The sequence below is a fragment of the Vipera ursinii genome (assembly GCF_947247035.1).
Source record: "Vipera ursinii genome assembly, chromosome: 14".
NCBI classification, from domain to species: domain Eukaryota; kingdom Metazoa; phylum Chordata; class Lepidosauria; order Squamata; family Viperidae; genus Vipera; species Vipera ursinii.
The window spans coordinates 13,003,533-13,075,621 of NC_139527.1; positions in this window are offsets into that span (position 1 = coordinate 13,003,533).

Genomic DNA, 72,089 nt, shown 5'->3' on the forward strand with positions numbered 1-72,089 from the left:
AAGATATAACATGGGCTATCTCCGCAAGGAAACATGAGATCTGCAAACGTTATGGTTTTTTGGTCTTCGGGGAGGATGGGGAACATGAATATGTTTTTGTTTTTCGAATTTGAGCTCTTTCTGCAATGGGCACTTTTCATGCTATAAGCAGTTTTTCCTAACAAATGCAAGATATAACATTGGCTATCTCCGCAAGGAAACATGAGATCTGCAAACGTTATGGTTTTTTGGTCTTCGGGGAGGATGGGGAACATGAATATGTGATTGTTTTTCGAATTTGAGCTCTTTCTGCAATGGGCACTTTTCATACTATAAGCAGTTTTTCCTAACAAATGCAAGATATAACATGGGCTATCTCCGCAAGGAAACATGAGATCTGCAAACGTTATGGTTTTTTGGTCTTCGGGAACATGAATATGTTTTTGTTTTTCGAATTTGAGCTCTTTCTGCAATGGGCACTTTTCATGCTAAAAGCAGTTTTTCCTAACAAATGCAAGATATAACATTGGCTATCTCCGCAAGGAAATATCAGATCTGCACAACTCATGGTTTTTTGGTCTTCGGGGAGGAGGGGGAACATGAATATGTGTTTGTTTTTCGAATTTGACCTCTATCTGAAATGAGCACTTTTCATACTATAAGCAGTTTTTCCTAACAAATGCAAGATTTAACATTGGCTATCTCCGCAAGGAAACATCAGATCTGCTCAACCCATGGTTTTTTGGTCTTCGGGGAGGAGGGGGAACATGAATATGTGTTTCTTTTTCGAATTTGAGCTCTTTCTCCAATGGGCACTTTTCATACTATAAGCAGTTTTTCCTAACAAATGCAAGATATAACATGGGCTATCTCCGCAAGGAAACATGAGATCTGCAAATGTTATGGTTTTTTGGTCTTCGGGGAGGATGGGGAACATGAATATGTTTTTGTTTTTCGAATTTGAGCTCTATCTGAAATGAGCACTTTTCATGCTCTAAGCAGTTTTTCCTAACAAATGCAAGATATAACATTGGCTATCTCCGCAAAGAAACATCAGATCTGCACAACTCATGGTTTTTTGGTCTTCGGGGAGGATGGGGAACATGAATATGTGATTGTTTTTCGAATTTGAGATCTTTCTGCAATGGGCACTTTTCATACTATAAGCAGTTTTTCCTAACAAATGCAAGATATAACATGGGCTATCTCCGCAAGGAAACATGAGATCTGCAAAAGTTATGGTTTTTTGTTCTTCGGGGAGGATGGGGAACATGAATATGTGTTTGTTTTTCGAATTTGACCTCTATCTGAAATGAGCACTTTTCATGCTCTAAGCAGTTTTTCCTAACAAATGCAAGATATAACATTGGCTATCTCCGCAAGGAAACATCAGATCTGCACAACTCATGGTTTTTTGGTCTTCGGGGAGGATGGGGAACATGAATATGTGATTGTTTTTCGAATTTGAGCTCTTTCTGCAATGGGCACTTTTCATACTATAAGCAGTTTTTCCTAACAAATGCAAGATATAACATGGGCTATCTCCGCAAGGAAACATGAGATCTGCAAAAGTTATGTTTTTTTGTTCTTCGGGGAGGATGGGGAACATGAATATGTGTTTGTTTTTCGAATTTGACCTCAATCTGAAATGAGCACTTTTCATGCTCTAAGCAGTTTTTCCTAACAAATGCAAGATATAACATTGGCTATCTCCGCAAGGAAACATCAGATCTGCACAACTCATGGTTTTTTGGTCTTCGGGGAGGATGGGGAACATGAATATGTGATTGTTTTTCGAATTTGAGCTCTTTCTGCAATGGGCACTTTTCATACTATAAGCTGTTTTTCCTAACAAATGCAAGATATAACATGGGCTATCTCCGCAAGGAAACATGAGATCTGCAAACGTCATGGTTTTTTGGTGTTCGGGGAGGATGGGGAACATGAATATGTTTTTGTTTTTCGAATTTGAGCTCTTTCTGCAATGGGCACTTTTCATGCTATAAGCAGTTTTTCCTAACAAATGCAAGATATAACATTGTCGATCTCCGCAAGGAAACATGAGATCTGCAAACGTTATGGTTTTTTGGTCTTCGGGGAGGATGGGGAACATGAATATGTGATTGTTTTTCGAATTTGAGCTCTTTCTGCAATGGGCACCTTTCATACTATAAGCAGTTTTTCCTAACAAATGCAAGCTATTACATTGGCAATCTCTGCAAGGAAACATCAGATCTGCTCAACTCATGGTTTTTTGGTCTTCGGGGAGGAGGGGGAACATGAATATGTGTTTGTTTTTCGAATTTGAGCTCTTTCTGCAATGGGCACTTTTCATACTATAAGCAGTTTTTCCTAACAAATGCATGATATAACATGGGCTATCTACGCAAGGAAACATGAGATCTGCAAACGTTATGGTTTTTTGGACTTCGGGGAGGATGGGGAACATGAATATGTTTTTGTTTTTCGAATTTGAGCTCTTTCTGCAATGAGCACTTTTCATGCTATAAGCACTTTTTCCTAACAAATGCAAGATATAACATTGGCTATCTCCGCAAGGAAACATCAGATCTGCACAACTCATGGTTTTTTGTTCTTCGGGGAGGCGGGGGAACATGAAAATGTGTTTGTTTTTCGAATTTGACCTCTATCTGAAATGGGCACTTTTCATGCTATAAGCAGTTTTTCCTAACAAATGCAAGATATAACATGGGCTATCTCCGCAAGGAAACATGAGATTTGCAAAAGTTATGTTTTTTTGTTCTTCGGGGAGGATGGGGAACATGAATATGTGTTTGTTTTTCGAATTTGACCTCTATCTGAAATGAGCACTTTTCATGCTCTAAGCAGTTTTTCCTAACAAATGCAAGATATAACATTGGCTATATCCGCAAGGAAACATCAGATCTGCACAACTCATGGTTTTTTGGTCTTCGGGGAGGATGGGGAACATGAATATGTGATTGTTTTTCGAATTTGAGCTCTTTCTGCAATGGGCACATTTCATGCTATAAGCAGTTTTTCCTAACAAATGCAAGATATAACATGGGCTATCTCCGCAAGGAAACATGAGATCTGCAAACGTTATGGTTTTTTGGTCTTCGGGGAGGATGGGGAACATGAATATGTTTTTGTTTTTCGAATTTGAGCTCTTTCTGCAATGGGCACTTTTCATGCTATAAGCAGTTTTTCCTAACAAATGCAAGATATAACATTGGCTATCTCCGCAAGGAAACATGAGATCTGCAAACTTAATGGTTTTTTGGTCTTCGGGGAGGATGGGGAACATGAATATGTGATTGTTTTTCGAATTTGAGATCTTTCTGCAATGGGCACTTTTCATACTATAAGCAGTTTTTCCTAACAAATGCAAGATATAACATGGGCTATCTCCGCAAGGAAACATGAGATCTGCAAACGTTATGGTTTTTTGGTCTTCGGGAACATGAATATGTTTTTGTTTTTCGAATTTGAGCTCTTTCTGCAATGGGCACTTTTCATGCTAAAAGCAGTTTTTCCTAACAAATGCAAGATATAACATTGGCTATCTCCGCAAGGAAATATCAGATCTGCACAACTCATGGTTTTTTGGTCTTCGGGGAGGAGGGGGAACATGAATATGTGTTTGTTTTTCGAATTTGAGATCTTTCTGCAATGGGCACTTTTCATACTATAAGCAGTTTTTCCTAACAAATGCAAGATATAACATTGGCAATCTCCGCAAGGAAACATCAGATCTGCACAACTCATGGTTTTTTGGTCTTCGGGGAGGCTGGGGAACATGAAAATGTGTTTGTTTTTCGAATTTGAGCTCTTTCTGCAATGGGCACTTTTCATACTATAAGAAGTTTTTCCTAACAAATGCAACATTTAACATTGGCTATCTCCGCAAGGAAACATCAGATCTGCTCAACCCATGGTTTTTTGGTCTTCGGGGAGGAGGGGGAACATGAATATGTGTTTCTTTTTCGAATTTGAGCTCTTTCTCCAATGGGCACTTTTCATACTATAAGCAGTTTTTCCTAACAAATGCAAGATATAACATGGGCTATCTCCGCAAGGAAACATGAGATCTGCAAACGTTATGGTTTTTTGGTCTTCGGGGAGGATGGGGAACATGAATATGTTTTTGTTTTTCGAATTTGAGCTCTATCTGAAATGAGCACTTTTCATGCTCTAAGCAGTTTTTCCTAACAAATGCAAGATATAACATTGGCTATCTCCGCAAAGAAACATCAGATCTGCACAACTCATGGTTTTTTGGTCTTCGAGGAGGATGGGGAACATGAATATGTGATTGTTTTTCGAATTTGAGATCTTTCTGCAATGGGCACTTTTCATACTATAAGCAGTTTTTCCTGACAAATGCAAGATATAACATGGGCTATCTCCGCAAGGAAACGTGAGATCTGCAAAAGTTATGGTTTTTTGTTCTTCGGGGAGGATGGGGAACATGAATATGTGTTTGTTTTTCGAATTTGACCTCTATCTGAAATGAGCACTTTTCATGCTCTAAGCAGTTTTTCCTAACAAATGCAAGATATAACATTCGCTATCTCCGCAAGGAAACATCAGATCTGCACAACTCATGGTTTTTTGGTCTTCGGGGAGGATGGGGAACATGAATATGTGATTGTTTTTCGAATTTGAGCTCTTTCTGCAATGGGCACTTTTCATACTATAAGCAGTTTTTCCTAACAAATGCAAGATATAACATGGGCTATCTCCGCAAGGAAACATGAGATCTGCAAACGTTATGGTTTTTTGGTCTTCGGGAACATGAATATGTTTTTGTTTTTCGAATTTGAGCTCTTTCTGCAATGGGCACTTTTCATACTATAAGCAGTTTTTCCTAACAAATGCAAGATATAACATGGGCTATCTCCGCAAGGAAACATGAGATCTGCAAAAGTTATGGTTTTTTGTTCTTCGGGGAGGATGGGGAACATGAATATGTGTTTGTTTTTCCAATTTGACCTCTATCTGAAATGAGCACTTTTCATGCTCTAAGCAGTTTTTCCTAACAAATGCAAGATATAACATTGGCTATCTCCGCAAGGAAACATCAGATCTGCACAACTCATGGTTTTTTGGTCTTCGGAGAGGATGGGGAACATGAATATGTGATTGTTTTTCGAATTTGAGCTCTTTCTGCAATGGGCACTTTTCATGCTATAAGCAGTTTTTCCTAACAAATGCAAGATATAACATTGGCTATCTCCGCAAGGAAACATCAGATCTGCACAACTCATGGTTTTTTGGTCTTCGGGGAGGATGGGGAACATGAAAATGTGTTTCTTTTTCGAATTTGACCTCTATCTGAAATGGGCACTTTTCATGCTATAAGCAGTTTTTCCTAACAAATGCAAGATATAACATGGGATATCTCTGCAAGAAAACATGAGATCTGCAAAAGTTATGGTTTTTTGGTCTTCGGGGAGGATGGGGAACATGAATATGTGTTTGTTTTTCGAATTTGACCTCTATCTGAAATTAGCACTTTTCATGCTCTAAGCAGTTTTTCCTAACAAATGCAAGATATAACATTGGCTATCTCCGCAAGGAAACATCAGATCTGCACAACTCATGGTTTTTTGGTCTTCGGGGAGGAGGGGGAACATGAATATGTGTTTGTTTTTCGAATTTGAGATCTTTCTGCCATGGGCACTTTTCATACTATAAGCAGTTTTTCCTAACAAATGCAAGATATAACTTTGGCAATCTCCGCAAGGAAACATCAGATCTGCTCAACTCATGGTTTTTTGGTCTTCGGGGAGGATGGGGAACATGAATATGTGTTTGTTTTTCGAATTTGAGCTCTTTCTGCAATGGGCACTTTTCATACTATAAGCAGTTTTTCCTAACAAATGCAAGATATAACATGGGCTATCTCCGCAAGGAAACATGAGATCTGCAAACGTTATGGTTTTTTGGTCTTCGGGGAGGATGGGGAACATGAATATGTTTTTGTTTTTCGAATTTGAGCTCTTTCTGCAATGGGCACTTTTCATGCTATAAGCACATTTTCCTAACAAATGCAAGATATAGCATTACCTATCTCCGCAAGGAAACATCAGATCTGCACAACTCATGGTTTTTTGGTCTTCGGGGAGGCTGGGGAACATGAAAATGTGTTTGTTTTTCGAATTTGACCTCTATCTGAAATGGGCACTTTTCATGCTATAAGCAGTTTTTCCTAACAAATGCAAGATATAACATGGGCTATCTCCGCAAGGAAACATGAGATCTGCAAAAGTTATGGTTTTTTGTTCTTTGGGGAGGATGGGGAACATGAATATGTGTTTGTTTTTCGAATTTGACCTCTATCTGAAATGAGCACTTTTCATGCTCTAAGCAGTTTTTCCTAACAAATGCAAGATATAACATTGGCTATCTCCGCAAGGAAACATCAGATCTGCACAACTCATGGTTTTTTGGTCTTCGGGGAGGATGGGGAACATGAAAATGTGTTTGTTTTTCGAATTTGACCTCTATCTGAAATGGGCACTTTTCATGCTATAAGCAGTTTTTCCTAACAAATGCAAGATATAACAAGGGCTATCTCCGCAAGGAAACATGAGATCTGCAAAAGTTATGGTTTTTTGGTCTTCGGGGAGGATGGGGAACATGAATATGTGTTTATTTTTCGAATTTGACCTCTATCTGAAATGAGCACTTTTCATGCTCTAAGCAGTTTTTCCTAACAAATGCAAGATATAACATTGGCTATCTCCGCAAGGAAACATCAGATCTGCACAACTCATGGTTTTTTGGTCTTCGGGGAGGAGGGGGAACATGAATATGTGTTTGTTTTTTGAATTTGAGCTCTTTCTGCAATGGGCACTTTTCATACTATAAGCAGTTTTTCCTAACAAATGCAAGATATAACATGGGCTATCTCCGGAAGGAAACATGAGATCTGCAAACGTTATGGTTTTTTGGTATTCGGGGAGGATGGGGAACATGAATATGTTTTTGTTTTTCGAATTTGAGCTCTTTCTGCAATGGGCACTTTTCATGCTATAAGCACTTTTTCCTAACAAATGCAAGATATAGCATTGGCTATCTCCGCAAGGAAACATCAGATCTGCACAACTCATGGTTTTTTGGTCTTCGGGGAGGCTGGGGAACATGAAAATGTGTTTGTTTTTCGAATTTGACCTCTATCTGAAATGGGCACTTTTCATGCTATAAGCAGTTTTTCCTAACAAATGCAAGATTTAACATGGGCTATCTCCGCAAGGAAACATGAGATCTGCAAAAGTTATGTTTTTTTGTTCTGCGGGGAGGATGGGGAACATGAATATGTGTTTGTTTTTCGAATTTGACCTCTATCTGAAATGAGCACTTTTCATGCTCTAAGCAGTTTTTCCTAACAAATGCAAGATATAACATTGGCTATCTCCGCAAGGAAACATCAGATCTGCACAACTCATGGTTTTTTGGTCTTCGGGGAGGATGGGGAACATGAATATGTGATTGTTTTTCGAATTTGAGCTCTTTCTGCAATGGGCACTTTTCATACTATAAGCAGTTTTTCCTAACAAATGCAAGATATAACATGGGCTATCTCCGCAAGGAAACATGAGATCTGCAAACGTTATGGTTTTTTGGTCTTCGGGGAGGATGGGGAACATGAATATGTTTTTGTTTTTCGAATTTGAGCTCTTACTGCAATGGGCACTTTTCATGCTATAAGCAGTTTTTCCTAACAAATGCAAGATATAACATTGGCTATCTCCGCAAGGAAACATCAGATCTGCACAACTCATGGTTTTTTGGTCTTCGGGGAGGATGGGGAACATGAAAATGTGTTTGTTTTTCGAATTTGACCTCTATCTGAAATGGGCACTTTTCATGCAATAAGAAGTTTTTCCTAACAAATGCAAGATATAACATGGGCTATCTCCGCAAGGAAACATGAGATCTGCAAAAGTTATGGTTTTTTGGTCTTCGGGGAGGATGGGGAACATGAATATGTGTTTGTTTTTCGAATTTGACCTCTATCAGAAATGAGCACTTTTCATGCTCTAAGCAGTTTTTCTTAACAAATGCAAGATATCACATTGGCTATCTCCGCAAGGAAACATCAGATCTGCACAACTCATGGTTTTTTGGTCTTCGGGGAGGAGGGGGAACATGAATATGTGTTTGTTTTTTGAATTTGACCTCTATCTGAAATGAGCACTTTTCATGCTCTAAGCAGTTTTTCCTAACAAATGCAAGATATAACATTGGCTATCTCCGCAAGGAAACATCAGATCTGCACAACTCATGGTTTTTTGGTCTTCGGGGAGGATGGGGAACATGAATATGTGATTGTTTTTCGAATTTGAGCTCTTTCTGCAATGGGCACTTTTCATACTATAAGCAGTTTTTCCTAACAAATGCAAGATATAACATGGGCTATCTCCGCAAGGAAACATGAGATCTGCAAACGTTATGGTTTTTTGGTCTTCGGGGAGGATGGGGAACATGAATATGTTTTTGTTTTTCGAATTTGAGCTCTTTCTGCAATGGGCACTTTTCATGCTATAATCAGTTTTTCCTAACAAATGCAAGATATAACATTGGCTATCTCCGCAAGGAAACATGAGATCTGCAAACGTTATGGTTTTTTGGTCTTCGGGGAGGATGGGGAACATGAATATGTGATTGTTTTTCGAATTTGAGCTCTTTCTGCAATGGGCACTTTTCATACTATAAGCAGTTTTTCCTAACAAATGCAAGATATAACATTGGCAATCTCCGCAAGGAAACATCAGATCTGCTCAACTCATGGTTTTTTGGTCTTCGGGGAGGAGGGGGAACATGAATATGTGTTTGTTTTTCGAATTTGAGCTCTTTCTGCAATGGGCACTTTTCATACTATAAGCAGTTTTTCCTAACAAATGCAAGATATAACATGGGCTATCTCCGCAAGGAAACATGAGATCTGCAAACGTTATGGTTTTTTGGTCTTCGGGGAGGATGGGGAACATGAATATGTTTTTGTTTTTCGAATTTGAGCTCTTTCTGCAATGGGCACTTTTCATGCTATAAGCACATTTTCCTAACAAATGCAAGATATAGCATTACCTATCTCCGCAAGGAAACATCAGATCTGCACAACTCATGGTTTTTTGGTCTTCGGGGAGGCTGGGGAACATGAAAATGTGTTTGTTTTTCGAATTTGACCTCTATCTGAAATGGGCACTTTTCATGCTATAAGCAGTTTTTCCTAACAAATGCAAGATATAACATGGGCTATCTCCGCAAGGAAACATGAGATCTGCAAAAGTTATGGTTTTTTGTTCTTCGGGGAGGATGGGGAACATGAATATGTGTTTGTTTTTCGAATTTGACCTCTATCTGAAATGAGCACTTTTCATGCTCTAAGCAGTTTTTCCTAACAAATGCAAGATATAACATTGGCTATCTCCGCAAGGAAACATCAGATCTGCACAACTCATGGTTTTTTGGTCTTCGGGGAGGATGGGGAACATGAATATGTGATTGTTTTTCGAATTTGAGCTCTTTCTGCAATGGGCACTTTTCATGCTATAAGCAGTTTTTCCTAACAAATGCAAGATATTACATTGGCTATCTCCGCAAGGAAACATCTGATCTGCACAACTCATGGTTTTTTGGTCTTCGGGGAGGATGGGGAACATGAAAATGTGTTTGTTTTTCGAATTTGACCTCTATCTGAAATGGGCACTTTTCATGCTTATAAGCAGTTTTTCCTAACAAATGAAAGATATAACATGGGATATCTCCGCAAGGAAACATGAGATCTGCACACATTATGGTTTTTTGGTCTTCGGGGAGGATGGGGAACATGAATATGTTTTTGTTTTTCGAATTTGAGCTCTTTCTGCAATGGGCACTTTTCATGCTATAAGCACTTTTTCCTAACAAATGCAAGATATAGCATTGGCTATCTCCGCAAGGAAACATCAGATCTGCACAACTCATGGTTTTTTGGTCTTCGGGGAGGCTGGGGAACATGAAAATGTGTTTGTTTTTCGAATTTGACCTCTATCTGAAATGGGCACTTTTCATGCTATAAGCAGTTTTTCCTAACAAATGCAAGATTTAACATGGGCTATCTCCGCAAGGAAACATGAGATCTGCAAAAGTTATGTTTTTTTGTTCTGCGGGGAGGATGGGGAACATGAATATGTGTTTGTTTTTCGAATTTGACCTCTATCTGAAATGAGCACTTTTCATGCTCTAAGCAGTTTTTCCTAACAAATGCAAGATATAACATTGGCTATCTCCGCAAGGAAACATCAGATCTGCACAACTCATGGTTTTTTGGTCTTCGGGGAGGATGGGGAACATGAATATGTGATTGTTTTTCGAATTTGAGCTCTTTCTGCAATGGGCACTTTTCATACTATAAGCAGTTTTTCCTAACAAATGCAAGATATAACATGGGCTATCTCCGCAAGGAAACATGAGATCTGCAAAAGTTATGGTTTTTTGGTCTTCGGGGAGGATGGGGAACATGAATATGTGTTTGTTTTTCGAATTTGACCTCTATCTGAAATGAGCACTTTTCATGCTCTAAGCAGTTTTTCTTAACAAATGCAAGATATCACATTGGCTATCTCCGCAAGGAAACATCAGATCTGCACAACTCATGGTTTTTTGGTCTTCGGGGAGGAGGGGGAACATGAATATGTGTTTGTTTTTCGAATTTGAGCTCTTTCTGCAATGGGCACTTTTCATACTATAAGCAGTTTTTCCTAACAAATGCAAGATATAACATCGGCTATCTCCGCAAGGAAACATGAGATCTGCAAACGTTATGGTTTTTTGGTCTTCGGGGAGGATGGGGAACATGAATATGTTTTTGTTTTTCGAATTTGAGCTCTTTCTGCAATGGGCACTTTTCATGCTATAAGCACATTTTCCTAACAAATGCAAGATATAGCATTACCTATCTCCGCAAGGAAACATCAGATCTGCACAACTCATGGTTTTTTGGTCTTCGGGGAGGCTGGGGAACATGAAAATGTGTTTGTTTTTCGAATTTGACCTCTATCTGAAATGGGCACTTTTCATGCTATAAGCAGTTTTTCCTAACAAATGCAAGATATAACATGGGCTATCTCCGCAAGGAAACATGAGATCTGCAAAAGTTATGGTTTTTTGTTCTTCGGGGAGGATGGGGAACATGAATATGTGTTTGTTTTTCGAATTTGACCTCTATCTGAAATGAGCACTTTTCATGCTCTAAGCAGTTTTTCCTAACAAATGCAAGATATAACATTGGCTATCTCCGCAAGGAAACATCAGATCTGCACAACTCATGGTTTTTTGGTCTTCGGGGAGGATGGGGAACATGAATATGTGATTGTTTTTCGAATTTGAGCTCTTTCTGCAATGGGCACTTTTCATGCTATAAGCAGTTTTTCCTAACAATTGCAAGATATAACATTGGCTATCTCCGCAAGGAAACATCTGATCTGCACAACTCATGGTTTTTTGGTCTTCGGGGAGGATTGGGAACATGAAAATGTGTTTGTTTTTCGAATTTGACCTCTATCTGAAATGGGCACTTTTCATGCTTATAAGCAGTTTTTCCTAACAAATGAAAGATATAACATGGGATATCTCCGCAAGGAAACATGAGATCTGCAAACGTTATGGTTTTTTGGTCTTCGGGGAGGATGGGGAACATGAATATGTTTTTGTTTTTCGAATTTGAGCTCTTTCTGCAATGGGCACTTTTCATGCTATAAGCACTTTTTCCTAACAAATGCAAGATATAGCATTGGCTATCTCCGCAAGGAAACATGAGATCTGCACAACTCATGGTTTTTTGGTCTTCGGGGAGGCTGGGGAACATGAAAATGTGTTTGTTTTTCGAATTTGACCTCTATCTGAAATGGGCACTTTTCATGCTATAAGCAGTTTTTCCTAACAAATGCAAGATATAACAAGGGCTATCTCCGCAAGGAAACATGAGATCTGCAAAAGTTATGGTTTTTTGTTCTTCGGGGAGGATGGGGAACATGAATATGTGTTTGTTTTTCGAATTTGACCTCTATCTGAAATGAGCACTTTTCATGCTCTAAGCAGTTTTTCCTAACAAATGCAAGATATAACATTGGCTATCTCCGCAAGGAAACATCAGATCTGCACAACTCATGGTTTTTTGGTCTTCGGGGAGGATGGGGAACATGAATATGTGATTGTTTTTCGAATTTGAGCTCTTTGTGCAATGGGCACTTTTCATGCTATAAGCAGTTTTTCCTAACAAATGCAAGATATAACATTGGCTATCTCCGCAAGGAAACATCTGATCTGCACAACTCATGGTTTTTTGGTCTTCGGGGAGGATGGGGAACATGAAAATGTGTTTATTTTTCGAATTTGACCTCTATCTGAAATGAGCACTTTTCATGCTCTAAGCAGTTTTTCCTAACAAATGCAAGATATAACATTGGCTATCTCCGCAAGGAAACATCAGATCTGCACAACTCATGGTTTTTTGGTCTTCGGGGAGGAGGGGGAACATGAATATGTGTTTGTTTTTTGAATTTGAGCTCTTTCTGCAATGGGCACTTTTCATACTATAAGCAGTTTTTCCTAACAAATGCAAGATATAACATGGGCTATCTCCGGAAGGAAACATGAGATCTGCAAACGTTATGGTTTTTTGGTATTCGGGGAGGATGGGGAACATGAATATGTTTTTGTTTTTCGAATTTGAGCTCTTTCTGCAATGGGCACTTTTCATGCTATAAGCACTTTTTCCTAACAAATGCAAGATATAGCATTGGCTATCTCCGCAAGGAAACATCAGATCTGCACAACTCATGGTTTTTTGGTCTTCGGGGAGGCTGGGGAACATGAAAATGTGTTTGTTTTTCGAATTTGACCTCTATCTGAAATGGGCACTTTTCATGCTATAAGCAGTTTTTCCTAACAAATGCAAGATTTAACATGGGCTATCTCCGCAAGGAAACATGAGATCTGCAAAAGTTATGTTTTTTTGTTCTGCGGGGAGGATGGGGAACATGAATATGTGTTTGTTTTTCGAATTTGACCTCTATCTGAAATGAGCACTTTTCATGCTCTAAGCAGTTTTTCCTAACAAATGCAAGATATAACATTGGCTATCTCCGCAAGGAAACATCAGATCTGCACAACTCATGGTTTTTTGGTCTTCGGGGAGGATGGGGAACATGAATATGTGATTGTTTTTCGAATTTGAGCTCTTTCTGCAATGGGCACTTTTCATACTATAAGCAGTTTTTCCTAACAAATGCAAGATATAACATGGGCTATCTCCGCAAGGAAACATGAGATCTGCAAACGTTATGGTTTTTTGGTCTTCGGGGAGGATGGGGAACATGAATATGTTTTTGTTTTTCGAATTTGAGCTCTATCTGAAATGAGCACTTTTCATGCTCTAAGCAGTTTTTCCTAACAAATGCAAGATATAACATTGGCTATCTCCGCAAGGAAACATCAGATCTGCACAACTCATGGTTTTTTGTTCTTCGGGGAGGCGGGGGAACATGAAAATGTGTTTGTTTTTCGAATTTGACCTCTATCTGAAATGGGCACTTTTCATGCTATAAGCAGTTTTTCCTAACAAATGCAAGATATAACATGGGCTATCTCCGCAAGGAAACATGAGATCTGCAAAAGTTATGTTTTTTTGTTCTTCGGGGAGGATGGGGAACATGAATATGTGTTTGTTTTTTGAATTTGACCTCTATCTGAAATGAGCACTTTTCATGCTCTAAGCAGTTTTTCCTAACAAATGCAAGATATAACATTGGCTATCTCCGCAAGGAAACATCAGATCTGCACAACTCATGGTTTTTTGGTCTTCGGGGAGGATGGGGAACATGAATATGTGATTGTTTTTCGAATTTGAGCTCTTTCTGCAATGGGCACTTTTCATACTATAAGCAGTTTTTCCTAACAAATGCAAGATATAACATGGGCTATCTCCGCAAGGAAACATGAGATCTGCAAACGTTATGGTTTTTTGGTCTTCGGGGAGGATGGGGAACATGAATATGTTTTTGTTTTTCGAATTTGAGCTCTTTCTGCAATGGGCACTTTTCATGCTATAATCAGTTTTTCCTAACAAATGCAAGATATAACATTGGCTATCTCCGCAAGGAAACATGAGATCTGCAAACGTTATGGTTTTTTGGTCTTCGGGGAGGATGGGGAACATGAATATGTGATTGTTTTTCGAATTTGAGCTCTTTCTGCAATGGGCACTTTTCATACTATAAGCAGTTTTTCCTAACAAATGCAAGATATAACATTGGCAATCTCCGCAAGGAAACATCAGATCTGCTCAACTCATGGTTTTTTGGTCTTCGGGGAGGAGGGGGAACATGAATATGTGTTTGTTTTTCGAATTTGAGCTCTTTCTGCAATGGGCACTTTTCATACTATAAGCAGTTTTTCCTAACAAATGCAAGATATAACATGGGCTATCTCCGCAAGGAAACATGAGATCTGCAAACGTTATGGTTTTTTGGTCTTCGGGGAGGATGGGGAACATGAATATGTTTTTGTTTTTCGAATTTGAGCTCTTTCTGCAATGGGCACTTTTCATGCTATAAGCACATTTTCCTAACAAATGCAAGATATAGCATTACCTATCTCCGCAAGGAAACATCAGATCTGCACAACTCATGGTTTTTTGGTCTTCGGGGAGGCTGGGGAACATGAAAATGTGTTTGTTTTTCGAATTTGACCTCTATCTGAAATGGGCACTTTTCATGCTATAAGCAGTTTTTCCTAACAAATGCAAGATATAACATGGGCTATCTCCGCAAGGAAACATGAGATCTGCAAAAGTTATGGTTTTTTGTTCTTCGGGGAGGATGGGGAACATGAATATGTGTTTGTTTTTCGAATTTGACCTCTATCTGAAATGAGCACTTTTCATGCTCTAAGCAGTTTTTCCTAACAAATGCAAGATATAACATTGGCTATCTCCGCAAGGAAACATCAGATCTGCACAACTCATGGTTTTTTGGTCTTCGGGGAGGATGGGGAACATGAATATGTGATTGTTTTTCGAATTTGAGCTCTTTCTGCAATGGGCACTTTTCATGCTATAAGCAGTTTTTCCTAACAAATGCAAGATATTACATTGGCTATCTCCGCAAGGAAACATCTGATCTGCACAACTCATGGTTTTTTGGTCTTCGGGGAGGATGGGGAACATGAAAATGTGTTTGTTTTTCGAATTTGACCTCTATCTGAAATGGGCACTTTTCATGCTTATAAGCAGTTTTTCCTAACAAATGAAAGATATAACATGGGATATCTCCGCAAGGAAACATGAGATCTGCAAACATTATGGTTTTTTGGTCTTCGGGGAGGATGGGGAACATGAATATGTTTTTGTTTTTCGAATTTGAGCTCTTTCTGCAATGGGCACTTTTCATGCTATAAGCACTTTTTCCTAACAAATGCAAGATATAGCATTGGCTATCTCCGCAAGGAAACATCAGATCTGCACAACTCATGGTTTTTTGGTCTTCGGGGAGGCTGGGGAACATGAAAATGTGTTTGTTTTTCGAATTTGACCTCTATCTGAAATGGGCACTTTTCATGCTATAAGCAGTTTTTCCTAACAAATGCAAGATTTAACATGGGCTATCTCCGCAAGGAAACATGAGATCTGCAAAAGTTATGTTTTTTTGTTCTGCGGGGAGGATGGGGAACATGAATATGTGTTTGTTTTTCGAATTTGACCTCTATCTGAAATGAGCACTTTTCATGCTCTAAGCAGTTTTTCCTAACAAATGCAAGATATAACATTGGCTATCTCCGCAAGGAAACATCAGATCTGCACAACTCATGGTTTTTTGGTCTTCGGGGAGGATGGGGAACATGAATATGTGATTGTTTTTCGAATTTGAGCTCTTTCTGCAATGGGCACTTTTCATACTATAAGCAGTTTTTCCTAACAAATGCAAGATATAACATGGGCTATCTCCGCAAGGAAACATGAGATCTGCAAACGTTATGGTTTTTTGGTCTTCGGGGAGGATGGGGAACATGAATATGTTTTTGTTTTTCGAATTTGAGCTCTTACTGCAATGGGCACTTTTCATGCTATAAGCAGTTTTTCCTAACAAATGCAAGATATAACATTGGCTATCTCCGCAAGGAAACATCAGATCTGCACAACTCATGGTTTTTTGGTCTTCGGGGAGGATGGGGAACATGAAAATGTGTTTGTTTTTCGAATTTGACCTCTATCTGAAATGGGCACTTTTCATGCAATAAGAAGTTTTTCCTAACAAATGCAAGATATAACATGGGCTATCTCCGCAAGGAAACATGAGATCTGCAAAAGTTATGGTTTTTTGGTCTTCGGGGAGGATGGGGAACATGAATATGTGTTTGTTTTTCGAATTTGACCTCTATCTGAAATGAGCACTTTTCATGCTCTAAGCAGTTTTTCTTAACAAATGCAAGATATCACATTGGCTATCTCCGCAAGGAAACATCAGATCTGCACAACTCATGGTTTTTTGGTCTTCGGGGAGGAGGGGGAACATGAATATGTGTTTGTTTTTCGAATTTGAGCTCTTTCTGCAATGGGCACTTTTCATACTATAAGCAGTTTTTCCTAACAAATGCAAGATATAACATCGGCTATCTCCGCAAGGAAACATGAGATCTGCAAACGTTATGGTTTTTTGGTCTTCGGGGAGGATGGGGAACATGAATATGTTTTTGTTTTTCGAATTTGAGCTCTTTCTGCAATGGGCACTTTTCATGCTATAAGCACATTTTCCTAACAAATGCAAGATATAGCATTACCTATCTCCGCAAGGAAACATCAGATCTGCACAACTCATGGTTTTTTGGTCTTCGGGGAGGCTGGGGAACATGAAAATGTGTTTGTTTTTCGAATTTGACCTCTATCTGAAATGGGCACTTTTCATGCTATAAGCAGTTTTTCCTAACAAATGCAAGATATAACATGGGCTATCTCCGCAAGGAAACATGAGATCTGCAAAAGGTATGGTTTTTTGTTCTTCGGGGAGGATGGGGAACATGAATATGTGTTTGTTTTTCGAATTTGACCTCTATCTGAAATGAGCACTTTTCATGCTCTAAGCAGTTTTTCCTAACAAATGCAAGATATAACATTGGCTATCTCCGCAAGGAAACATCAGATCTGCACAACTCATGGTTTTTTGGTCTTCGGGGAGGATGGGGAACATGAATATGTGATTGTTTTTCGAATTTGAGCACTTTCTGCAATGGGCACTTTTCATGCTATAAGCAGTTTTTCCTAACAAATGCAAGATATAACATTGGCTATCTCCGCAAGGAAACATCTGATCTGCACAACTCATGGTTTTTTGGTCTTCGGGGAGGATGGGGAACATGAAAATGTGTTTGTTTTTCGAATTTGACCTCTATCTGAAATGGGCACTTTTCATGCTTATAAGCAGTTTTTCCTAACAAATGAAAGATATAACATGGGATATCTCCGCAAGGAAACATGAGATCTGCAAACGTTATGGTTTTTTGGTCTTCGGGGAGGATGGGGAACATGAATATGTTTTTGTTTTTCGAATTTGAGCTCTTTCTGCAATGGGCACTTTTCATGCTATAAGCACTTTTTCCTAACAAATGCAAGATATAGCATTGGCTATCTCCGCAAGGAAACATCAGATCTGCACAACTCATGGTTTTTTGGTCTTCGGGGAGGCTGGGGAACATGAAAATGTGTTTTTTTTTCGAATTTGACCTCTATCTGAAATGGGCACTTTTCATGCTATAAGCAGTTTTTCCTAACAAATGCAAGATATAACAAGGGCTATCTCCGCAAGGAAACATGAGATCTGCAAAAGTTATGGTTTTTTGTTCTTCGGGGAGGATGGGGAACATGAATATGTGTTTGTTTTTCGAATTTGACCTCTATCTGAAATGAGCACTTTTCATGCTCTAAGCAGTTTTTCCTAACAAATGCAAGATATAACATTGGCTATCTCCGCAAGGAAACATCAGATCTGCACAACTCATGGTTTTTTGGTCTTCGGGGAGGATGGGGAACATGAATATGTGATTGTTTTTCGAATTTGAGCTCTTTCTGCAATGGGCACTTTTCATGCTATAAGCAGTTTTTCCTAACAAATGCAAGATATAACATTGGCTATCTCCGCAAGGAAACATCTGATCTGCACAACTCATGGTTTTTTGGTCTTCGGGGAGGATGGGGAACATGAAAATGTGTTTGTTTTTCGAATTTGACCTCTATCTGAAATGGGCACTTTTCATGCTTATAAGCAGTTTTTCCTAACAAATGAAAGATATAACATGGGCTATCTCCGCAAGGAAACATGAGATCTGCAAACGTTATGGTTTTTTGGTCTTCGGGGAGGATGGGGAACATGAATATGTTTTTGTTTTTCGAATTTGAGCTCTTACTGCAATGGGCACTTTTCATGCTATAAGCAGTTTTTCCTAACAAATGCAAGATATAACATTGGCTATCTCCGCAAGGAAACATCAGATCTGCACAACTCATGGTTTTTTGGTCTTCGGGGAGGATGGGGAACATGAAAATGTGTTTGTTTTTCGAATTTGACCTCTATCTGAAATGGGCACTTTTCATGCAATAAGAAGTTTTTCCTAACAAATGCAAGATATAACATGGGCTATCTCCGCAAGGAAACATGAGATCTGCAAAAGTTATGGTTTTTTGGTCTTCGGGGAGGATGGGGAACATGAATATGTGTTTGTTTTTCGAATTTGACCTCTATCTGAAATGAGCACTTTTCATGCTCTAAGCAGTTTTTCTTAACAAATGCAAGATATCACATTGGCTATCTCCGCAAGGAAACATCAGATCTGCACAACTCATGGTTTTTTGGTCTTCGGGGAGGAGGGGGAACATGAATATGTGTTTGTTTTTCGAATTTGAGCTCTTTCTGCAATGGGCACTTTTCATACTATAAGCAGTTTTTCCTAACAAATGCAAGATATAACATGGGCTATCTCCGCAAGGAAACATGAGATCTGCAAACGTTATGGTTTTTTGGTCTTCGGGGAGGATGGGGAACATGAATATGTTTTTGTTTTTCGAATTTGAGCTCTATCTGAAATGAGCACTTTTCATGCTCTAAGCAGTTTTTCCTAACAAATGCAAGATATAACATTGGCTATCTCCGCAAGGAAACATCAGATCTGCACAACTCATGGTTTTTTGGTCTTCGGGGAGGATGGGGAACATGAATATGTGATTGTTTTTCGAATTTGAGCTCTTTCTGCAATGGGCACTTTTCATACTATAAGCAGTTTTTCCTAACAAATGCAAGATATAACATGGGCTATCTCCGCAAGGAAACATGAGATCTGCAAACGTTATGGTTTTTTGGTCTTCGGGGAGGATGGGGAACATGAATATGTTTTTGTTTTTCGAATTTGAGCTCTTTCTGCAATGGGCACTTTTCATGCTATAAGCACATTTTCCTAACAAATGCAAGATATAGCATTACCTATCTCCGCAAGGAAACATCAGATCTGCACAACTCATGGTTTTTTGGTCTTCGGGGAGGCTGGGGAACATGAAAATGTGTTTGTTTTTCGAATTTGACCTCTATCTGAAATGGGCACTTTTCATGCTATAAGCAGTTTTTCCTAACAAATGCAAGATATAACATGGGCTATCTCCGCAAGGAAACATGAGATCTGCAAAAGTTATGGTTTTTTGTTCTTCGGGGAGGATGGGGAACATGAATATGTGTTTGTTTTTCGAATTTGACCTCTATCTGAAATGAGCACTTTTCATGCTCTAAGCAGTTTTTCCTAACAAATGCAAGATATAACATTGGCTATCTCCGCAAGGAAACATCAGATCTGCACAACTCATGGTTTTTTGGTCTTCGGGGAGGATGGGGAACATGAATATGTGATTGTTTTTCGAATTTGAGCTCTTTCTGCAATGGGCACTTTTCATGCTATAAGCAGTTTTTCCTAACAAATGCAAGATATAATATTGGCTATCTCCGCAAGGAAACATCTGATCTGCACAACTCATGGTTTTTTGGTCTTCGGGGAGGATGGGGAACATGAAAATGTGTTTGTTTTTCGAATTTGACCTCTATCTGAAATGGGCACTTTTCATGCTTATAAGCAGTTTTTCCTAACAAATGCAAGATATAACATGGGATATCTCCGCAAGGAAACATGAGATCTGCAAACGTTATGGTTTTTTGGTCTTCGGGGAGGATGGGGAACATGAATATGTTTTTGTTTTTCGAATTTGAGCTCTTTCTGCAATGGGCACTTTTCATGCTATAAGCACTTTTTCCTAACAAATGCAAGATATAGCATTGGCTATCTCCGCAAGGAAACATCAGATCTGCACAACTCATGGTTTTTTGGTCTTCGGGGAGGCTGGGGAACATGAAAATGTGTTTGTTTTTCGAATTTGACCTCTATCTGAAATGGGCACTTTTCATGCTATAAGCAGTTTTTCCTAACAAATGCAAGATTTAACTTGGGCTATCTCCGCAAGGAAACATGAGATCTGCAAAAGTTATGTTTTTTAGTTCTGCGGGGAGGATGGGGAACATGAATATGTGTTTGTTTTTCGAATTTGACCTCTATCTGAAATGAGCACTTTTCATGCTCTAAGCAGTTTTTCCTAACAAATGCAAGATATAACATTGGCTATCTCCGCAAGGAAACATCAGATCTGCACAACTCATGGTTTTTTGGTCTTCGGGGAGGATGGGGAACATGAATATGTGATTGTTTTTCGAATTTGAGCTCTTTCTGCAATGGGCACTTTTCATACTATAAGCAGTTTTTCCTAACAAATGCAAGATATAACATGGGCTATCTCCGCAAGGAAACATGAGATCTGCAAACGTTATGGTTTTTTGGTCTTCGGGGAGGATGGGGAACATGAATATGTTTTTGTTTTTCGAATTTGAGCTCTTACTGCAATGGGCACCTTTCATGCTATAAGCAGTTTTTCCTAACAAATGCAAGATATAACATTGGCTATCTCCGCAAGGAAACATCAGATCTGCACAACTCATGGTTTTTTGGTCTTCGGGGAGGATGGGGAACATGAAAATGTGTTTGTTTTTCGAATTTGACCTCTATCTGAAATGGGCACTTTTCATGCAATAAGAAGTTTTTCCTAACAAATGCAAGATATAACATGGGCTATCTCCGCAAGGAAACATGAGATCTGCAAAAGTTATGGTTTTTTGGTCTTCGGGGAGGATGGGGAACATGAATATGTGTTTGTTTTTCGAATTTGACCTCTATCTGAAATGAGCACTTTTCATGCTCTAAGCAGTTTTTCTTAACAAATGCAAGATATCACATTGGCTATCTCCGCAAGGAAACATCAGATCTGCACAACTCATGGTTTTTTGGTCTTCGGGGAGGAGGGGGAACATGAATATGTGTTTGTTTTTCGAATTTGAGCTCTTTCTGCAATGGGCACTTTTCATACTATAAGCAGTTTTTCCTAACAAATGCAAGATATAACATGGGCTATCTCCGCAAGGAAACATGAGATCTGCAAACGTTATGGTTTTTTGGTCTTCGGGGAGGATGGGGAACATGAATATGTTTTTGTTTTTCGAATTTGAGCTCTATCTGAAATGAGCACTTTTCATGCTCTAAGCAGTTTTTCCTAACAAATGCAAGATATCACATTGGCTATCTCCGCAAGGAAACATCAGATCTGCACAACTCATGGTTTTTTGGTCTTCGGGGAGGAGGGGGAACATGAATATGTGTTTGTTTTTCGAATTTGAGCTCTTTCTGCAATGGGCACTTTTCATACTATAAGCAGTTTTTCCTAACAAATGCAAGATATAACATGGGCTATCTCCGCAAGGAAACATGAGATCTGCAAACGTTATGGTTTTTTGGTCTTCGGGGAGGATGGGGAACATGAATATGTTTTTGTTTTTCGAATTTGAGCTCTATCTGAAATGAGCACTTTTCATGCTCTAAGCAGTTTTTCCTAACAAATGCAAGATATAACATTGGCTATCTCCGCAAGGAAACATCAGATCTGCACAACTCATGGTTTTTTGTTCTTCGGGGAGGCGGGGGAACATGAAAATGTGTTTGTTTTTCGAATTTGACCTCTATCTGAAATGGGCACTTTTCATGCTATAAGCAGTTTTTCCTAACAAATGCAAGATATAACATGGGCTATCTCCGCAAGGAAACATGAGATCTGCAAAAGTTATGTTTTTTTGTTCTTCGGGGAGGATGGGGAACATGAATATGTGTTTGTTTTTTGAATTTGACCTCTATCTGAAATGAGCACTTTTCATGCTCTAAGCAGTTTTTCCTAACAAATGCAAGATATAACATTGGCTATCTCCGCAAGGAAACATCAGATCTGCACAACTCATGGTTTTTTGGTCTTCGGGGAGGATGGGGAACATGAATATGTGATTGTTTTTCGAATTTGAGCTCTTTCTGCAATGGGCACTTTTCATACTATAAGCAGTTTTTCCTAACAAATGCAAGATATAACATGGGCTATCTCCGCAAGGAAACATGAGATCTGCAAACGTTATGGTTTTTTGGTCTTCGGGGAGGATGGGGAACATGAATATGTTTTTGTTTTTCGAATTTGAGCTCTTTCTGCAATGGGCACTTTTCATGCTATAAGCAGTTTTTCCTAACAAATGCAAGATATAACATTGGCTATCTCCGCAAGGAAACATGAGATCTGCAAACGTTATGGTTTTTTGGTCTTCGGGGAGGATGGGGAACATGAATATGTGTTTGTTTTTCGAATTTGAGCTCTTTCTGCAATGGGCACTTTTCATACTATAAGCAGTTTTTCCTAACAAATGCAAGATATAACATGGGCTATCTCCGCAAGGAAACATGAGATCTGCAAACGTTATTGTTTTTTGGTCTTCGGGGAGGATGGGGAACATGAATATGTTTTTGTTTTTCGAATTTGAGCTCTATCTGAAATGAGCACTTTTCATGCTCTATGCAGTTTTTCCTAACAAATGCAAGATATAACATTGGCAATCTCCGCAAGGAAACATCAGATCTGCACAACTCATGGTTTTTTGGTCTTCGGGGAGGCTGGGGAACATGAAAATGTGTTTGTTTTTCGAATTTGACCTCTATCTGAAATGGGCACTTTTCATGCTATAAGCAGTTTTTCCTAACAAATGCAAGATATAACATGGGCTATCTCCGCAAGGAAACATGAGATCTGCAAAAGTTATGGTTTTTTGGTCTTCGGGGAGGATGGGGAACATGAATATGTGTTTGTTTTTCGAATTTGACCTCTATCTGAAATGAGCACTTTTCATGCTCTAAGCAGTTTTTCCTAACAAATGCAAAATATAACATTGGCTATCTCCCAAAGGAAACATCAGATCTGCACAACTCATGGTTTTTTGGTCTTCGGGGAGGATGGGGAACATGAAAATGTGTTTGTTTTTCGAATTTGACCTCTATCTGAAATGGGCACTTTTCATGCTTATAAGCAGTTTTTCCTAACAAATGCAAGATATAACATGGGCTATCTCCGCAAGGAAACATGAGATCTGCAAAAGTTATGGTTTTTTGGTCTTCGGGGAGGATGGGGAACATGAATATGTGTTTGTTTTTCGAATTTGACCTCTATCTGAAATGAGCACTTTTCATGCTCTAAGCAGTTTTTCTTAACAAATGCAAGATATCACATTGGCTATCTCCGCAAGGAAACATCAGATCTGCACAACTCATGGTTTTTTGGTCTTCGGGGAGGAGGGGGAACATGAATATGTGTTTGTTTTTCGAATTTGAGCTCTTTCTGCAATGGGCACTTTTCATACTATAAGCAGTTTTTCCTAACAAATGCAAGATATAACATGGGCTATCTCCGCAAGGAAACATGAGATCTGCAAACGTTATGGTTTTTTGGTCTTCGGGGAGGATGGGGAACATGAATATGTTTTTGTTTTTCGAATTTGAGCTCTATCTGAAATGAGCACTTTTCATGCTCTAAGCAGTTTTTCCTAACAAATGCAAGATATAACATTGGCTATCTCCGCAAGGAAACATCAGATCTGCACAACTCATGGTTTTTTGGTCTTCGGGGAGGATGGGGAACATGAATATGTGATTGTTTTTCGAATTTGAGCTCTTTCTGCAATGGGCACTTTTCATACTATAAGCAGTTTTTCCTAACAAATGCAAGATATAACATGGGCTATCTCCGCAAGGAAACATGAGATCTGCAAACGTTATGGTTTTTTGGTCTTCGGGGAGGATGGGGAACATGAATATGTTTTTGTTTTTCGAATTTGAGCTCTTTCTGCAATGGGCACTTTTCATGCTATAAGCACATTTTCCTAACAAATGCAAGATATAGCATTACCTATCTCCGCAAGGAAACATCAGATCTGCACAACTCATGGTTTTTTGGTCTTCGGGGAGGCTGGGGAACATGAAAATGTGTTTGTTTTTCGAATTTGACCTCTATCTGAAATGGGCACTTTTCATGCTATAAGCAGTTTTTCCTAACAAATGCAAGATATAACATGGGCTATCTCCGCAAGGAAACATGAGATCTGCAAAAGTTATGGTTTTTTGTTCTTCGGGGAGGATGGGGAACATGAATATGTGTTTGTTTTTCGAATTTGACCTCTATCTGAAATGAGCACTTTTCATGCTCTAAGCAGTTTTTCCTAACAAATGCAAGATATCACATTGGCTATCTCCGCAAGGAAACATCAGATCTGCACAACTCATGGTTTTTTGGTCTTCGGGGAGGATGGGGAACATGAATATGTGATTGTTTTTCGAATTTGAGCTCTTTCTGCAATGGGCACTTTTCATGCTATAAGCAGTTTTTCCTAACAAATGCAAGATATAACATGGGCTATCTCCGCAAGGAAACATGAGATCTGCAAACGTTATGGTTTTTTGGTCTTCGGGGAGGATGGGGAACATGAATATGTTTTTGTTTTTCGAATTTGAGCTCTATCTGAAATGAGCACTTTTCATGCTCTAAGCAGTTTTTCCTAACAAATGCAAGATATAACATTGGCTATCTCCGCAAGGAAACATCAGATCTGCACAACTCATGGTTTTTTGTTCTTCGGGGAGGCGGGGGAACATGAAAATGTGTTTGTTTTTCGAATTTGACCTCTATCTGAAATGGGCACTTTTCATGCTATAAGCAGTTTTTCCTAACAAATGCAAGATATAACATGGGCTATCTCCGCAAGGAAACATGAGATCTGCAAAAGTTATGTTTTTTTGTTCTTCGGGGAGGATGGGGAACATGAATATGTGTTTGTTTTTTGAATTTGACCTCTATCTGAAATGAGCACTTTTCATGCTCTAAGCAGTTTTTCCTAACAAATGCAAGATATAACATTGGCTATCTCCGCAAGGAAACATCAGATCTGCACAACTCATGGTTTTTTGGTCTTCGGGGAGGATGGGGAACATGAATATGTGATTGTTTTTCGAATTTGAGCTCTTTCTGCAATGGGCACTTTTCATACTATAAGCAGTTTTTCCTAACAAATGCAAGATATAACATGGGCTATCTCCGCAAGGAAACATGAGATCTGCAAACGTTATGGTTTTTTGGTCTTCGGGGAGGATGGGGAACATGAATATGTTTTTGTTTTTCGAATTTGAGCTCTTACTGCAATGGGCACCTTTCATGCTATAAGCAGTTTTTCCTAACAAATGCAAGATATAACATTGGCTATCTCCGCAAGGAAACATCAGATCTGCACAACTCATGGTTTTTTGGTCTTCGGGGAGGATGGGGAACATGAAAATGTGTTTGTTTTTCGAATTTGACCTCTATCTGAAATGGGCACTTTTCATGCAATAAGAAGTTTTTCCTAACAAATGCAAGATATAACATGGGCTATCTCCGCAAGGAAACATGAGATCTGCAAAAGTTATGGTTTTTTGGTCTTCGGGGAGGATGGGGAACATGAATATGTGTTTGTTTTTCGAATTTGACCTCTATCTGAAATGAGCACTTTTCATGCTCTAAGCAGTTTTTCTTAACAAATGCAAGATATCACATTGGCTATCTCCGCAAGGAAACATCAGATCTGCACAACTCATGGTTTTTTGGTCTTCGGGGAGGAGGGGGAACATGAATATGTGTTTGTTTTTCGAATTTGAGCTCTTTCTGCAATGGGCACTTTTCATACTATAAGCAGTTTTTCCTAACAAATGCAAGATATAACATGGGCTATCTCCGCAAGGAAACATGAGATCTGCAAACGTTATGGTTTTTTGGTCTTCGGGGAGGATGGGGAACATGAATATGTTTTTGTTTTTCGAATTTGAGCTCTATCTGAAATGAGCACTTTTCATGCTCTAAGCAGTTTTTCCTAACAAATGCAAGATATCACATTGGCTATCTCCGCAAGGAAACATCAGATCTGCACAACTCATGGTTTTTTGGTCTTCGGGGAGGAGGGGGAACATGAATATGTGTTTGTTTTTCGAATTTGAGCTCTTTCTGCAATGGGCACTTTTCATACTATAAGCAGTTTTTCCTAACAAATGCAAGATATAACATGGGCTATCTCCGCAAGGAAACATGAGATCTGCAAACGTTATGGTTTTTTGGTCTTCGGGGAGGATGGGGAACATGAATATGTTTTTGTTTTTCGAATTTGAGCTCTATCTGAAATGAGCACTTTTCATGCTCTAAGCAGTTTTTCCTAACAAATGCAAGATATAACATTGGCTATCTCCGCAAGGAAACATCAGATCTGCACAACTCATGGTTTTTTGTTCTTCGGGGAGGCGGGGGAACATGAAAATGTGTTTGTTTTTCGAATTTGACCTCTATCTGAAATGGGCACTTTTCATGCTATAAGCAGTTTTTCCTAACAAATGCAAGATATAACATGGGCTATCTCCGCAAGGAAACATGAGATCTGCAAAAGTTATGTTTTTTTGTTCTTCGGGGAGGATGGGGAACATGAATATGTGTTTGTTTTTTGAATTTGACCTCTATCTGAAATGAGCACTTTTCATGCTCTAAGCAGTTTTTCCTAACAAATGCAAGATATAACATTGGCTATCTCCGCAAGGAAACATCAGATCTGCACAACTCATGGTTTTTTGGTCTTCGGGGAGGATGGGGAACATGAATATGTGATTGTTTTTCGAATTTGAGCTCTTTCTGCAATGGGCACTTTTCATACTATAAGCAGTTTTTCCTAACAAATGCAAGATATAACATGGGCTATCTCCGCAAGGAAACATGAGATCTGCAAACGTTATGGTTTTTTGGTCTTCGGGGAGGATGGGGAACATGAATATGTTTTTGTTTTTCGAATTTGAGCTCTTTCTGCAATGGGCACTTTTCATGCTATAAGCAGTTTTTCCTAACAAATGCAAGATATAACATTGGCTATCTCCGCAAGGAAACATGAGATCTGCAAACGTTATGGTTTTTTGGTCTTCGGGGAGGATGGGGAACATGAATATGTGTTTGTTTTTCGAATTTGAGCTCTTTCTGCAATGGGCACTTTTCATACTATAAGCAGTTTTTCCTAACAAATGCAAGATATAACATGGGCTATCTCCGCAAGGAAACATGAGATCTGCAAACGTTATTGTTTTTTGGTCTTCGGGGAGGATGGGGAACATGAATATGTTTTTGTTTTTCGAATTTGAGCTCTATCTGAAATGAGCACTTTTCATGCTCTATGCAGTTTTTCCTAACAAATGCAAGATATAACATTGGCAATCTCCGCAAGGAAACATCAGATCTGCACAACTCATGGTTTTTTGGTCTTCGGGGAGGCTGGGGAACATGAAAATGTGTTTGTTTTTCGAATTTGACCTCTATCTGAAATGGGCACTTTTCATGCTATAAGCAGTTTTTCCTAACAAATGCAAGATATAACATGGGCTATCTCCGCAAGGAAACATGAGATCTGCAAAAGTTATGGTTTTTTGGTCTTCGGGGAGGATGGGGAACATGAATATGTGTTTGTTTTTCGAATTTGACCTCTATCTGAAATGAGCACTTTTCATGCTCTAAGCAGTTTTTCCTAACAAATGCAAAATATAACATTGGCTATCTCCCAAAGGAAACATCAGATCTGCACAACTCATGGTTTTTTGGTCTTCGGGGAGGATGGGGAACATGAAAATGTGTTTGTTTTTCGAATTTGACCTCTATCTGAAATGGGCACTTTTCATGCTTATAAGCAGTTTTTCCTAACAAATGCAAGATATAACATGGGCTATCTCCGCAAGGAAACATGAGATCTGCAAAAGTTATGGTTTTTTGGTCTTCGGGGAGGATGGGGAACATGAATATGTGTTTGTTTTTCGAATTTGACCTCTATCTGAAATGAGCACTTTTCATGCTCTAAGCAGTTTTTCTTAACAAATGCAAGATATCACATTGGCTATCTCCGCAAGGAAACATCAGATCTGCACAACTCATGGTTTTTTGGTCTTCGGGGAGGAGGGGGAACATGAATATGTGTTTGTTTTTCGAATTTGAGCTCTTTCTGCAATGGGCACTTTTCATACTATAAGCAGTTTTTCCTAACAAATGCAAGATATAACATGGGCTATCTCCGCAAGGAAACATGAGATCTGCAAACGTTATGGTTTTTTGGTCTTCGGGGAGGATGGGGAACATGAATATGTTTTTGTTTTTCGAATTTGAGCTCTATCTGAAATGAGCACTTTTCATGCTCTAAGCAGTTTTTCCTAACAAATGCAAGATATAACATTGGCTATCTCCGCAAGGAAACATCAGATCTGCACAACTCATGGTTTTTTGGTCTTCGGGGAGGATGGGGAACATGAATATGTGATTGTTTTTCGAATTTGAGCTCTTTCTGCAATGGGCACTTTTCATACTATAAGCAGTTTTTCCTAACAAATGCAAGATATAACATGGGCTATCTCCGCAAGGAAACATGAGATCTGCAAACGTTATGGTTTTTTGGTCTTCGGGGAGGATGGGGAACATGAATATGTTTTTGTTTTTCGAATTTGAGCTCTTTCTGCAATGGGCACTTTTCATGCTATAAGCACATTTTCCTAACAAATGCAAGATATAGCATTACCTATCTCCGCAAGGAAACATCAGATCTGCACAACTCATGGTTTTTTGGTCTTCGGGGAGGCTGGGGAACATGAAAATGTGTTTGTTTTTCGAATTTGACCTCTATCTGAAATGGGCACTTTTCATGCTATAAGCAGTTTTTCCTAACAAATGCAAGATATAACATGGGCTATCTCCGCAAGGAAACATGAGATCTGCAAAAGTTATGGTTTTTTGTTCTTCGGGGAGGATGGGGAACATGAATATGTGTTTGTTTTTCGAATTTGACCTCTATCTGAAATGAGCACTTTTCATGCTCTAAGCAGTTTTTCCTAACAAATGCAAGATATCACATTGGCTATCTCCGCAAGGAAACATCAGATCTGCACAACTCATGGTTTTTTGGTCTTCGGGGAGGATGGGGAACATGAATATGTGATTGTTTTTCGAATTTGAGCTCTTTCTGCAATGGGCACTTTTCATGCTATAAGCAGTTTTTCCTAACAAATGCAAGATATAACATGGGCTATCTCCGCAAGGAAACATGAGATCTGCAAACGTTATGGTTTTTTGGTCTTCGGGGAGGATGGGGAACATGAATATGTTTTTGTTTTTCGAATTTGAGCTCTATCTGAAATGAGCACTTTTCATGCTCTAAGCAGTTTTTCCTAACAAATGCAAGATATAACATTGGCTATCTCCGCAAGGAAACATCAGATCTGCACAACTCATGGTTTTTTGTTCTTCGGGGAGGCGGGGGAACATGAAAATGTGTTTGTTTTTCGAATTTGACCTCTATCTGAAATGGGCACTTTTCATGCTATAAGCAGTTTTTCCTAACAAATGCAAGATATAACATGGGCTATCTCCGCAAGGAAACATGAGATCTGCAAAAGTTATGTTTTTTTGTTCTTCGGGGAGGATGGGGAACATGAATATGTGTTTGTTTTTTGAATTTGACCTCTATCTGAAATGAGCACTTTTCATGCTCTAAGCAGTTTTTCCTAACAAATGCAAGATATAACATTGGCTATCTCCGCAAGGAAACATCAGATCTGCACAACTCATGGTTTTTTGGTCTTCGGGGAGGATGGGGAACATGAATATGTGATTGTTTTTCGAATTTGAGCTCTTTCTGCAATGGGCACTTTTCATACTATAAGCAGTTTTTCCTAACAAATGCAAGATATAACATGGGCTATCTCCGCAAGGAAACATGAGATCTGCAAACGTTATGGTTTTTTGGTCTTCGGGGAGGATGGGGAACATGAATATGTTTTTGTTTTTCGAATTTGAGCTCTTTCTGCAATGGGCACTTTTCATGCTATAAGCAGTTTTTCCTAACAAATGCAAGATATAACATTGGCTATCTCCGCAAGGAAACATGAGATCTGCAAACGTTATGGTTTTTTGGTCTTCGGGGAGGATGGGGAACATGAATATGTGTTTGTTTTTCGAATTTGAGCTCTTTCTGCAATGGGCACTTTTCATACTATAAGCAGTTTTTCCTAACAAATGCAAGATATAACATGGGCTATCTCCGCAAGGAAACATGAGATCTGCAAACGTTATTGTTTTTTGGTCTTCGGGGAGGATGGGGAACATGAATATGTTTTTGTTTTTCGAATTTGAGCTCTATCTGAAATGAGCACTTTTCATGCTCTATGCAGTTTTTCCTAACAAATGCAAGATATAACATTGGCAATCTCCGCAAGGAAACATCAGATCTGCACAACTCATGGTTTTTTGGTCTTCGGGGAGGCTGGGGAACATGAAAATGTGTTTGTTTTTCGAATTTGACCTCTATCTGAAATGGGCACTTTTCATGCTATAAGCAGTTTTTCCTAACAAATGCAAGATATAACATGGGCTATCTCCGCAAGGAAACATGAGATCTGCAAAAGTTATGGTTTTTTGGTCTTCGGGGAGGATGGGGAACATGAATATGTGTTTGTTTTTCGAATTTGACCTCTATCTGAAATGAGCACTTTTCATGCTCTAAGCAGTTTTTCCTAACAAATGCAAAATATAACATTGGCTATCTCCCAAAGGAAACATCAGATCTGCACAACTCATGGTTTTTTGGTCTTCGGGGAGGATGGGGAACATGAAAATGTGTTTGTTTTTCGAATTTGACCTCTATCTGAAATGGGCACTTTTCATGCTTATAAGCAGTTTTTCCTAACAAATGCAAGATATAACATGGGCTATCTCCGCAAGGAAACATGAGATCTGCAAAAGTTATGGTTTTTTGGTCTTCGGGGAGGATGGGGAACATGAATATGTGTTTGTTTTTCGAATTTGACCTCTATCTGAAATGAGCACTTTTCATGCTCTAAGCAGTTTTTCTTAACAAATGCAAGATATCACATTGGCTATCTCCGCAAGGAAACATCAGATCTGCACAACTCATGGTTTTTTGGTCTTCGGGGAGGAGGGGGAACATGAATATGTGTTTGTTTTTCGAATTTGAGCTCTTTCTGCAATGGGCACTTTTCATACTATAAGCAGTTTTTCCTAACAAATGCAAGATATAACATGGGCTATCTCCGCAAGGAAACATGAGATCTGCAAACGTTATGGTTTTTTGGTCTTCGGGGAGGATGGGGAACATGAATATGTTTTTGTTTTTCGAATTTGAGCTCTATCTGAAATGAGCACTTTTCATGCTCTAAGCAGTTTTTCCTAACAAATGCAAGATATAACATTGGCTATCTCCGCAAGGAAACATCAGATCTGCACAACTCATGGTTTTTTGGTCTTCGGGGAGGATGGGGAACATGAATATGTGATTGTTTTTCGAATTTGAGCTCTTTCTGCAATGGGCACTTTTCATACTATAAGCAGTTTTTCCTAACAAATGCAAGATATAACATGGGCTATCTCCGCAAGGAAACATGAGATCTGCAAACGTTATGGTTTTTTGGTCTTCGGGGAGGATGGGGAACATGAATATGTTTTTGTTTTTCGAATTTGAGCTCTTTCTGCAATGGGCACTTTTCATGCTATAAGCACATTTTCCTAACAAATGCAAGATATAGCATTACCTATCTCCGCAAGGAAACATCAGATCTGCACAACTCATGGTTTTTTGGTCTTCGGGGAGGCTGGGGAACATGAAAATGTGTTTGTTTTTCGAATTTGACCTCTATCTGAAATGGGCACTTTTCATGCTATAAGCAGTTTTTCCTAACAAATGCAAGATATAACATGGGCTATCTCCGCAAGGAAACATGAGATCTGCAAAAGTTATGGTTTTTTGTTCTTCGGGGAGGATGGGGAACATGAATATGTGTTTGTTTTTCGAATTTGACCTCTATCTGAAATGAGCACTTTTCATGCTCTAAGCAGTTTTTCCTAACAAATGCAAGATATAACATTGGCTATCTCCGCAAGGAAACATCAGATCTGCACAACTCATGGTTTTTTGGTCTTCGGGGAGGATGGGGAACATGAATATGTGATTGTTTTTCGAATTTGAGCTCTTTCTGCAATGGGCACTTTTCATGCTATAAGCAGTTTTTCCTAACAAATGCAAGATATAATATTGGCAATCTCCGCAAGGAAACATCTGATCTGCACAACTCATGGTTTTTTGGTCTTCGGGGAGGATGGGGAACATGAAAATGTGTTTGTTTTTCGAATTTGACCTCTATCTGAAATGGGCACTTTTCATGCTTATAAGCAGTTTTTCCTAACAAATGCAAGATATAACATGGGATATCTCCGCAAGGAAACATGAGATCTGCAAACGTTATGGTTTTTTGGTCTTCGGGGAGGATGGGGAACATGAATATGTTTTTGTTTTTCGAATTTGAGCTCTTTCTGCAATGGGCACTTTTCATGCTATAAGCACTTTTTCCTAACAAATGCAAGATATAGCATTGGCTATCTCCGCAAGGAAACATCAGATCTGCACAACTCATGGTTTTTTGGTCTTCGGGGAGGCTGGGGAACATGAAAATGTGTTTGTTTTTCGAATTTGACCTCTATCTGAAATGGGCACTTTTCATGCTATAAGCAGTTTTTCCTAACAAATGCAAGATTTAACTTGGGCTATCTCCGCAAGGAAACATGAGATCTGCAAAAGTTATGTTTTTTAGTTCTGCGGGGAGGATGGGGAACATGAATATGTGTTTGTTTTTCGAATTTGACCTCTATCTGAAATGAGCACTTTTCATGCTCTAAGCAGTTTTTCCTAACAAATGCAAGATATAACATTGGCTATCTCCGCAAGGAAACATCAGATCTGCACAACTCATGGTTTTTTGGTCTTCGGGGAGGATGGGGAACATGAATATGTGATTGTTTTTCGAATTTGAGCTCTTTCTGCAATGGGCACTTTTCATACTATAAGCAGTTTTTCCTAACAAATGCAAGATATAACATGGGCTATCTCCGCAAGGAAACATGAGATCTGCAAACGTTATGGTTTTTTGGTCTTCGGGGAGGATGGGGAACATGAATATGTTTTTGTTTTTCGAATTTGAGCTCTTACTGCAATGGGCACCTTTCATGCTATAAGCAGTTTTTCCTAACAAATGCAAGATATAACATTGGCTATCTCCGCAAGGAAACATCAGATCTGCACAACTCATGGTTTTTTGGTCTTCGGGGAGGATGGGGAACATGAAAATGTGTTTGTTTTTCGAATTTGACCTCTATCTGAAATGGGCACTTTTCATGCAATAAGAAGTTTTTCCTAACAAATGCAAGATATAACATGGGCTATCTCCGCAAGGAAACATGAGATCTGCAAAAGTTATGGTTTTTTGGTCTTCGGGGAGGATGGGGAACATGAATATGTGTTTGTTTTTCGAATTTGACCTCTATCTGAAATGAGCACTTTTCATGCTCTAAGCAGTTTTTCTTAACAAATGCAAGATATCACATTGGCTATCTCCGCAAGGAAACATCAGATCTGCACAACTCATGGTTTTTTGGTCTTCGGGGAGGAGGGGGAACATGAATATGTGTTTGTTTTTCGAATTTGAGCTCTTTCTGCAATGGGCACTTTTCATACTATAAGCAGTTTTTCCTAACAAATGCAAGATATAACATGGGCTATCTCCGCAAGGAAACATGAGATCTGCAAACGTTATGGTTTTTTGGTCTTCGGGGAGGATGGGGAACATGAATATGTTTTTGTTTTTCGAATTTGAGCTCTATCTGAAATGAGCACTTTTCATGCTCTAAGCAGTTTTTCCTAACAAATGCAAGATATAACATTGGCTATCTCCGCAAGGAAACATCAGATCTGCACAACTCATGGTTTTTTGTTCTTCGGGGAGGCGGGGGAACATGAAAATGTGTTTGTTTTTCGAATTTGACCTCTATCTGAAATGGGCACTTTTCATGCTATAAGCAGTTTTTCCTAACAAATGCAAGATATAACATGGGCTATCTCCGCAAGGAAACATGAGATCTGCAAAAGTTATGTTTTTTTGTTCTTCGGGGAGGATGGGGAACATGAATATGTGTTTGTTTTTTGAATTTGACCTCTATCTGAAATGAGCACTTTTCATGCTCTAAGCAGTTTTTCCTAACAAATGCAAGATATAACATTGGCTATCTCCGCAAGGAAACATCAGATCTGCACAACTCATGGTTTTTTGGTCTTCGGGGAGGATGGGGAACATGAATATGTGATTGTTTTTCGAATTTGAGCTCTTTCTGCAATGGGCACTTTTCATACTATAAGCAGTTTTTCCTAACAAATGCAAGATATAACATGGGCTATCTCCGCAAGGAAACATGAGATCTGCAAACGTTATGGTTTTTTGGTCTTCGGGGAGGATGGGGAACATGAATATGTTTTTGTTTTTCGAATTTGAGCTCTTTCTGCAATGGGCACTTTTCATGCTATAAGCAGTTTTTCCTAACAAATGCAAGATATAACATTGGCTATCTCCGCAAGGAAACATGAGATCTGCAAACGTTATGGTTTTTTGGTCTTCGGGGAGGATGGGGAACATGAATATGTGATTGTTTTTCGAATTTGAGCTCTTTCTGCAATGGGCACTTTTCATACTATAAGCAGTTTTTCCTAACAAATGCAAGATATAACATGGGCTATCTCCGCAAGGAAACATGAGATCTGCAAACGTTATTGTTTTTTGGTCTTCGGGGAGGATGGGGAACATGAATATGTTTTTGTTTTTCGAATTTGAGCTCTATCTGAAATGAGCACTTTTCATGCTCTATGCAGTTTTTCCTAACAAATGCAAGATATAACATTGGCAATCTCCGCAAGGAAACATCAGATCTGCACAACTCATGGTTTTTTGGTCTTCGGGGAGGCTGGGGAACATGAAAATGTGTTTGTTTTTCGAATTTGACCTCTATCTGAAATGGGCACTTTTCATGCTATAAGCAGTTTTTCCTAACAAATGCAAGATATAACATGGGCTATCTCCGCAAGGAAACATGAGATCTGCAAAAGTTATGGTTTTTTGGTCTTCGGGGAGGATGGGGAACATGAATATGTGTTTGTTTTTCGAATTTGACCTCTATCTGAAATGAGCACTTTTCATGCTCTAAGCAGTTTTTCCTAACAAATGCAAAATATAACATTGGCTATCTCCCAAAGGAAACATCAGATCTGCACAACTCATGGTTTTTTGGTCTTCGGGGAGGATGGGGAACATGAAAATGTGTTTGTTTTTCGAATTTGACCTCTATCTGAAATGGGCACTTTTCATGCTTATAAGCAGTTTTTCCTAACAAATGCAAGATATAACATGGGCTATCTCCGCAAGGAAACATGAGATCTGCAAACGTTATTGTTTTTTGGTCTTCGGGGAGGATGGGGAACATGAATATGTTTTTGTTTTTCGAATTTGAGCTCTATCTGAAATGAGCACTTTTCATGCTCTATGCAGTTTTTCCTAACAAATGCAAGATATAACATTGGCTATCTCCGCAAGGAAACATCAGATCTGCACAACTCATGGTTTTTTGGTCTTCGGGGAGGAGGGGGAACATGAATATGTGTTTGTTTTTCGAATTTGAGATCTTTCTGCAATGGGCACTTTTCATAATATAAGCAGTTTTTCCTAACAAATGCAAGATATAACATTGGCAATCTCCGCAAGGAAACATCAGATCTGCACAACTCATGGTTTTTTGGTCTTCGGGGAGGCTGGGGAACATGAAAATGTGTTTGTTTTTCGAATTTGACCTCTATCTGAAATGGGCACTTTTCATGCTATAAGCAGTTTTTCCTAACAAATGCAAGATATAACATGGGCTATCTCCGCAAGGAAACATGAGATCTGCAAAAGTTATGGTTTTTTGGTCTTCGGGGAGGATGGGGAACATGAATATGTGTTTGTTTTTCGAATTTGACCTCTATCTGAAATGAGCACTTTTCATGCTCTAAGCAGTTTTTCCTAACAAATGCAAGATATAACATTGGCTATCTACGCAAAGGAAACATCAGATCTGCACAACTCATGGTTTTTTGGTCTTCGGGGAGGAGGGGGAACATGAATATGTGTTTGTTTTTCGAATTTGAGATCTTTCTGCAATGGGCACTTTTCATACTATAAGCAGTTTTTCCTAACAAATGCAAGATTTAACATTGGCTATCTCCGCAAGGAAACATCAGATCTGCTCAACCCATGGTTTTTTGGTCTTCGGGGAGGAGGGGGAACATGAATATGTGTTTCTTTTTCGAATTTGAGCTCTTTCTGCAATGGGCACTTTTCATACTATAAGCAGTTTTTCCTAACAAATGCAAGATATAACACGGGCTATCTCCGCAAGGAAACATCAGATCTGCACAACTCATGGTTTTTTGGTCTTCGGGGAGGCTGGGGAACATGAAAATGAGTTTGTTTTTCGAATTTGACCTCTATCTGAAATGGGCACTTTTCATGCTATAAGCAGTTTTTCCTAACAAATGCAAGATATAACATTGGCTATCTCCGCAAGGAAACATCAGATCTGCACAACTCATGGTTTTTTGGTCTTCGGGGAGGATGGGGAACATGAATATGTGATTGTTTTTCGAATTTGAGCTCTTTCTGCAATGGGCACTTTTCATACTATAAGCAGTTTTTCCTAACAAATGCAAGATATAACATGGGCTATCTCCGCAAGGAAACATGAGATCTGCAAACGTTATGGTTTTTTGGTCTTCGGGGAGGATGGGGAACATGAATATGTTTTTGTTTTTCGAATTTGAGCTCTTTCTGCAATGGGCACTTTTCATGCTATAAGCAGTTTTTCCTAACAAATGCAAGATATAACATTGGCTATCTCCGCAAGGAAACATGAGATCTGCAAACGTTATGGTTTTTTGGTCTTCGGGGAGGATGGGGAACATGAATATGTGATTGTTTTTCGAATTTGAGCTCTTTCTGCAATGGGCACTTTTCATACTATAAGCAGTTTTTCCTAACAAATGCAAGATATAACATGGGCTATCTCCGCAAGGAAACATGAGATCTGCAAACGTTATTGTTTTTTGGTCTTCGGGGAGGATGGGGAACATGAATATGTTTTTGTTTTTCGAATTTGAGCTCTATCTGAAATGAGCACTTTTCATGCTCTATGCAGTTTTTCCTAACAAATGCAAGATATAACATTGGCAATCTCCGCAAGGAAACATCAGATCTGCACAACTCATGGTTTTTTGGTCTTCGGGGAGGCTGGGGAACATGAAAATGTGTTTGTTTTTCGAATTTGACCTCTATCTGAAATGGGCACTTTTCATGCTATAAGCAGTTTTTCCTAACAAATGCAAGATATAACATGGGCTATCTCCGCAAGGAAACATGAGATCTGCAAAAGTTATGGTTTTTTGGTCTTCGGGGAGGATGGGGAACATGAATATGTGTTTGTTTTTCGAATTTGACCTCTATCTGAAATGAGCACTTTTCATGCTCTAAGCAGTTTTTCCTAACAAATGCAAAATATAACATTGGCTATCTCCCAAAGGAAACATCAGATCTGCACAACTCATGGTTTTTTGGTCTTCGGGGAGGATGGGGAACATGAAAATGTGTTTGTTTTTCGAATTTGACCTCTATCTGAAATGGGCACTTTTCATGCTTATAAGCAGTTTTTCCTAACAAATGCAAGATATAACATGGGCTATCTCCGCAAGGAAACATGAGATCTGCAAACGTTATTGTTTTTTGGTCTTCGGGGAGGATGGGGAACATGAATATGTTTTTGTTTTTCGAATTTGAGCTCTATCTGAAATGAGCACTTTTCATGCTCTATGCAGTTTTTCCTAACAAATGCAAGATATAACATTGGCTATCTCCGCAAGGAAACATCAGATCTGCACAACTCATGGTTTTTTGGTCTTCGGGGAGGAGGGGGAACATGAATATGTGTTTGTTTTTCGAATTTGAGATCTTTCTGCAATGGGCACTTTTCATAATATAAGCAGTTTTTCCTAACAAATGCAAGATATAACATTGGCAATCTCCGCAAGGAAACATCAGATCTGCACAACTCATGGTTTTTTGGTCTTCGGGGAGGCTGGGGAACATGAAAATGTGTTTGTTTTTCGAATTTGACCTCTATCTGAAATGGGCACTTTTCATGCTATAAGCAGTTTTTCCTAACAAATGCAAGATATAACATGGGCTATCTCCGCAAGGAAACATGAGATCTGCAAACGTTATTGTTTTTTGGTCTTCGGGGAGGATGGGGAACATGAATATGTTTTTGTTTTTCGAATTTGAGCTCTATCTGAAATGAGCACTTTTCATGCTCTATGCAGTTTTTCCTAACAAATGCAAGATATAACATTGGCAATCTCCGCAAGGAAACATCAGATCTGCACAACTCATGGTTTTTTGGTCTTCGGGGAGGCTGGGGAACATGAAAATGTGTTTGTTTTTCGAATTTGACCTCTATCTGAAATGGGCACTTTTCATGCTATAAGCAGTTTTTCCTAACAAATGCAAGATATAACATGGGCTATCTCCGCAAGGAAACATGAGATCTGCAAAAGTTATGGTTTTTTGGTCTTCGGGGAGGATGGGGAACATGAATATGTGTTTGTTTTTCGAATTTGACCTCTATCTGAAATGAGCACTTTTCATGCTCTAAGCAGTTTTTCCTAACAAATGCAAAATATAACATTGGCTATCTCCCAAAGGAAACATCAGATCTGCACAACTCATGGTTTTTTGGTCTTCGGGGAGGATGGGGAACATGAAAATGTGTTTGTTTTTCGAATTTGACCTCTATCTGAAATGGGCACTTTTCATGCTTATAAGCAGTTTTTCCTAACAAATGCAAGATATAACATGGGCTATCTCCGCAAGGAAACATGAGATCTGCAAACGTTATTGTTTTTTGGTCTTCGGGGAGGATGGGGAACATGAATATGTTTTTGTTTTTCGAATTTGAGCTCTATCTGAAATGAGCACTTTTCATGCTCTATGCAGTTTTTCCTAACAAATGCAAGATATAACATTGGCTATCTCCGCAAGGAAACATCAGATCTGCACAACTCATGGTTTTTTGGTCTTCGGGGAGGAGGGGGAACATGAATATGTGTTTGTTTTTCGAATTTGAGATCTTTCTGCAATGGGCACTTTTCATAATATAAGCAGTTTTTCCTAACAAATGCAAGATATAACATTGGCAATCTCCGCAAGGAAACATCAGATCTGCACAACTCATGGTTTTTTGGTCTTCGGGGAGGCTGGGGAACATGAAAATGTGTTTGTTTTTCGAATTTGACCTCTATCTGAAATGGGCACTTTTCATGCTATAAGCAGTTTTTCCTAACAAATGCAAGATATAACATGGGCTATCTCCGCAAGGAAACATGAGATCTGCAAAAGTTATGGTTTTTTGGTCTTCGGGGAGGATGGGGAACATGAATATGTGTTTGTTTTTCGAATTTGACCTCTATCTGAAATGAGCACTTTTCATGCTCTAAGCAGTTTTTCCTAACAAATGCAAGATATAACATTGGCTATCTCCGCAAAGGAAACATCAGATCTGCACAACTCATGGTTTTTTGGTCTTCGGGGAGGAGGGGGAACATGAATATGTGTTTGTTTTTCGAATTTGAGATCTTTCTGCAATGGGCACTTTTCATACTATAAGCAGTTTTTCCTAACAAATGCAAGATTTAACATTGGCTATCTCCGCAAGGAAACATCAGATCTGCTCAACCCATGGTTTTTTGGTCTTCGGGGAGGAGGGGGAACATGAATATGTGTTTCTTTTTCGAATTTGAGCTCTTTCTGCAATGGGCACTTTTCATACTATAAGCAGTTTTTCCTAACAAATGCAAGATATAACACGGGCTATCTCCGCAAGGAAACATCAGATCTGCACAACTCATGGTTTTTTGGTCTTCGGGGAGGCTGGGGAACATGAAAATGAGTTTGTTTTTCGAATTTGACCTCTATCTGAAATGGGCACTTTTCATGCTATAAGCAGTTTTTCCTAACAAATGCAAGATATAACAAGGGCTATCTCCGCAAGGAAACATGAGATCTGCAAAAGTTATGGTTTTTTGGTCTTCGGGGAGGATGGGGAACATGAATATGTGTTTGTTTTTCGAATTTGACCTCTATCTGAAATGAGCACTTTTCATGCTCTAAGCAGTTTTTCCTAACAAATGCAAGATATAACATTGGCTATCTCCGCAAGGAAACATGAGATCTGCAAACGTTATGGTTTTTTGGTCTTCGGGGAGGATGGGGAACATGAATATGTTTTTGTTTTTCGAATTTGAGCTCTTTCTGCAATGGGCACTTTTCATGCTATAAGCAGTTTTTCCTAACAAATGCAAGATATAACATTGGCTATCTCCGCAAGGAAACATGAGATCTGCAAACGTTATGGTTTTTTGGTCTTCGGGGATGATGGGGAACATGAATATGTGATTGTTTTTCGAATTTGAGCTCTATCTGAAATGAGCACTTTTCATGCTCTAAGCAGTTTTTCCTAACAAATGCAAGATATAACATTGGCTATCTCCGCAAGGAAACATCAGATCTGCTCAACTCATGGTTTTTTGGTCTTCGGGGAGGAGGGGGAACATGAATATGTGTTTGTTTTTCGAATTTGAGCTCTTTCTGCAATGGGCACTTTTCATACTATAAGCAGTTTTTCCTAAAAAATGCATGATATAACATGGGCTATCTACGCAAGGAAACATGAGATCTGCAAATGTTATGGTTTTTTGGTCTTCGGGGAGGATGGGGAACATGAATATGTTTTTGTTTTTCGAATTTGAGCTCTTTCTGCAATGAGCATTTTTCATGCTATAAGCACTTTTTCCTAACAAATGCAAGATATAACATTGGCTATCTCCACAAGGAAACATCAGATCTGCACAACTCATGGTTTTTTGTTCTTCGGGGAGGCGGGGGAACATGAAAATGTGTTTGTTTTTCGAATTTGACCTCTATCTGAAATGGGCACTTTTCATGCTATAAGCAGTTTTTCCTAACAAATGCAAGATATAACATGGGCTATCTCCGCAAGGAAACATGAGATCTGCAAAAGTTATGTTTTTTTGTTCTTCCGGGAGGATGGGGAACATGAATATGTGTTTGTTTTTCGAATTTGACCTCTATCTGAAATGAGCACTTTTCATGCTCTAAGCAGTTTTTCCTAACAAATGCAAGATATAACATTGGCTATCTCCGCAAGGAAACATCAGATCTGCACAACTCATGGTTTTTTGGTCTTCGGGGAGGATGGGGAATATGAATATGTGATTGTTTTTCGAATTTGAGCTCTTTCTGCAATGGGCACTTTTCATACTATAAGCAGTTTTTCCTAACAAATGCAAGATATAACATGGGCTATCTCCGCAAGGAAACATGAGATCTGCAAACGTTACAGTTTTTTGGTCTTCGGGGAGGATGGGGAACATGAATATGTTTTTGTTTTTTGAATTTGAGCTCTTTCTGCAATGGGCACTTTTCATGCTTATAAGCAGTTTTTCCTAACAAATGCAAGATATAACATGGGCTATCTCCGCAAGGAAACATGAGATCTGCAAACGTTATTGTTTTTTGGTCTTCGGGGAGGATGGGGAACATGAATATGTTTTTGTTTTTCGAATTTGAGCTCTATCTGAAATGAGCACTTTTCATGCTCTAAGCAGTTTTTCCTAACAAACGCAAGATATAACATTGGCTATCTCCGCAAGGAAACATCAGATCTGCACAACTCATGGTTTTTTGGTCTTCGGGGAGGAGGGGGAACATGAATATGTGTTTATTTTTTGAATTTGAGATCTTTCTGCAATGGGCACTTTTCATACTATAAGCAGTTTTTCCTAACAAATGCAAGATATAACACGGGCTATCTCCGCAAGGAAACATGAGATCTGCAAACGTAATGGTTTTTTGGTCTTCGGGGAGGATGGGGAACATGAATATGTTTTTGTTTTTCGAATTTGAGCTCTATCTGAAATGAGCACTTTTCATGCTCTAAGCAGTTTTTCCTAACAAATGCAAGATATAACATTGGCTATCTCCGCAAGGAAACATCAGATCTGCACAACTCATGGTTTTTTGGTCTTTGGGGAGGATGGGGAACATGAATATGTGATTGTTTTTCGAATTTGAGCTCTTTCTGCAATGGGCACTTTTCATGCTATAAGCACATTTTCCTAACAAATGCAAGATATAGCATTGGCTATCTCCACAAGGAAACATCAGATCTGCACAACTCATGGTTTTTTGGTCTTCGGGGAGGCTGGGGAACATGAAAATGTGTTTGTTTTTCGAATTTCACCTCTATCTGAAATGGGCACTTTTCATGCTATAAGCAGTTTTTCCTAACAAATGCAAGATATAACAAGGGCTATCTCCGCAAGGAAACATGAGATCTGCAAAAGTTATGGTTTTTTGGTCTTCGGGGAGGATGGGGAACATGAATATGTGTTTGTTTTTCGAATTTGACCTCTATCTGAAATGAGCACTTTTCATGCTCTAAGCAGTTTTTCCTAACAAATGCAAGATATAACATTGGCTATCTCCGCAAGGAAACATCAGATCTGCACAACTCATGGTTTTTTGGTCTTCGGGGAGGATGGGGAACATGAATATGTGATTGTTTTTCGAATTTGAGCTCTTTCTGCAATGGGCACTTTTCATACTATAAGCAGTTTTTCCTAACAAATGCAAGATATAACATGGGCTATCTCCGCAAGGAAACATGAGATCTGCAAACGTTATGGTTTTTTGGTCTTCGGGGAGGATGGGGAACATGAATATGTTTTTGTTTTTCGAATTTGAGCTCTTTCTGCAATGGGCACTTTTCATGCTATAAGCAGTTTTTCCTAACAAATGCAAGATATAACATTGGCTATCTCCGCAAGGAAACATCAGATCTGCTCAACTCATGGTTTTTTGGTCTTCGGGGAGGAGGGGGAACATGAATATGTGTTTGTTTTTCGAATTTGAGCTCTTTCTGCAATGGGCACTTTTCATACTATAAGCAGTTTTTCCTAAAAAATGCATGATATAACATGGGCTATCTACGCAAGGAAACATGAGATCTGCAAATGTTATGGTTTTTTGGTCTTCGGGGAGGATGGGGAACATGAATATGTTTTTGTTTTTCGAATTTGAGCTCTTTCTGCAATGAGCATTTTTCATGCTATAAGCACTTTTTCCTAACAAATGCAAGATATAACATTGGCTATCTCCACAAGGAAACATCAGATCTGCACAACTCATGGTTTTTTGTTCTTCGGGGAGGCGGGGGAACATGAAAATGTGTTTGTTTTTCGAATTTGACCTCTATCTGAAATGGGCACTTTTCATGCTATAAGCAGTTTTTCCTAACAAATGCAAGATATAACATGGGCTATCTCCGCAAGGAAACATGAGATCTGCAAAAGTTATGTTTTTTTGTTCTTCCGGGAGGATGGGGAACATGAATATGTGTTTGTTTTTCGAATTTGAGATCTTTCTGCAATGGGCACTTTTCATAATATAAGCAGTTTTTCCTAACAAATGCAAGATATAACATTGGCAATCTCCGCAAGGAAACATCAGATCTGCACAACTCATGGTTTTTTGGTCTTCGGGGAGGCTGGGGAACATGAAAATGTGTTTGTTTTTCGAATTTGACCTCTATCTGAAATGGGCACTTTTCATGCTATAAGCAGTTTTTCCTAACAAATGCAAGATATAACATGGGCTATCTCCGCAAGGAAACATGAGATCTGCAAAAGTTATGGTTTTTTGGTCTTCGGGGAGGATGGGGAACATGAATATGTTTTTGTTTTTTGAATTTGAGCTCTTTCTGCAATGGGCACTTTTCATGCTTATAAGCAGTTTTTCCTAACAAATGCAAGATATAACATGGGCTATCTCCGCAAGGAAACATGAGATCTGCAAACGTTATTGTTTTTTGGTCTTCGGGGAGGATGGGGAACATGAATATGTTTTTGTTTTTCGAATTTGAGCTCTATCTGAAATGAGCACTTTTCATGCTCTAAGCAGTTTTTCCTAACAAATGCAAGATATAACATTGGCTATCTCCGCAAGGAAACATCAGATCTGCACAACTCATGGTTTTTTGGTCTTCGGGGAGGAGGGGGAACATGAATATGTGTTTGTTTTTCGAATTTGAGATCTTTCTGCAATGGGCACTTTTCATAATATAAGCAGTTTTTTCTAACAAATGCAAGATATAACATTGGCAATCTCCGCAAGGAAACATCAGATCTGCACAACTCATGGTTTTTTGGTCTTCGGGGAGGCTGGGGAACATGAAAATGTGTTTGTTTTTCGAATTTGACCTCTATCTGAAATGGGCACTTTTCATGCTATAAGCAGTTTTTCCTAACAAATGCAAGATATAACATGGGCTATCTCCGCAAGGAAACATCAGATCTGCTCAACTCATGGTTTTTTGGTCTTCGGGGAGGAGGGGGAACATGAATATGTGTTTGTTTTTCGAATTTGAGCTATTTCTGCAATGGGCACTTTTCATTCTATAAGCAGTTTTTCCTAAAAAATGCATGATATAACATGGGCTATCTACGCAAGGAAACATGAGATCTGCAAATGTTATGGTTTTTTGGTCTTCGGGGAGGATGGGGAACATGAATATGTTTTTGTTTTTCGAATTTGAGCTCTTTCTGCAATGAGCATTTTTCATGCTATAAGCACTTTTTCCTAACAAATGCAAGATATAACATTGGCTATCTCCACAAGGAAACATCAGATCTGCACAACTCATGGTTTTTTGTTCTTCGGGGAGGCGGGGGAACATGAAAATGTGTTTGTTTTTCGAATTTGACCTCTATCTGAAATGGGCACTTTTCATGCTATAAGCAGTTTTTCCTAACAAATGCAAGATATAACATGGGCTATCTCCGCAAGGAAACATGAGATCTGCAAAAGTTATGTTTTTTTGTTCTTCCGGGAGGATGGGGAACATGAATATGTGTTTGTTTTTCGAATTTGAGATCTTTCTGCAATGGGCACTTTTCATAATATAAGCAGTTTTTCCTAACAAATGCAAGATATAACATTGGCAATCTCCGCAAGGAAACATCAGATCTGCACAACTCATGGTTTTTTGGTCTTCGGGGAGGCTGGGGAACATGAAAATGTGTTTGTTTTTCGAATTTGACCTCTATCTGAAATGGGCACTTTTCATGCTATAAGCAGTTTTTCCTAACAAATGCAAGATATAACATGGGCTATCTCCGCAAGGAAACATGAGATCTGCAAAAGTTATGGTTTTTTGGTCTTCGGGGAGGATGGGGAACATGAATATGTTTTTGTTTTTTGAATTTGAGCTCTTTCTGCAATGGGCACTTTTCATGCTTATAAGCAGTTTTTCCTAACAAATGCAAGATATAACATGGGCTATCTCCGCAAGGAAACATGAGATCTGCAAACGTTATTGTTTTTTGGTCTTCGGGGAGGATGGGGAACATGAATATGTTTTTGTTTTTCGAATTTGAGCTCTATCTGAAATGAGCACTTTTCATGCTCTAAGCAGTTTTTCCTAACAAATGCAAGATATAACATTGGCTATCTCCGCAAGGAAACATCAGATCTGCACAACTCATGGTTTTTTGGTCTTCGGGGAGGAGGGGGAACATGAATATGTGTTTGTTTTTCGAATTTGAGATCTTTCTGCAATGGGCACTTTTCATAATATAAGCAGTTTTTCCTAACAAATGCAAGATATAACATTGGCAATCTCCGCAAGGAAACATCAGATCTGCACAACTCATGGTTTTTTGGTCTTCGGGGAGGCTGGGGAACATGAAAATGTGTTTGTTTTTCGAATTTGACCTCTATCTGAAATGGGCACTTTTCATGCTATAAGCAGTTTTTCCTAACAAATGCAAGATATAACATGGGCTATCTCCGCAAGGAAACATGAGATCTGCAAAAGTTATGGTTTTTTGGTCTTCGGGGAGGATGGGGAACATGAATATGTTTTTGTTTTTCGAATTTGAGCTCTATCTGAAATGAGCACTTTTCATGCTCTAAGCAGTTTTTCCTAACAAATGCAAGATATAACATTGGCTATCTCCGCAAGGAAACATCAGATCTGCACAACTCATGGTTTTTTGATCTTCGGGGAGGATGGGGAACATGAATATGTGATTGTTTTTCGAATTTGAGCTCTTTCTGCAATGGGCACTTTTCATACTATAAGCAGTTTTTCCTAACAAATGCAAGATATAACATGGGCTATCTCCGCAAGGAAACATCAGATCTGCAAAAGTTATGGTTTTTTGTTCTTCGGGGAGGATGGGGAACATGAATATGTGTTTGTTTTTCGAATTTGACCTCTATCTGAAATGAGCACTTTTCATGCTCTAAGCAGTTTTTCCTAACAAATGCAAGATATAACATTGGCTATCTCCGCAAGGAAACATCAGATCTGCACAACTCATGGTTTTTTGGTCTTCGGGGAGGATGGGGAACATGAATATGTGATTGTTTTTCGAATTTGAGCTCTTTCTGCAATGGGCACTTTTCATGCTATAAGCAGTTTTTCCTAACAAATGCAAGATATAACATTGGCTATCTCCGCAAGGAAACATCAGATCTGCACAACTCATGGTTTTTTGGTCTTCGGGGAGGATGGGGAACATGAAAATGTGTTTGTTTTTCGAATTTGACCTCTATCTGAAATGGGCACTTTTCATGCTATAAGCAGTTTTTCCTAACAAATGCAAGATATAACATGGGATATCTCTGCAAGGAAACATGAGATCTGCAAAAGTTATGGTTTTTTGGTCTTCGGGGAGGATGGGAAACATGAATATGTGTTTGTTTTTCGAATTTGACCTCTATCTGAAATTAGCACTTTTCATGCTCTAAGCAGTTTTTCCTAACAAATGCAAGATATAACATTGGCTATCTCCGCAAGGAAACATCAGATCTGCACAACTCATGGTTTTTTGGTCTTCGGGGAGGATGGGGAACATGAATATGTTTTTGTTTTTCGAATTTGAGCTCTTTCTGCAATGGGCACTTTTCATGCTATAAGCACTTTTTCCTAACAAATGAAAGATATAACATGGGATATCTCCGCAAGGAAACATGAGATCTGCAAAAGTTATGGTTTTTTGGTCTTCGGGGAGGATGGGGAACATGAATATGTGTTTGTTTTTCGAATTTGAGCTCTATCTGAAATGAGCACTTTTCATGCTCTAAGCAGTTTTTCCTAACAAATGCAAGATATAACATTGGCTATCTCCGCAAGGAAACATCAGATCTGCACAACTCATGGTTGTTTGGTCTTCGGGGAGGATGGGGAACATGAATATGTGATTGTTTTTCGAGTTTGAGATCTTTCTGCAATGGGCACTTTTCATACTATAAGCAGTTTTTCCTAACAAATGCAAGATATAACATGGGCTATCTCCGCAAGGAAACATGAGATCTGCAAAAGTTATGGTTTTTTGTTCTTCGGGGAGGATGGGGAACATGAATATGTGTTTGTTTTTCGAATTTGACCTCTATCTGAAATGAGCACTTTTCATGCTCTAAGCAGTTTTTCCTAACAAATGCAAGATATAACATTGGCTATCTCCGCAAGGAAACATCAGATCTGCACAACTCATGGTTTTTTGGTCTTCGGGGAGGATGGGGAACATGAATATGTGATTGTTTTTCGAATTTGAGCTCTTTCTGCAATGAGCACTTTTCATGCTCTAAGCAGTTTTTCCTAACAAATGCAAGATATAACATTGGCTATCTCCGCAAGGAAACATCAGATCTGCACAACTCATGGTTTTTTGGTCTTCGGGGAGGATGGGGAACATGAATATGTGATTGTTTTTCGAATTTGAGCTCTTTCTGCAATGGGCACTTTTCATACTATAAGCAGTTTTTCCTAACAAATGCAAGAAAGAACATGGGCTATCTCCGCAAGGAAACATGAGATCTGCAAACGTTATGGTTTTTTGGTCTTCGGGGAGGATGGGGAACATGAATATGTTTTTGTTTTTTTGAATTTGAGCTCTTTCTGCAATGGGCACTTTTCATGCTATAAGCAGTTTTTCCTAAGAAATGCAAGATATAACATTGGCTATCTCCCAAAGGAAACATCAGATCTGCACAACTCATGGTTTTTTGGTCTTCGGGGAGGATGGGGAACATGAAAATGTGTTTGTTTTTCGAATTTGACCTCTATCTGAAATGGGCACTTTTCATGCTTATAAGCAGTTTTTCCTAACAAATGCAAGATATAACATGGGCTATCTCCGCAAGGAAACATGAGATCTGCAAACGTTATTGTTTTTTGGTCTTCGGGGAGGATGGGGAACATGAATATGTTTTTGTTTTTCGAATTTGAGCTCTATCTGAAATGAGCACTTTTCATGCTCTAAGCAGTTTTTCCTAACAAATGCAAGATATAACATTGGCTATCTCCGCAAGGAAACATCAGATCTGCACAACTCATGGTTTTTTGGTCTTCGGGGAGGAGGGGGAACATGAATATGTGTTTGTTTTTCGAATTTGAGATCTTTCTGCAATGGGCACTTTTCATAATATAAGCAGTTTTTCCTAACAAATGCAAGATATAACATTGGCAATCTCCGCAAGGAAACATCAGATCTGCACAACTCATGGTTTTTTGGTCTTCGGGGAGGCTGGGGAACATGAAAATGTGTTTGTTTTTCGAATTTGACCTCTATCTGAAATGGGCACTTTTCATGCTATAAGCAGTTTTTCCTAACAAATGCAAGATATAACATGGGCTATCTCCGCAAGGAAACATCAGATCTGCAAAAGTTATGGTTTTTTGGTCTTCGGGGAGGATGGGGAACATGAATATGTGTTTGTTTTTCGAAATTGACCTCTATCTGAAATGAGCACTTTTCATGCTCTAAGCAGTTTTTCCTAACAAATGCAAAATATAACATTGGCTATCTCCCAAAGGAAACATCAGATCTGCACAACTCATGGTTTTTTGGTCTTCGGGGAGGATGGGGAACATGAAAATGTGTTTGTTTTTCGAATTTGACCTCTATCTGAAATGGGCACTTTTCATGCTTATAAGCAGTTTTTCCTAACAAATGCAAGATATAACATGGGCTATCTCCGCAAGGAAACATGAGATCTGCAAACGTTATTGTTTTTTGGTCTTCGGGGAGGATGGGGAACATGAATATGTTTTTGTTTTTCGAATTTGAGCTCTATCTGAAATGAGCACTTTTCATGCTCTAAGCAGTTTTTCCTAACAAATGCAAGATATAACATTGGCTATCTCCGCAAGGAAACATCAGATCTGCACAACTCATGGTTTTTTGGTCTTCGGGGAGGAGGGGGAACATGAATATGTGTTTGTTTTTCGAATTTGAGATCTTTCTGCATTGGGCACTTTTCATAATATAAGCAGTTTTTCCTAACAAATGCAAGATATAACATTGGCAATCTCCGCAAGGAAACATCAGATCTGCACAACTCATGGTTTTTTGGTCTTCGGGGAGGCTGGGGAACATGAAAATGTGTTTGTTTTTCGAATTTGACCTCTATCTGAAATGGGCACTTTTCATGCTATAAGCAGTTTTTCCTAACAAATGCAAGATATAACATGGGCTATCTCCGCAAGGAAACATGAGATCTGCAAAAGTTATGGTTTTTTGGTCTTCGGGGAGGATGGGGAACATGAATATGTGTTTGTTTTTCGAATTTGACCTCTATCTGAAATGAGCACTTTTCATGCTCTAAGCAGTTTTTCCTAACAAATGCAAGATATAACATTGGCTATCTCCGCAAAGGAAACATCAGATCTGCACAACTCATGGTTTTTTGGTCTTCGGGGAGGAGGGGGAACATGAATATGTGTTTGTTTTTCGAATTTGAGATCTTTCTGCAATGGGCACTTTTCATACTATAAGCAGTTTTTCCTAACAAATGCAAGATTTAACATTGGCTATCTCCGCAAGGAAACATCAGATCTGCTCAACCCATGGTTTTTTGGTCTTCGGGGAGGAGGGGGAACATGAATATGTGTTTCTTTTTCGAATTTGAGCTCTTTCTGCAATGGGCACTTTTCATACTATAAGCAGTTTTTCCTAACAAATGCAAGATATAACATGGGCTATCTCCGCAAGGAAACATGAGATCTGCAAACGTTATGGTTTTTTGGTCTTCGGGGAGGATGGGGAACATGAATATGTTTTTGTTTTTCGAATTTGAGCTCTATCTGAAATGAGCACTTTTCATGCTCTAAGCAGTTTTTCCTAACAAATGCAAGATATAACATTGGCTATCTCCGCAAGGAAACATCAGATCTGCACAACTCATGGTTTTTTGGTCTTCGGGGAGGATGGGGAACATGAATATGTGATTGTTTTTCGAATTTGAGCTCTTTCTGCAATGGGCACTTTTCATGCTATAAGCACTTTTTCCTAACAAATGCAAGATATAGCATTGGCTATCTCCACAAGGAAACATCAGATCTGCACAACTCATGGTTTTTTGGTCTTCGGGGAGGCTGGGGAACATGAAAATGTGTTTGTTTTTCGAATTTGACCTCTATCTGAAATGGGCACTTTTCATGCTATAAGCAGTTTTTCCTAACAAAAGCAAGATATAACAAGGGCTATCTCCGCAAGGAAACATGAGATCTGCAAAAGTTATGGTTTTTTGGTCTTCGGGGAGGATGGGGAACATGAATATGTGTTTGTTTTTCGAATTTGACCTCTATCTGAAATGAGCACTTTTCATGCTCTAAGCAGTTTTTCCTAACAAATGCAAGATATAACATTGGCTATCTCCGCAAGGAAACATCAGATCTGCACAACTCATGGTTTTTTGGTCTTCGGGGAGGATGGGGAACATGAATATGTGATTGTTTTTCGAATTTCAGCTCTTTCTGCAATGGGCACTTTTCATACTATAAGCAGTTTTTCCTAACAAATGCAAGATATAACATGGGCTATCTCCGCAAGGAAACATGAGATCTGCAAACGTTATGGTTTTTTGGTCTTCGGGGAGGATGGGGAACATGAATATGTTTTTGTTTTTCGAATTTGAGCTCTTTCTGCAATGGGCACTTTTCATGCTATAAGCAGTTTTTCCTAACAAATGCAAGATATAACATTGGCTATCTCCGCAAGGAAACATGAGATCTGCAAACGTTATGGTTTTTTGGTCTTCGGGGAGGATGGGGAACATGAATATGTGATTGTTTTTCGAATTTGAGCTCTATCTGAAATGAGCACTTTTCATGCTCTAAGCAATTTTTCCTAACAAATGCAAGATATAACATTGGCTATCTCCGCAAGGAAACATCAGATCTGCTCAACTCATGGTTTTTTGGTCTTCGGGGAGGAGGGGGAACATGAATATGTGTTTGTTTTTCGAATTTGAGCTCTTTCTGCAATGGGCACTTTTCATACTATAAGCAGTTTTTCCTAAAAAATGCATGATATAACATGGGCTATCTACGCAAGGAAACATGAGATCTGCAAATGTTATGGTTTTTTGGTCTTCGGGGAGGATGGGGAACATGAATATGTTTTTGTTTTTCGAATTTGAGCTCTTTCTGCAATGAGCACTTTTCATGCTATAAGCACTTTTTCCTAAAAAATGCATGATATAACATGGGCTATCTACGCAAGGAAACATGAGATCTGCAAATGTTATGGTTTTTTGGTCTTCGGGGAGGATGGGGAACATGAATATGTTTTTGTTTTTCGAATTTGAGCTCTTTCTGCAATGAGCACTTTTCATGCTATAAGCACTTTTTCCTAACAAATGCAAGATATAACATTGGCTATCTCCACAAGGAAACATCAGATCTGCACAACTCATGGTTTTTTGTTCTTCGGGGAGGCGGGGGAACATGAAAATGTGTTTGTTTTTCGAATTTGACCTCTATCTGAAATGGGCACTTTTCATGCTATAAGCAGTTTTTCCTAACAAATGCAAGATATAACATGGGCTATCTCCGCAAGGAAACATGAGATCTGCACAACTCATGGTTTTTTGGTCTTCGGGGAGGATGGGGAACATGAATATGTGATTGTTTTTCGAATTTGAGCTCTTTCTGCAATGGGCACTTTTCATACTATAAGCAGTTTTTCCTAACAAATGCAAGATATAACATGGGCTATCTCCGCAAGGAAACATGAGATCTGCAAACGTTATGGTTTTTTGGTCTTCGGGAACATGAATATGTTTTTGTTTTTCGAATTTGAGCTCTTTCTGCAATGGGCACTTTTCATACTATAAGCAGTTTTTCCTAACAAATGCAAGATATAACATGGGCTATCTCCGCAAGGAAACATGAGATCTGCAAAAGTTATGGTTTTTTGTTCTTCGGGGAGGATGGGGAACATGAATATGTGTTTGTTTTTCGAATTTGACCTGTATCTGAAATGAGCACTTTTCATGCTCTAAGCAGTTTTTCCTAACAAATGCAAGATATAACATTGGCTATCTCCGCAAGGAAACATCAGATCTGCACAACTCATGGTTTTTTGGTCTTCGGGGAGGATGGGGAACATGAATATGTGATTGTTTTTCGAATTTGAGCTCTTTCTGCAATGGGCACTTTTCATGCTATAAGCAGTTTTTCCTAACAAATGCAAGATATAACATTGGCTATCTCCGCAAGGAAACATCAGATCTGCACAACTCATGGTTTTTTGGTCTTCGGGGAGGATGGGGAACATGAAAGTGTGTTTCTTTTTCGAATTTGACCTCTATCTGAAATGGGCACTTTTCATGCTATAAGCAGTTTTTCCTAACAAATGCAAGATATAACATGGGATATCTCTGCAAGAAAACATGAGATCTGCAAAAGTTATGGTTTTTTGGTCTTCGGGGAGGATGGGGAACATGAATATGTGTTTGTTTTTCGAATTTGACCTCTATCTGAAATTAGCACTTTTCATGCTCTAAGCAGTTTTTCCTAACAAATGCAAGATATAACATTGGCTATCTCCGCAAGGAAACATCAGATCTGCACAACTCATGGTTTCTTGGTCTTCGGGGAGGAGGGGGAACATGAATATGTGTTTGTTTTTCGAATTTGAGATCTTTCTGCCATGGGCACTTTTCATACTATAAGCAGTTTTTCCTAACAAATGCAAGATATAACTTTGGCAATCTCCGCAAGGAAACATCAGATCTGCTCAACTCATGGTTTTTTGGTCTTCGGGGAGGAGGGGGAACATGAATATGTGTTTGTTTTTCGAATTTGAGCTCTTTCTGCAATGGGCACTTTTCATACTATAAGCAGTTTTTCCTAACAAATGCAAGATATAACATGGGCTATCTCCGCAAGGAAACATGAGATCTGCAAACGTTATGGTTTTTTGGTCTTCGGGGAGGATGGGGAACATGAATATGTTTTTGTTTTTCGAATTTGAGCTCTTTCTGCAATGGGCACTTTTCATGCTATAAGCACATTTTCCTAACAAATGCAAGATATAGCATTACCTATCTCCGCAAGGAAACATCAGATCTGCACAACTCATGGTTTTTTGGTCTTCGGGGAGGCTGGGGAACATGAAAATGTGTTTGTTTTTCGAATTTGACCTCTATCTGAAATGGGCACTTTTCATGCTATAAGCAGTTTTTCCTAACAAATGCAAGATATAACATGGGCTATCTCCGCAAGGAAACATGAGATCTGCAAAAGTTATGGTTTTTTGTTCTTTGGGGAGGATGGGGAACATGAATATGTGTTTGTTTTTCGAATTTGACCTCTATCTGAAATGAGCACTTTTCATGCTCTAAGCAGTTTTTCCTAACAAATGCAAGATATAACATTGGCTATCTCCGCAAGGAAACATCAGATCTGCACAACTCATGGTTTTTTGGTCTTCGGGGAGGATGGGGAACATGAAAATGTGTTTGTTTTTCGAATTTGACCTCTATCTGAAATGGGCACTTTTCATGCTATAAGCAGTTTTTCCTAACAAATGCAAGATATAACAAGGGCTATCTCCGCAAGGAAACATGAGATCTGCAAAAGTTATGGTTTTTTGGTCTTCGGGGAGGATGGGGAACATGAATATGTGTTTATTTTTCGAATTTGACCTCTATCTGAAATGAGCACTTTTCATGCTCTAAGCAGTTTTTCCTAACAAATGCAAGATATAACATTGACTATCTCCGCAAGGAAACATCAGATCTGCACAACTCATGGTTTTTTGGTCTTCGGGGAGGAGGGGGAACATGAATATGTGTTTGTTTTTTGAATTTGAGCTCTTTCTGCAATGGGCACTTTTCATACTATAAGCAGTTTTTCCTAAAAAATGCATGATATAACATGGGCTATCTACGCAAGGAAACATGAGATCTGCAAATGTTATGGTTTTTTGGTCTTCGGGGAGGATGGGGAACATGAATATGTTTTTGTTTTTCGAATTTGAGCTCTTTCTGCAATGAGCACTTTTCATGCTATAAGCACTTTTTCCTAACAAATGCAAGATATAACATTGGCTATCTCCACAAGGAAACATCAGATCTGCACAACTCATGGTTTTTTGTTCTTCGGGGAGGCGGGGGAACATGAAAATGTGTTTGTTTTTCGAATTTGACCTCTATCTGAAATGGGCACTTTTCATGCTATAAGCAGTTTTTCCTAACAAATGCAAGATATAACATGGGCTATCTCCGCAAGGAAACATGAGATCTGCACAACTCATGGTTTTTTGGTCTTCGGGGAGGATGGGGAACATGAATATGTGATTGTTTTTCGAATTTGAGCTCTTTCTGCAATGGGCACTTTTCATACTATAAGCAGTTTTTCCTAACAAATGCAAGATATAACATGGGCTATCTCCGCAAGGAAACATGAGATCTGCAAACGTTATGGTTTTTTGGTCTTCGGGAACATGAATATGTTTTTGTTTTTCGAATTTGAGCTCTTTCTGCAATGGGCACTTTTCATACTATAAGCAGTTTTTCCTAACAAATGCAAGATATAACATGGGCTATCTCCGCAAGGAAACATGAGATCTGCAAAAGTTATGGTTTTTTGTTCTTCGGGGAGGATGGGGAACATGAATATGTGTTTGTTTTTCGAATTTGACCTGTATCTGAAATGAGCACTTTTCATGCTCTAAGCAGTTTTTCCTAACAAATGCAAGATATAACATTGGCTATCTCCGCAAGGAAACATCAGATCTGCACAACTCATGGTTTTTTGGTCTTCGGGGAGGATGGGGAACATGAATATGTGATTGTTTTTCGAATTTGAGCTCTTTCTGCAATGGGCACTTTTCATGCTATAAGCAGTTTTTCCTAACAAATGCAAGATATAACATTGGCTATCTCCGCAAGGAAACATCAGATCTGCACAACTCATGGTTTTTTGGTCTTCGGGGAGGATGGGGAACATGAAAGTGTGTTTCTTTTTCGAATTTGACCTCTATCTGAAATGGGCACTTTTCATGCTATAAGCAGTTTTTCCTAACAAATGCAAGATATAACATGGGATATCTCTGCAAGAAAACATGAGATCTGCAAAAGTTATGGTTTTTTGGTCTTCGGGGAGGATGGGGAACATGAATATGTGTTTGTTTTTCGAATTTGACCTCTATCTGAAATTAGCACTTTTCATGCTCTAAGCAGTTTTTCCTAACAAATGCAAGATATAACATTGGCTATCTCCGCAAGGAAACATCAGATCTGCACAACTCATGGTTTCTTGGTCTTCGGGGAGGAGGGGGAACATGAATATGTGTTTGTTTTTCGAATTTGAGATCTTTCTGCCATGGGCACTTTTCATACTATAAGCAGTTTTTCCTAACAAATGCAAGATATAACTTTGGCAATCTCCGCAAGGAAACATCAGATCTGCTCAACTCATGGTTTTTTGGTCTTCGGGGAGGAGGGGGAACATGAATATGTGTTTGTTTTTCGAATTTGAGCTCTTTCTGCAATGGGCACTTTTCATACTATAAGCAGTTTTTCCTAACAAATGCAAGATATAACATGGGCTATCTCCGCAAGGAAACATGAGATCTGCAAACGTTATGGTTTTTTGGTCTTCGGGGAGGATGGGGAACATGAATATGTTTTTGTTTTTCGAATTTGAGCTCTTTCTGCAATGGGCACTTTTCATGCTATAAGCACATTTTCCTAACAAATGCAAGATATAGCATTACCTATCTCCGCAAGGAAACATCAGATCTGCACAACTCATGGTTTTTTGGTCTTCGGGGAGGCTGGGGAACATGAAAATGTGTTTGTTTTTCGAATTTGACCTCTATCTGAAATGGGCACTTTTCATGCTATAAGCAGTTTTTCCTAACAAATGCAAGATATAACATGGGCTATCTCCGCAAGGAAACATGAGATCTGCAAAAGTTATGGTTTTTTGTTCTTTGGGGAGGATGGGGAACATGAATATGTGTTTGTTTTTCGAATTTGACCTCTATCTGAAATGAGCACTTTTCATGCTCTAAGCAGTTTTTCCTAACAAATGCAAGATATAACATTGGCTATCTCCGCAAGGAAACATCAGATCTGCACAACTCATGGTTTTTTGGTCTTCGGGGAGGATGGGGAACATGAAAATGTGTTTGTTTTTCGAATTTGACCTCTATCTGAAATGGGCACTTTTCATGCTATAAGCAGTTTTTCCTAACAAATGCAAGATATAACAAGGGCTATCTCCGCAAGGAAACATGAGATCTGCAAAAGTTATGGTTTTTTGGTCTTCGGGGAGGATGGGGAACATGAATATGTGTTTATTTTTCGAATTTGACCTCTATCTGAAATGAGCACTTTTCATGCTCTAAGCAGTTTTTCCTAACAAATGCAAGATATAACATTGACTATCTCCGCAAGGAAACATCAGATCTGCACAACTCATGGTTTTTTGGTCTTCGGGGAGGAGGGGGAACATGAATATGTGTTTGTTTTTTGAATTTGAGCTCTTTCTGCAATGGGCACTTTTCATACTATAAGCAGTTTTTCCTAACAAATGCAAGATATAACATGGGCTATCTCCGGAAGGAAACATGAGATCTGCAAACGTTATGGTTTTTTGGTATTCGGGGAGGATGGGGAACATGAATATGTTTTTGTTTTTCGAATTTGAGCTCTTTCTGCAATGGGCACTTTTCATGCTATAAGCACTTTTTCCTAACAAATGCAAGATATAGCATTGGCTATCTCCGCAAGGAAACATCAGATCTGCACAACTCATGGTTTTTTGGTCTTCGGGGAGGCTGGGGAACATGAAAATGTGTTTGTTTTTCGAATTTGACCTCTATCTGAAATGGGCACTTTTCATGCTATAAGCAGTTTTTCCTAACAAATGCAAGATTTAACATGGGCTATCTCCGCAAGGAAACATGAGATCTGCAAAAGTTATGTTTTTTTGTTCTGCGGGGAGGATGGGGAACATGAATATGTGTTTGTTTTTCGAATTTGACCTCTATCTGAAATGAGCACTTTTCATGCTCTAAGCAGTTTTTCCTAACAAATGCAAGATATAACATTGGCTATCTCCGCAAGGAAACATCAGATCTGCACAACTCATGGTTTTTTGGTCTTCGGGGAGGATGGGGAACATGAATATGTGATTGTTTTTCGAATTTGAGCTCTTTCTGCAATGGGCACTTTTCATACTATAAGCAGTTTTTCCTAACAAATGCAAGATATAACATGGGCTATCTCCGCAAGGAAATATGAGATCTGCAAACGTTATGGTTTTTTGGTCTTCGGGGAGGATGGGGAACATGAATATGTTTTTGTTTTTCGAATTTGAGCTCTTACTGCAATGGGCACTTTTCATGCTATAAGCAGTTTTTCCTAACAAATGCAAGATATAACATTGGCTATCTCCGCAAGGAAACATCAGATCTGCACAACTCATGGTTTTTTGGTCTTCGGGGAGGATGGGGAACATGAATATGTGTTTGTTTTTCGAATTTGACCTCTATCTGAAATGGGCACTTTTCATGCAATAAGAAGTTTTTCCTAACAAATGCAAGATATAACATGGGCTATCTCCGCAAGGAAACATGAGATCTGCAAAAGTTATGGTTTTTTGGTCTTCGGGGAGGATGGGGAACATGAATATGTGTTTGTTTTTCGAATTTGACCTCTATCTGAAATGAGCACTTTTCATGCTCTAAGCAGTTTTTCTTAACAAATGCAAGATATCACATTGGCTATCTCCGCAAGGAAACATCAGATCTGCACAACTCATGGTTTTTTGGTCTTCGGGGAGGAGGGGGAACATGAATATGTGTTTGTTTTTCGAATTTGAGCTCTTTCTGCAATGGGCACTTTTCATACTATAAGCAGTTTTTCCTAACAAATGCAAGATATAACATGGGCTATCTCCGCAAGGAAACATGAGATCTGCAAACGTTATGGTTTTTTGGTCTTCGGGGAGGATGGGGAACATGAATATGTTTTTGTTTTTCGAATTTGAGCTCTATCTGAAATGAGCACTTTTCATGCTCTAAGCAGTTTTTCCTAACAAATGCAAGATATAACATTGGCTATCTCCGCAAGGAAACATCAGATCTGCACAACTCATGGTTTTTTGTTCTTCGGGGAGGCGGGGGAACATGAAAATGTGTTTGTTTTTCGAATTTGACCTCTATCTGAAATGGGCACTTTTCATGCTATAAGCAGTTTTTCCTAACAAATGCAAGATATAACATGGGCTATCTCCGCAAGGAAACATGAGATCTGCAAAAGTTATGTTTTTTTGTTCTTCGGGGAGGATGGGGAACATGAATATGTGTTTGTTTTTTGAATTTGACCTCTATCTGAAATGAGCACTTTTCATGCTCTAAGCAGTTTTTCCTAACAAATGCAAGATATAACATTGGCTATCTCCGCAAGGAAACATCAGATCTGCACAACTCATGGTTTTTTGGTCTTCGGGGAGGATGGGGAACATGAATATGTGATTGTTTTTCGAATTTGAGCTCTTTCTGCAATGGGCACTTTTCATACTATAAGCAGTTTTTCCTAACAAATGCAAGATATAACATGGGCTATCTCCGCAAGGAAACATGAGATCTGCAAACGTTATGGTTTTTTGGTCTTCGGGGAGGATGGGGAACATGAATATGTTTTTGTTTTTCGAATTTGAGCTCTATCTGAAATGAGCACTTTTCATGCTCTAAGCAGTTTTTCTTAACAAATGCAAGATATCACATTGGCTATCTCCGCAAGGAAACATCAGATCTGCACAACTCATGGTTTTTTGGTCTTCGGGGAGGAGGGGGAACATGAATATGTGTTTGTTTTTCGAATTTGAGCTCTTTCTGCAATGGGCACTTTTCATACTATAAGCAGTTTTTCCTAACAAATGCAAGATATAACATGGGCTATCTCCGCAAGGAAACATGAGATCTGCAAACGTTATGGTTTTTTGGTCTTCGGGGAGGATGGGGAACATGAATATGTTTTTGTTTTTCGAATTTGAGCTCTATCTGAAATGAGCACTTTTCATGCTCTAAGCAGTTTTTCCTAACAAATGCAAGATATAACATTGGCTATCTCCGCAAGGAAACATCAGATCTGCACAACTCATGGTTTTTTGTTCTTCGGGGAGGCGGGGGAACATGAAAATGTGTTTGTTTTTCGAATTTGACCTCTATCTGAAATGGGCACTTTTCATGCTATAAGCAGTTTTTCCTAACAAATGCAAGATATAACATGGGCTATCTCCGCAAGGAAACATGAGATCTGCAAAAGTTATGTTTTTTTGTTCTTCGGGGAGGATGGGGAACATGAATATGTTTTTGTTTTTCGAATTTGAGCTCTATCTGAAATGAGCACTTTTCATGCTCTAAGCAGTTTTTCCTAACAAATGCAAGATATAACATTGGCTATCTCCGCAAGGAAACATCAGATCTGCACAACTCATGGTTTTTTGTTCTTCGGGGAGGCGGGGGAACATGAAAATGTGTTTGTTTTTCGAATTTGACCTCTATCTGAAATGGGCACTTTTCATGCTATAAGCAGTTTTTCCTAACAAATGCAAGATATAACATGGGCTATCTCCGCAAGGAAACATGAGATCTGCAAAAGTTATGTTTTTTTGTTCTTCGGGGAGGATGGGGAACATGAATATGTGTTTGTTTTTTGAATTTGACCTCTATCTGAAATGAGCACTTTTCATGCTCTAAGCAGTTTTTCCTAACAAATGCAAGATATAACATTGGCTATCTCCGCAAGGAAACATCAGATCTGCACAACTCATGGTTTTTTGGTCTTCGGGGAGGCGGGGGAACATGAAAATGTGTTTGTTTTTCGAATTTGACCTCTATCTGAAATGGGCACTTTTCATGCTATAAGCAGTTTTTCCTAACAAATGCAAGATATAACATGGGCTATCTCCGCAAGGAAACATGAGATCTGCAAAAGTTATGTTTTTTTGTTCTTCGGGGAGGATGGGGAACATGAATATGTGTTTGTTTTTTGAATTTGACCTCTATCTGAAATGAGCACTTTTCATGCTCTAAGCAGTTTTTCCTAACAAATGCAAGATATAACATTGGCTATCTCCGCAAGGAAACATCAGATCTGCACAACTCATGGTTTTTTGGTCTTCGGGGAGGATGGGGAACATGAATATGTGATTGTTTTTCGAATTTGAGCTCTTTCTGCAATGGGCACTTTTCATACTATAAGCAGTTTTTCCTAACAAATGCAAGATATAACATGGGCTATCTCCGCAAGGAAACATGAGATCTGCAAACGTTATGGTTTTTTGGTCTTCGGGGAGGATGGGGAACATGAATATGTTTTTGTTTTTCGAATTTGAGCTCTATCTGAAATGAGCACTTTTCATGCTCTAAGCAGTTTTTCTTAACAAATGCAAGATATCACATTGGCTATCTCCGCAAGGAAACATCAGATCTGCACAACTCATGGTTTTTTGGTCTTCGGGGAGGAGGGGGAACATGAATATGTGTTTGTTTTTCGAATTTGAGCTCTTTCTGCAATGGGCACTTTTCATACTATAAGCAGTTTTTCCTAACAAATGCAAGATATAACATGGGCTATCTCCGCAAGGAAACATGAGATCTGCAAACGTTATGGTTTTTTGGTCTTCGGGGAGGATGGGGAACATGAATATGTTTTTGTTTTTCGAATTTGAGCTCTATCTGAAATGAGCACTTTTCATGCTCTAAGCAGTTTTTCCTAACAAATGCAAGATATAACATTGGCTATCTCCGCAAGGAAACATCAGATCTGCACAACTCATGGTTTTTTGTTCTTCGGGGAGGCGGGGGAACATGAAAATGTGTTTGTTTTTCGAATTTGACCTCTATCTGAAATGGGCACTTTTCATGCTATAAGCAGTTTTTCCTAACAAATGCAAGATATAACATGGGCTATCTCCGCAAGGAAACATGAGATCTGCAAAAGTTATGTTTTTTTGTTCTTCGGGGAGGATGGGGAACATGAATATGTGTTTGTTTTTTGAATTTGACCTCTATCTGAAATGAGCACTTTTCATGCTCTAAGCAGTTTTTCCTAACAAATGCAAGATATAACATTGGCTATCTCCGCAAGGAAACATCAGATCTGCACAACTCATGGTTTTTTGGTCTTCGGGGAGGATGGGGAACATGAATATGTGATTGTTTTTCGAATTTCAGCTCTTTCTGCAATGGGCACTTTTCATACTATAAGCAGTTTTTCCTAACAAATGCAAGATATAACATGGGCTATCTCCGCAAGGAAACATGAGATCTGCAAACGTTATGGTTTTTTGGTCTTCGGGGAGGATGGGGAACATGAATATGTTTTTGTTTTTCGAATTTGAGCTCTTTCTGCAATGGGCACTTTTCATGCTATAAGCAGTTTTTCCTAACAAATGCAAGATATAACATTGGCTATCTCCGCAAGGAAACATGAGATCTGCAAACGTTATGGTTTTTTGGTCTTCGGGGAGGATGGGGAACATGAATATGTGATTGTTTTTCGAATTTGAGCTCTATCTGAAATGAGCACTTTTCATGCTCTAAGCAATTTTTCCTAACAAATGCAAGATATAACATTGGCTATCTCCGCAAGGAAACATCAGATCTGCTCAACTCATGGTTTTTTGGTCTTCGGGGAGGAGGGGGAACATGAATATGTGTTTGTTTTTCGAATTTGAGCTCTTTCTGCAATGGGCACTTTTCATACTATAAGCAGTTTTTCCTAAAAAATGCATGATATAACATGGGCTATCTACGCAAGGAAACATGAGATCTGCAAATGTTATGGTTTTTTGGTCTTCGGGGAGGATGGGGAACATGAATATGTTTTTGTTTTTCGAATTTGAGCTCTTTCTGCAATGAGCACTTTTCATGCTATAAGCACTTTTTCCTAAAAAATGCATGATATAACATGGGCTATCTACGCAAGGAAACATGAGATCTGCAAATGTTATGGTTTTTTGGTCTTCGGGGAGGATGGGGAACATGAATATGTTTTTGTTTTTCGAATTTGAGCTCTTTCTGCAATGAGCACTTTTCATGCTATAAGCACTTTTTCCTAACAAATGCAAGATATAACATTGGCTATCTCCACAAGGAAACATCAGATCTGCACAACTCATGGTTTTTTGTTCTTCGGGGAGGCGGGGGAACATGAAAATGTGTTTGTTTTTCGAATTTGACCTCTATCTGAAATGGGCACTTTTCATGCTATAAGCAGTTTTTCCTAACAAATGCAAGATATAACATGGGCTATCTCCGCAAGGAAACATGAGATCTGCACAACTCATGGTTTTTTGGTCTTCGGGGAGGATGGGGAACATGAATATGTGATTGTTTTTCGAATTTGAGCTCTTTCTGCAATGGGCACTTTTCATACTATAAGCAGTTTTTCCTAACAAATGCAAGATATAACATGGGCTATCTCCGCAAGGAAACATGAGATCTGCAAACGTTATGGTTTTTTGGTCTTCGGGAACATGAATATGTTTTTGTTTTTCGAATTTGAGCTCTTTCTGCAATGGGCACTTTTCATACTATAAGCAGTTTTTCCTAACAAATGCAAGATATAACATGGGCTATCTCCGCAAGGAAACATGAGATCTGCAAAAGTTATGGTTTTTTGTTCTTCGGGGAGGATGGGGAACATGAATATGTGTTTGTTTTTCGAATTTGACCTGTATCTGAAATGAGCACTTTTCATGCTCTAAGCAGTTTTTCCTAACAAATGCAAGATATAACATTGGCTATCTCCGCAAGGAAACATCAGATCTGCACAACTCATGGTTTTTTGGTCTTCGGGGAGGATGGGGAACATGAATATGTGATTGTTTTTCGAATTTGAGCTCTTTCTGCAATGGGCACTTTTCATGCTATAAGCAGTTTTTCCTAACAAATGCAAGATATAACATTGGCTATCTCCGCAAGGAAACATCAGATCTGCACAACTCATGGTTTTTTGGTCTTCGGGGAGGATGGGGAACATGAAAGTGTGTTTCTTTTTCGAATTTGACCTCTATCTGAAATGGGCACTTTTCATGCTATAAGCAGTTTTTCCTAACAAATGCAAGATATAACATGGGATATCTCTGCAAGAAAACATGAGATCTGCAAAAGTTATGGTTTTTTGGTCTTCGGGGAGGATGGGGAACATGAATATGTGTTTGTTTTTCGAATTTGACCTCTATCTGAAATTAGCACTTTTCATGCTCTAAGCAGTTTTTCCTAACAAATGCAAGATATAACATTGGCTATCTCCGCAAGGAAACATCAGATCTGCACAACTCATGGTTTCTTGGTCTTCGGGGAGGAGGGGGAACATGAATATGTGTTTGTTTTTCGAATTTGAGATCTTTCTGCCATGGGCACTTTTCATACTATAAGCAGTTTTTCCTAACAAATGCAAGATATAACTTTGGCAATCTCCGCAAGGAAACATCAGATCTGCTCAACTCATGGTTTTTTGGTCTTCGGGGAGGAGGGGGAACATGAATATGTGTTTGTTTTTCGAATTTGAGCTCTTTCTGCAATGGGCACTTTTCATACTATAAGCAGTTTTTCCTAACAAATGCAAGATATAACATGGGCTATCTCCGCAAGGAAACATGAGATCTGCAAACGTTATGGTTTTTTGGTCTTCGGGGAGGATGGGGAACATGAATATGTTTTTGTTTTTCGAATTTGAGCTCTTTCTGCAATGGGCACTTTTCATGCTATAAGCACATTTTCCTAACAAATGCAAGATATAGCATTACCTATCTCCGCAAGGAAACATCAGATCTGCACAACTCATGGTTTTTTGGTCTTCGGGGAGGCTGGGGAACATGAAAATGTGTTTGTTTTTCGAATTTGACCTCTATCTGAAATGGGCACTTTTCATGCTATAAGCAGTTTTTCCTAACAAATGCAAGATATAACATGGGCTATCTCCGCAAGGAAACATGAGATCTGCAAAAGTTATGGTTTTTTGTTCTTTGGGGAGGATGGGGAACATGAATATGTGTTTGTTTTTCGAATTTGACCTCTATCTGAAATGAGCACTTTTCATGCTCTAAGCAGTTTTTCCTAACAAATGCAAGATATAACATTGGCTATCTCCGCAAGGAAACATCAGATCTGCACAACTCATGGTTTTTTGGTCTTCGGGGAGGATGGGGAACATGAAAATGTGTTTGTTTTTCGAATTTGACCTCTATCTGAAATGGGCACTTTTCATGCTATAAGCAGTTTTTCCTAACAAATGCAAGATATAACAAGGGCTATCTCCGCAAGGAAACATGAGATCTGCAAAAGTTATGGTTTTTTGGTCTTCGGGGAGGATGGGGAACATGAATATGTGTTTATTTTTCGAATTTGACCTCTATCTGAAATGAGCACTTTTCATGCTCTAAGCAGTTTTTCCTAACAAATGCAAGATATAACATTGACTATCTCCGCAAGGAAACATCAGATCTGCACAACTCATGGTTTTTTGGTCTTCGGGGAGGAGGGGGAACATGAATATGTGTTTGTTTTTTGAATTTGAGCTCTTTCTGCAATGGGCACTTTTCATACTATAAGCAGTTTTTCCTAAAAAATGCATGATATAACATGGGCTATCTACGCAAGGAAACATGAGATCTGCAAATGTTATGGTTTTTTGGTCTTCGGGGAGGATGGGGAACATGAATATGTTTTTGTTTTTCGAATTTGAGCTCTTTCTGCAATGAGCACTTTTCATGCTATAAGCACTTTTTCCTAACAAATGCAAGATATAACATTGGCTATCTCCACAAGGAAACATCAGATCTGCACAACTCATGGTTTTTTGTTCTTCGGGGAGGCGGGGGAACATGAAAATGTGTTTGTTTTTCGAATTTGACCTCTATCTGAAATGGGCACTTTTCATGCTATAAGCAGTTTTTCCTAACAAATGCAAGATATAACATGGGCTATCTCCGCAAGGAAACATGAGATCTGCACAACTCATGGTTTTTTGGTCTTCGGGGAGGATGGGGAACATGAATATGTGATTGTTTTTCGAATTTGAGCTCTTTCTGCAATGGGCACTTTTCATACTATAAGCAGTTTTTCCTAACAAATGCAAGATATAACATGGGCTATCTCCGCAAGGAAACATGAGATCTGCAAACGTTATGGTTTTTTGGTCTTCGGGAACATGAATATGTTTTTGTTTTTCGAATTTGAGCTCTTTCTGCAATGGGCACTTTTCATACTATAAGCAGTTTTTCCTAACAAATGCAAGATATAACATGGGCTATCTCCGCAAGGAAACATGAGATCTGCAAAAGTTATGGTTTTTTGTTCTTCGGGGAGGATGGGGAACATGAATATGTGTTTGTTTTTCGAATTTGACCTGTATCTGAAATGAGCACTTTTCATGCTCTAAGCAGTTTTTCCTAACAAATGCAAGATATAACATTGGCTATCTCCGCAAGGAAACATCAGATCTGCACAACTCATGGTTTTTTGGTCTTCGGGGAGGATGGGGAACATGAATATGTGATTGTTTTTCGAATTTGAGCTCTTTCTGCAATGGGCACTTTTCATGCTATAAGCAGTTTTTCCTAACAAATGCAAGATATAACATTGGCTATCTCCGCAAGGAAACATCAGATCTGCACAACTCATGGTTTTTTGGTCTTCGGGGAGGATGGGGAACATGAAAGTGTGTTTCTTTTTCGAATTTGACCTCTATCTGAAATGGGCACTTTTCATGCTATAAGCAGTTTTTCCTAACAAATGCAAGATATAACATGGGATATCTCTGCAAGAAAACATGAGATCTGCAAAAGTTATGGTTTTTTGGTCTTCGGGGAGGATGGGGAACATGAATATGTGTTTGTTTTTCGAATTTGACCTCTATCTGAAATTAGCACTTTTCATGCTCTAAGCAGTTTTTCCTAACAAATGCAAGATATAACATTGGCTATCTCCGCAAGGAAACATCAGATCTGCACAACTCATGGTTTCTTGGTCTTCGGGGAGGAGGGGGAACATGAATATGTGTTTGTTTTTCGAATTTGAGATCTTTCTGCCATGGGCACTTTTCATACTATAAGCAGTTTTTCCTAACAAATGCAAGATATAACTTTGGCAATCTCCGCAAGGAAACATCAGATCTGCTCAACTCATGGTTTTTTGGTCTTCGGGGAGGAGGGGGAACATGAATATGTGTTTGTTTTTCGAATTTGAGCTCTTTCTGCAATGGGCACTTTTCATACTATAAGCAGTTTTTCCTAACAAATGCAAGATATAACATGGGCTATCTCCGCAAGGAAACATGAGATCTGCAAACGTTATGGTTTTTTGGTCTTCGGGGAGGATGGGGAACATGAATATGTTTTTGTTTTTCGAATTTGAGCTCTTTCTGCAATGGGCACTTTTCATGCTATAAGCACATTTTCCTAACAAATGCAAGATATAGCATTACCTATCTCCGCAAGGAAACATCAGATCTGCACAACTCATGGTTTTTTGGTCTTCGGGGAGGCTGGGGAACATGAAAATGTGTTTGTTTTTCGAATTTGACCTCTATCTGAAATGGGCACTTTTCATGCTATAAGCAGTTTTTCCTAACAAATGCAAGATATAACATGGGCTATCTCCGCAAGGAAACATGAGATCTGCAAAAGTTATGGTTTTTTGTTCTTTGGGGAGGATGGGGAACATGAATATGTGTTTGTTTTTCGAATTTGACCTCTATCTGAAATGAGCACTTTTCATGCTCTAAGCAGTTTTTCCTAACAAATGCAAGATATAACATTGGCTATCTCCGCAAGGAAACATCAGATCTGCACAACTCATGGTTTTTTGGTCTTCGGGGAGGATGGGGAACATGAAAATGTGTTTGTTTTTCGAATTTGACCTCTATCTGAAATGGGCACTTTTCATGCTATAAGCAGTTTTTCCTAACAAATGCAAGATATAACAAGGGCTATCTCCGCAAGGAAACATGAGATCTGCAAAAGTTATGGTTTTTTGGTCTTCGGGGAGGATGGGGAACATGAATATGTGTTTATTTTTCGAATTTGACCTCTATCTGAAATGAGCACTTTTCATGCTCTAAGCAGTTTTTCCTAACAAATGCAAGATATAACATTGACTATCTCCGCAAGGAAACATCAGATCTGCACAACTCATGGTTTTTTGGTCTTCGGGGAGGAGGGGGAACATGAATATGTGTTTGTTTTTTGAATTTGAGCTCTTTCTGCAATGGGCACTTTTCATACTATAAGCAGTTTTTCCTAACAAATGCAAGATATAACATGGGCTATCTCCGGAAGGAAACATGAGATCTGCAAACGTTATGGTTTTTTGGTATTCGGGGAGGATGGGGAACATGAATATGTTTTTGTTTTTCGAATTTGAGCTCTTTCTGCAATGGGCACTTTTCATGCTATAAGCACTTTTTCCTAACAAATGCAAGATATAGCATTGGCTATCTCCGCAAGGAAACATCAGATCTGCACAACTCATGGTTTTTTGGTCTTCGGGGAGGCTGGGGAACATGAAAATGTGTTTGTTTTTCGAATTTGACCTCTATCTGAAATGGGCACTTTTCATGCTATAAGCAGTTTTTCCTAACAAATGCAAGATTTAACATGGGCTATCTCCGCAAGGAAACATGAGATCTGCAAAAGTTATGTTTTTTTGTTCTGCGGGGAGGATGGGGAACATGAATATGTGTTTGTTTTTCGAATTTGACCTCTATCTGAAATGAGCACTTTTCATGCTCTAAGCAGTTTTTCCTAACAAATGCAAGATATAACATTGGCTATCTCCGCAAGGAAACATCAGATCTGCACAACTCATGGTTTTTTGGTCTTCGGGGAGGATGGGGAACATGAATATGTGATTGTTTTTCGAATTTGAGCTCTTTCTGCAATGGGCACTTTTCATACTATAAGCAGTTTTTCCTAACAAATGCAAGATATAACATGGGCTATCTCCGCAAGGAAATATGAGATCTGCAAACGTTATGGTTTTTTGGTCTTCGGGGAGGATGGGGAACATGAATATGTTTTTGTTTTTCGAATTTGAGCTCTTACTGCAATGGGCACTTTTCATGCTATAAGCAGTTTTTCCTAACAAATGCAAGATATAACATTGGCTATCTCCGCAAGGAAACATCAGATCTGCACAACTCATGGTTTTTTGGTCTTCGGGGAGGATGGGGAACATGAATATGTGTTTGTTTTTCGAATTTGACCTCTATCTGAAATGGGCACTTTTCATGCAATAAGAAGTTTTTCCTAACAAATGCAAGATATAACATGGGCTATCTCCGCAAGGAAACATGAGATCTGCAAAAGTTATGGTTTTTTGGTCTTCGGGGAGGATGGGGAACATGAATATGTGTTTGTTTTTCGAATTTGACCTCTATCTGAAATGAGCACTTTTCATGCTCTAAGCAGTTTTTCTTAACAAATGCAAGATATCACATTGGCTATCTCCGCAAGGAAACATCAGATCTGCACAACTCATGGTTTTTTGGTCTTCGGGGAGGAGGGGGAACATGAATATGTGTTTGTTTTTCGAATTTGAGCTCTTTCTGCAATGGGCACTTTTCATACTATAAGCAGTTTTTCCTAACAAATGCAAGATATAACATGGGCTATCTCCGCAAGGAAACATGAGATCTGCAAACGTTATGGTTTTTTGGTCTTCGGGGAGGATGGGGAACATGAATATGTTTTTGTTTTTCGAATTTGAGCTCTATCTGAAATGAGCACTTTTCATGCTCTAAGCAGTTTTTCCTAACAAATGCAAGATATAACATTGGCTATCTCCGCAAGGAAACATCAGATCTGCACAACTCATGGTTTTTTGTTCTTCGGGGAGGCGGGGGAACATGAAAATGTGTTTGTTTTTCGAATTTGACCTCTATCTGAAATGGGCACTTTTCATGCTATAAGCAGTTTTTCCTAACAAATGCAAGATATAACATGGGCTATCTCCGCAAGGAAACATGAGATCTGCAAAAGTTATGTTTTTTTGTTCTTCGGGGAGGATGGGGAACATGAATATGTGTTTGTTTTTTGAATTTGACCTCTATCTGAAATGAGCACTTTTCATGCTCTAAGCAGTTTTTCCTAACAAATGCAAGATATAACATTGGCTATCTCCGCAAGGAAACATCAGATCTGCACAACTCATGGTTTTTTGGTCTTCGGGGAGGATGGGGAACATGAATATGTGATTGTTTTTCGAATTTGAGCTCTTTCTGCAATGGGCACTTTTCATACTATAAGCAGTTTTTCCTAACAAATGCAAGATATAACATGGGCTATCTCCGCAAGGAAACATGAGATCTGCAAACGTTATGGTTTTTTGGTCTTCGGGGAGGATGGGGAACATGAATATGTTTTTGTTTTTCGAATTTGAGCTCTATCTGAAATGAGCACTTTTCATGCTCTAAGCAGTTTTTCTTAACAAATGCAAGATATCACATTGGCTATCTCCGCAAGGAAACATCAGATCTGCACAACTCATGGTTTTTTGGTCTTCGGGGAGGAGGGGGAACATGAATATGTGTTTGTTTTTCGAATTTGAGCTCTTTCTGCAATGGGCACTTTTCATACTATAAGCAGTTTTTCCTAACAAATGCAAGATATAACATGGGCTATCTCCGCAAGGAAACATGAGATCTGCAAACGTTATGGTTTTTTGGTCTTCGGGGAGGATGGGGAACATGAATATGTTTTTGTTTTTCGAATTTGAGCTCTATCTGAAATGAGCACTTTTCATGCTCTAAGCAGTTTTTCCTAACAAATGCAAGATATAACATTGGCTATCTCCGCAAGGAAACATCAGATCTGCACAACTCATGGTTTTTTGGTCTTCGGGGAGGCGGGGGAACATGAAAATGTGTTTGTTTTTCGAATTTGACCTCTATCTGAAATGGGCACTTTTCATGCTATAAGCAGTTTTTCCTAACAAATGCAAGATATAACATGGGCTATCTCCGCAAGGAAACATGAGATCTGCAAAAGTTATGTTTTTTTGTTCTTCGGGGAGGATGGGGAACATGAATATGTTTTTGTTTTTCGAATTTGAGCTCTATCTGAAATGAGCACTTTTCATGCTCTAAGCAGTTTTTCCTAACAAATGCAAGATATAACATTGGCTATCTCCGCAAGGAAACATCAGATCTGCACAACTCATGGTTTTTTGTTCTTCGGGGAGGCGGGGGAACATGAAAATGTGTTTGTTTTTCGAATTTGACCTCTATCTGAAATGGGCACTTTTCATGCTATAAGCAGTTTTTCCTAACAAATGCAAGATATAACATGGGCTATCTCCGCAAGGAAACATGAGATCTGCAAAAGTTATGTTTTTTTGTTCTTCGGGGAGGATGGGGAACATGAATATGTGTTTGTTTTTTGAATTTGACCTCTATCTGAAATGAGCACTTTTCATGCTCTAAGCAGTTTTTCCTAACAAATGCAAGATATAACATTGGCTATCTCCGCAAGGAAACATCAGATCTGCACAACTCATGGTTTTTTGGTCTTCGGGGAGGCGGGGGAACATGAAAATGTGTTTGTTTTTCGAATTTGACCTCTATCTGAAATGGGCACTTTTCATGCTATAAGCAGTTTTTCCTAACAAATGCAAGATATAACATGGGCTATCTCCGCAAGGAAACATGAGATCTGCAAAAGTTATGTTTTTTTGTTCTTCGGGGAGGATGGGGAACATGAATATGTGTTTGTTTTTTGAATTTGACCTCTATCTGAAATGAGCACTTTTCATGCTCTAAGCAGTTTTTCCTAACAAATGCAAGATATAACATTGGCTATCTCCGCAAGGAAACATCAGATCTGCACAACTCATGGTTTTTTGGTCTTCGGGGAGGATGGGGAACATGAATATGTGATTGTTTTTCGAATTTGAGCTCTTTCTGCAATGGGCACTTTTCATACTATAAGCAGTTTTTCCTAACAAATGCAAGATATAACATGGGCTATCTCCGCAAGGAAACATGAGATCTGCAAACGTTATGGTTTTTTGGTCTTCGGGGAGGATGGGGAACATGAATATGTTTTTGTTTTTCGAATTTGAGCTCTATCTGAAATGAGCACTTTTCATGCTCTAAGCAGTTTTTCTTAACAAATGCAAGATATCACATTGGCTATCTCCGCAAGGAAACATCAGATCTGCACAACTCATGGTTTTTTGGTC